At 47.2% G+C, this 72,089-nt stretch overlaps 1 protein-coding gene across 1 annotated transcript; it reads right to left on the bottom strand.

Moving 5' to 3' along the window:
- Positions 1-35,797: 35,797 nt before the first annotated feature.
- Positions 35,798-49,646, bottom strand: LOC147696987 (myosin light chain 3, skeletal muscle isoform-like). Its single transcript, XM_086934077.1, has 4 exons — positions 49,443-49,646; positions 40,605-40,778; positions 38,959-39,054; positions 35,798-36,404 (listed from the first exon to the last, which is right to left on the bottom strand). Exons 1-4 carry the CDS (start codon positions 49,549-49,551, stop codon positions 36,400-36,402), a joined length of 384 nt encoding a protein of 127 aa, XP_086790203.1. The 5' UTR covers positions 49,552-49,646; the 3' UTR covers positions 35,798-36,399.
- Between the last annotated feature and the right edge of the window lie 22,443 nt (positions 49,647-72,089).

The raw sequence follows: 72,089 nt of genomic DNA, 5'->3' as shown, positions 1-72,089 counted from the left end.
GATTAGATATCGGGTTGTAAACAGGGGCGCCTGAAAAACCTACGGAAACATTCGTTGAGCCAGACAAAGGTGCGCCAGGGAGTTTCGCATGAATTATAGAACTTTTTGCGGCACCAGTATCCAACAGAAACGGTTCGACTACACCTGATGTTGCTACTGCGACATAAGGCCCACTCTGATCCACTGGAACTGATACTACTCCCTCTCTCTGTCCATGGCTGTCCTAGTACCCATTTTGCTGGAATCCCTCATCAACTTCACAATAATCCTCAACAAGATATTGCTGAGATCTATTCTGTTGAGCTGACTGTACGTTTCGTTGATCAAAGTGATTGGAGGGACGATCATTCGTTTGCGGAGGCATAGCACCTCGCCCTCGACCTCTAGAATTCTGCGCAAAACCACCACGACCTCTCTGAGCTGCTGCTGCATTATTTTGCGCTAGAATCGGACAATCATTCTTGTAGTGACCCTCTTTCTTACAGTACGCACACTGATTCCACTGATATTGAGGCCTGGTTGAACTATAATCTGTCCTTTGATACGAATTCTGTTGCATATTAGTCTGGTTCGTGCGAGGCGGATACGCCTGCTGTAAAAGAACTTTAGTCTTTAAATCTTTCGTTTTCTTCTCTGATTTCTCCTTTTCCTCTTTATCCCTATTTTCGTAGTACTGCGCAGTCGCAAGTATTTGCGCAGTCGTGGAAACAGCCCACGCACTCTCTGAATCCTTTAATTTATTGCATAATTCAGGTAACAAATTATGCACAAATTTATCGACAAACAACCTCTGTCCTCCTTCAGTGCTCATATCCTGACCACTATGGTCTACAAAAGTCTCTTCGAACCTCGTGAAGAAGTCGGAGACACTTTCATCTTTCTTTTGCTTGCATGCCGATAATTTATCCCAATTAACACGCAACGCAGGCATCAGAGTCTTCATTAAGTCAATTATTCTACCTGGAAGATTAGCAATTAGGGGTTCGGGTTTTGCACCACCCGTTTGCTGACCATCTGCTGCAGTGATAGCTGCCCAATCACCACCTAAAGCTGCTTGATGATCCTCTCTACGAATTTTAGCCCACACTGGTTGTGGAACTACATTGCCAAATAGCATGTCAATGTCTGCCAAATTCATTATACAAGCTTCAACTGTCTGTGTCAATTCCTTGTAATATCCGGCCGGATTCTTACGCGGATCTGGTAAGGCCTGTTTCACTGCTAGTACTTCAGCTCGCTTCCATGGAATGTGTATCCACACTCGTTGGAACTGTGCTGGAGCAGCTGCAATACCCGCAACCGCATCAGCTTGAATAGCTTCGCGCCAAATCGGAGGAACCTCCCTCATAGGATATTGGCGACTTAGCTTCATTTTCCCTTTCTCTAAATCTCTCGGCGAACGAAGAGATGGATCATTCCTAAAACTCAAAATAAGTTCCATCGCTTCTTTTATATTATCACCCACTATCATTCCTGCAGCAAACTCTTTTTGCACCTTAATTAAATCCTCCAAGTCTGATTCAACATCATCTTCCTCTATTTCCTCACGTAACAACGAGCACATCTCATCAAAGACGTATCGTTGCGTTGGTTCCTTCCACTGCATAAACGTATCTAATACATCTCTCGTATTATATCTTCTAACTTTCGTAATCCATCTGAGAGCCGTGGAATCTAAAACTCCCCGTTCTTCAGTACTTGGTAGCTGACTACGTCTCTGAACTGAATCAGAAGTAGGAGTCTTAATTAAGGATTTATATAAAGGAGACAGAATATTAGCAACAGAATCAGTTATTTTTCGACGTACAGAAAGTGGAGTTAATACACTTGCAGACGTAGAGAACACAGTAGAGGTAGGAACAGATTGCGAAGCAGTAGGAGTATCGATGAAAATAGTTTGTGAAGTAGTAGGTGTAAGCGAGACAGATACAGGTATAGAAGTCGGCAACCCAGGAAGAGGAGGAGCCGTAGGAACATTCACATTAACCACAGGAGGTACAGGAACTAGATTCTGAGGAACAAGAACACCAGGTTGTCCAGCAACCGGCAGTTGAACATTCGGTACAAGTTGAGCCGCAGCACCTTGTGCGTACGGTGGAGGTGAACGTAACAGATAAGACAACAGAGGATCGTTTTCGGGATCCTCCAGTATCTTAGCTGTTTTCGATGGCAAGGCAGGGTAGCACTTGTCAATCGCTAAATTATGCTCTCTAATTGCTACGTCTATAGCCTTTTCGCACTCATTATCTTGTAGTTGTTTAGTTGCTTGCTCTAGAGTTAACTCTTCTTGCTCTTTTTGTTCTTTCTTCAACCTTTTCATTTCTCTCTGTTTAGATTCCTTTCGCCAGTAACGGAAAGAATCAAACATTGCCGGCCGGGCTTTCTTACTAAACAATTTCGCTTCTAAATTATCAAGGATCTCGGGTTCAAAACTACCATGTAGTGGCCAACTAAGGACACCATCCTTCTTACAGTAACGGACCCACACCTCGTTATAGGATATAGGACCCACTCCAAATTTGCAATATAGGTCATAAAGGGGAGTCCCAATCGGAGGAACCAAACAAGAATCCTCCAATCGTGAGTCATGGTTGCAACCGAAACAAGACAACATTTTCCGACTTACCATTTTCAGTCTGGAACACGAAACAAACAAAACACGAAACAGATATGTGCACTTGAACAAAGAACTTAGGCCTACCAAAACCAAATTAATGTATCGATACCCAAACTGAACCAAATAGATTATCGTAACCAGAACAACTAGTGATAATCTTACGAAACCAAACCAAACCAAGAACCGATCAAGGATTTTTAACAATCCTCACAAAGTAACCAGCTAGCTATCACTAAATACTTAACTGAGGCACTGAAGACGTCACCAAGGAGAAACCCGTCACGTTTCGCTGTACTAAGGCTGCACCTCAGGTCCAAGACAGGGCGACGGTCAAGGCAACGGCCCACTGCAGCCGTCCTGAACGGGAACCCTCGTGGAAGAGAACTTCAGGGCCACTTTTGCGATATGCCGGGATCGATGAAGTGGGGCGCCTCCCTCAGGAATCTTCACACGAAGCTTCTCGAACTCTTCAGGCTTTTGGACCGGTACCGAATGACGTCGCCCCACGTTGGGCGCCAATTGGAGTTCTGGACTTTTTGGTTCCGTCCAGAGGTGTCAGGGAACAACACCCAAAGACCCCGGAGTTCCACCTGCCTTGGTGCGCAAATGAACAGAAACACGGGCTTCTCGATGGTGGCGTCAAAGACCAAAGGTTTATTACTGCAGGGACACAGAAATCACAGAATCTACACACGGGCAGAATCTAGGAGACTGTTCGATTTGTACATTGAGGGTTGCTCCTTATATACCAAAAATTGTGCTTCAGGCAAATATTTCACATGTCAGTACATTCCCAAACCTTTGTGTCTTAAACAATAAATATTTGGCGTTACACAGGAACTGTCGATAATATCTGATGCCAAACATCACGAAGAGGGGTTCCCACTAGTCCATCACAATCCCTTGTCAATATTGTATTCAAGAGCCGGACCGCCTCATCGTAAAGTTCGTTACCTCCCCCTAATAAAGGCCCAGAAGGAAAGGAGCAGAGCCAGGTGTAGAAGATAGGAAAGCGGGATAAGAGATGTTTGTGGGTTGTAAATGGGCAAGGCTACCGGCTTCGGCCGCCTAATCATGATCGGGACAATGGACACGAGAACCAGTTCAGGTGGGCTGGCCTCGGGCAGAGGAGGCAGCCTTTGTCGAGTCATGCAGCTTCAGCGTGATCTGGTTTAAGGTGTATGTGTCATGTAAGAGGTGAATCTCCGGCTAAGGCTACGTGTCCTTAATCAAAATGGAGTGATCAGAGGCTATTGCATATGTGAGGGCAAGGAAACACAAAATGGCGGCCATGATCTAAGATGGATGCCATGGGTAGATCAGAAATGTGTTCATAACAGGAGTGCTCTTACTCGTATCGTAGCGAAAACACCAGGATATGCTAAATGGATCATTTGCGGTTCGCTGATACTAATATTATGTATTTCCGACAAACTTGAAAACACGGGTTCAAATCGTCACGGAACCTCAAAACTTCCACTTTACAACGGGAGCTTGTGAGGCAGTCCAAAACTGCCCGCAGCACAAGCTCTCATTGTACAATGGAAGTTTTAGCACATCCCTGGACCTTGACACAGTGCAGTGATATGAAGGGGGCAACAGCTACAAAAGGAGGGCCAGGGAAGAAAGTGCCTCTGCTAGGGGCCCCCAAAGAAACTTTCCAGCAGCCTTTCGATGTCAGAAAGGCCAACATGGAAAGGATGTCAGAAACCAACATTATTATCCCTACAGTGGAAATGCTGTCTATTAGGGATTATGTGCGGTTTCTGCCTGCCCGACAGGCTCCTTGAGCCCACTGGAACCTAGTCGGTTTGCCCGGCCGGCATACACTCCGACCGCCGACATGGTCATTTGGCAGTTGGAGTGTAAAATTTCCATGTCAGTCAGAAAGTCTCTGACCAATGGTTGAAGGCTTTCCGACCGACATCAAAATGAGGCCCATAGTCTCCTGGGTGATGTAAGGAGTACTTTAAAGGGAAATGGGGCAGGTCATCCATTTTCATTGGTTTCTCACTTTTAGCATTGTTTAACAGTTTCAAGGATTATTTAGAGGATTTAGGAGTCTTGTTCTTCTATCTGTCTCTATGTGGTCATAAGAAAATATCTGGAACAGAGAAATCCAGCAGAAGCATGCATTCAAGCATTCTTAGGCATTTCTAGAAATCATGAGCATACTTTTCCATGATGAAAGCTTTTTGTTGCTTGAACGTAGCATGGATATTTGGCAGTGAGTAACTTCAGCAATGGTTTTACTAGGATTTCACAAAAGGTAGCTTCAGGGCTTTCCTTATTTCTGCAGCTCATCTTCACCTGTGACCAGAGATCTCAAATTAGAAAAAAATACAATCCTAAGTAGGAGGTCATCTAGAGAACCAAGTTGAGTGATTTTTTTATGGCTTCCTTTATTACGAAGGGTCACACGCTGGCTCTTCATTTGTATGGAGTTCTTTACCAGTCACGCTTCATATTGATTGATAGTGGAAAGAGAGGATTGCAATACGTCAAATATACTGGATATACAGGAGAGCAGGGAAGAGACAACAAAGATATTAAATAGAAAAGCAGAGTTTTATCTTTTTTGGAATGAAAAACGTATGAAAATACATCAGCCTTTGATGCCCACAGTTGCCACCTCCACCCACAGGAGTTGGTTGCCAATGAACATGGTGTGGAGAAAGTACTGAACAGGTATATGCATCCTCTCATTAATACTTTAGTTTTTTTATCCAAAAATGATCAGGTTTGTGACACATCAAGCGGTTAGGAAGGATCAATGGACATTTGATGGACCCCTTGCAAGCCTTATGGAATCTTCACATTGATTCGGCTACTGCCAACTGCACTTATCAGACATGCGGCATAAGCCACAATTCAAGATCACATGACCAACCAGCACCACAGACCACTGCGTATGACGAGGCTGCTAAAAGATTCAGGCAAAACAATGTAAAACAATGTAAACAAGCATTGGCAAATCCAACAGGTCTCGCCTTTGGGACCTTATAAGTGTTTAGCCATGCAACACTTGATGTTGCACTAAGGATATTGTGCTGGATAAATAAACACGTATAAGGTCCCAAAGACGAGACCTATTGGCTATGCCAATGCTTGTTTGTCACCTTTGCGTGTCTAAACTTCATCTTCATGTTACAGAAATTCAAGCCCAAAAGTATGTTTTCTTTGCAGCACGTGAATCAAATGTTCCTGTGATATGAATAGGAAGGGTTTCTATATCTGTTCCGAGTACACCTGTCTGCACATGTACTGATATATTAAAATGACACACTCCAGTTATGTTTTTATGTTCAAATTTTGAATTACATTTTTAGATGGCGGTCTTTTTGTGTCATGCTTAAATCATCTTTGAGAAGTACAGAACTGCTGGCTTAGCTAATGCTTGTTATTAAACGGTGCTATTTCAAAGACAACAATGGATTTGGGCCCAGATCTTTGGACTGGGGTGAGTGTGTGACATTGATCCACATTCGGTCCATCACCTGTTGTTTTTGCATATTCCGCCCTTAGTGCGCTGGGGATGCCCAGACGTGGGTCCCAGGCACTCCACACCACTGGAGTCAAGCTAGCCGGGCTGATGAGAGGTGTTACCTCGAAACCGGTCCGGTCCTCGGATGCTTGATTCCGTTCTGGGAAGGACATGGCTTTTGTAGTTCGGACTGGACTGTTCCCATGGGGCACAGGGTCAGAGCTGATTTGCATATCGCCATTGTCTAACCCAGGGTGGTGTGGAGTGCAAAAAAACGATGGATTTGGGCCCAGATCTTTGGACTGGGGTGAGTGTGTGACATTGATCCACATTCGGTCCATCACCTGTTGTTTTGGCTATTTCAAAGACGACCATCTGAGAAACATATACAAATATCGCATCTGCAATTTGGGAATTAAAATGTATTCTCGATGTCTCTGAGAGAAGGGTACAGAGCCACTCAAAGTCATTAGACGAGAGATCAGCGAGGACTCATGAGCCCGCACTTAAGTATAGAACAAAATATATAGCTTGGGCAGAGAAAGACTACACCTCGGGCTCTGCAGCAAGACTAAATGCTCGAGCGGAGAGAGAGAAACAAGTGTGCATATTCGTGCATGATGTAACATGGGCACCAAGCAGGCAGCCATTAGGCGTAGAAAACATTTGCCATGTCTCACAGTGCACCTACCAGATCCAACTGGCATAGGTTCCGCTCTGGCATACATCAGGACTGATACATCGCCAATCCGGTCAGAGGCAGGTGGGCAAGGGTACAACTGTGTGCGATGTCCTCTTACTGCACATGGCTCACCACAAACCCAGACGGAAATATTAACAAACAATGCTTAAAAAACAAGCATTGGCCGCGCGGATGCGGAATAAAATAAACCAGTCAATGCTAATGGTAATTTTTTTGGTGCAAATGTTGGTCTTTCACTAATCAGTCGGCAGAAAAGTAAAGTTGCCCTGCTTAGTCAATGAAAATACATATCCAAAATCTCCCAGGCACCATTGCAACAAGCATTGGCCGCTTAAACGTACGCACAGCAGCATTACATTGCAGCGCTGCGAAAGTGAAAGTAATCGCGGCGCCACAAAAGTGAAAGTAATTGCGGCTGGTGACACGAGTAGTGCGCACGTGCGCGCGCACGGAAAAGGTGCTGTGCACGTCGGGAGCGAGCTTGTGCACGTGATAGAGAGCTGGTCGCCGGGAAAGTACCTCTTTCCCATGCAGCCTACTAAATGTCCCAGCCAGATCAGCACATGCGCTAGATCAGGCCGAGACCTAAAAACCAGGCCAAGTGACAGTAAAAGGCTACTTTATTAGGACAGGTTTGCCATTCTGAAACTCATTAACACATTTTACAATACTTCAAATTCATCCCCTTACCAATACAATAAACAAATCCTAAACTCTCGCCCCTTAACCCTCCCCCAACAAGAAAAAATCTCAAAAACCATTCTTAAAATGTTTAATTGTCACCATCCCCTTTCTTTCATCCACAGACCTACACACATGACTCAACCTTCGCTCCCCTCTGCCAAAGCCTACTCTGCAATGCCCTGCCCCTAACCCTTCCAGTCTGTCACAAGCTCCTCCATTTCTGCCACCTGTCCTAAAGCGACAGCCTAAATCCCCAGAGCGGATGACCCCCAAGCCAAAAATAGAAAATATCCCTACATTTTAGGGAGGGAGGGTAGAGACAAGGACAAAAGCCCCTCCTGCCTACCAGGATCCCAGCGTTAAAATGATGCAATAGGCGCGGAAAAAACGAATGGACATTAAGACCCCGCCCCAATGCGCCAAAGGAGACCAATAAAAAACTATTCCGGGGCCTGAGCTACACCATTCACACAAAGCCACCTGGGGTGTACGCCCTGCGGACACTATCCCCAGGAGCTCGTATTGGCGGCCACAAGTCCGAGAAATAGAGTTAAGTGGGAAGAGACAAGAGGCTACCTCTAATTGGCTTGTCAGCACCGTGCTGCACAACTCTATGGGATGCAAGCCCAAAGGGTCCCACCGTGGACCCTTGGAACGACAAAGTGTTCAGGTGAGAAAGCTAGTTAGTTCGTTTTTTAAAACAATGTTAGAAAAATGAGTTCATCTTAAACAATTGTTTTTCAATATATTACTCAGGGCCATATGTATCAAGGTACCAATTTGCGATTCAAAACGAATGGACATTAAGACCCCGCCCCAATGCGCCAAAGGAGACCAATAAAAAACTATTCCGGGGCCTGAGCTACACCATTCACACAAAGCCACCTGGGGTGTACGCCCTGCGGACACTATCCCCAGGAGCTCGTATTGGCGGCCACAAGTCCGAGAAATAGAGTTAAGTGGGAAGAGACAAGAGGCTACCTCTAATTGGCTTGTCAGCACCGTGCTGCACAACTCTATGGGATGCAAGCCCAAAGGGTCCCACCGTGGACCCTTGGAACTACAAAGTGTTCAGGTGAGAAAGCTAGTTAGTTCGTTTTTTAAAACAATGTTAGAAAAATGAGTTCATCTTAAACAATTGTTTTTCAATATATTACTCAGGGCCATATGTATCAAGGTACCAATTTGCGATTCTGTAATAGCGATTTTTAAGAAATCGCTATTTCAGAATCGCAAATTGGTATGTATCAATAAAATCGCAATTTTTTAGCAATTTCTTGATATTCCTTAATTGCGAATTCGCTAATTGCGAATTCGCAATTAAGGAATACTTTCCCATTCATTTCTATGGGCCAGGAGGCCCATAGGAATGAATGGGAAGTCATTCTCAATTTGCGATTCGCAATTTGCTAATCGCAAAAAAAGAATAATTTCAAGGGTGCAGGGGTGTCCAAAGGACACCCTGGTGCACCCATGAAATATGCATGGGTGCACATGTGGCGCACATACATGCTCTAAGGGCATGTATGTGCGTCACATGGCACTTTGAAAAATGCAAAAATTTGCATTTTTCAAGGAATTCACAACTTACCACCAACTAGAAGTTGGTGGTAAATTGCGATTCCTTAAGGCAATTTTGCAATATTTTTTGGCTACATACATTACATTTAAGGAATGCAATCGCAAAATAAGGAATCGCAAATTGTGCGATTCCTTATTTTACATGCAGATTTAGGTGATACATACTATTTTGCGAAAATGCGTTCGCAAACGCCGAAATTCGCCGAATTTCGGCGTTTGTGAACGCATTTGGGCATTATACATATGGCCTTCAGTGAGGTCGATGGGTTTTCGGAGCTCTCTGACTGTGCAACGTTCCCTCTTAAGATTGAAAATGACAAGACAGGGCATAGTGGCGGGATGCAGTGAGACACCAGAAGGCAACCATACGCTGAGAAAACTTTTCCCATCACAGTTGCTTGCTGATTCTTGCTGCTTCCTTTTTCCTATATGTGGGCACACCCGGGCCAGAGTGACGCAAACAGCAACTTTGCTGTACACTTTATATTGATCTTAACATTGCATTATTTTAAAAGTCTAAATCATATATAAATTAGACAGCTGAAGACAAGTGATTTGCTGGGATTAGATAGACATACATAGGTGTTGATGCCTTTCAATTTACCATTTAAGCAGTGTATTATTCCCCTGAAAAGTGATGCATAGACAGACAGATCTTGGTGGTCAAAGCATAACAATACCTACAAGGTATAAATTAATTATCTTTGTACTGGAAAGGGGCGTGGCTTAGCCAGCTGCAAGATGGCCGCACTCTAAATGGGCTCTGCCATCCAAGCTCATAATCCGGCAAAATCCTGAAGCATGGCGTGGACCTGGCGACCCACACACAGTGATCCTGGCTCCCTGCACCCTGGGGCAAAAACTGATATCCTTGCCTGCGAGGCGCCGTGCTGCAGTGAAGAAAGCGAGCGCCTGATGTGGCTGGGGCCTGCGCGAGGCCAAGGGGCCTATTCGGTGGTGTGGCTGTGGAGGTGGTACTGAGAATTGGCGGAGTGCACCTGCTGAATGAACACGGCCCCACGGAGCCCCGAGCAGCCAGCACTGTCCCTGTGGATGTGACTGCCTACATCAGACACCAAGTGAGTGCAGCGCCATACTAGAGGGGGTCTGTGGTGGAGCGGGATGGGTGCCGTACTGCGAGGTCCGGTGCTGTGTGGCACGGTTGTGAGGGCTCCTCTCTCGTTGAGGCAGATCGGGCCTCTCTCTGCGTGCTCTGGGCCCTGTGACTGGAGAGCTGTTCCCCCTTGCCTCCCCACTGCTGGCTGTCTCCGGCTGGCAGTCTACCCTGGTGGCCCATCCCTTGAGGCTCACTGGTGCGGGCGAGAGAAGAACTCTGACGCAGTACAAGAGATAGCCGCATGGGCTCACGAGACTGACCTGATCTGCCGGGTCGTTAAATAAACACCTCCACCGTTAGGGTGACCAGATCTTGGGAGCCAATAACCAGGACATTTGGGGAAAATAGAAGAAGGACTATAATTTTTCATCCACGGAATGGTGCAGAATGACAGCTCCGAAAAAACAATTGGGAGAGTAAGGGATTGTGTCCACTAATGATGGACGAGAAATACTCCTGTTCCCCTGATCACGAATATTGAAAAACAAATGAGGGAGTATCCCCTGATGAGTAGGCTGAAGGTTTTCCAAACGTGGAATAAATATTCCTTGTATAAAAAACCCTCACTCACCACCTAGTGGTGACATGCTTCATCATTGGGGTCCACCCTGGTGGCCTAGCGTCACCAGGGTGTGCTTCGACACCTGAAATGCAGTGGAGCAGGTTGTGAGGTGTAAGTGCAAAAAAATACAGTGTTAAAAATTGTCCTGGTTTAGCTCTGTGAATACATTTTAATGAACAAGCAACTGGACAATATTAAAATAATAAAGAGTGAGATACTGGAAGGGGAGTTACGACCTACGTATCTCAATATGTGTTCATAGTGCATTGGTCAACATGTTTCAACTATCTGGGAAAAATCCCCGGTATTCATCAGGACCAAAGGAGATGGAAGGTATGAGCCCCCTAAAAGACTCACCCTGTCCTAAATCCTTAATGAACCAGTGGTAAGATGTACCAAAGGTGGGGTGCTCACAAAAATGTGGAGCATCAGTAAAAACCTGTGGAGAGAGAAGATGAAAGAGGGAATCAGGCGCAGATTATCCTTACTAGCCTGTAACGTCGTGCAGACTCTTGGTGCAGACTCTCAATGCATACATACTGCATACCACAGTGGTGTTTGGAAAAGGCTTCTAACGACGATGAGCGTGGTCATATAGTGGAAGTGAACGCTTATCTTGAAGGCTGAGATACTGTTGTATCAAGAGCTATAGGTGCGTGCGGCTTGGCATGCAATAATGCTATGTTGATTTTCAGCTAGCAGTCGGATGCGCAGTTATGTTCAAAATCGAATTGCTGGGGCAATATGTGCAATAGTACGATTACATTGAGGCTATAGTCAAATGCGCATTATGATAAGTGAAAGGCCATATTGTGGTCCTTTGTGCTAAAACATAGACATATAAGACTCACAAACACGTAACATGGAGGTGATCACAAACGTAGTATGGCTTAGGGCAGGTTTACTTAAGTCGTTTTCCTATTAGGCTTCAACGGGCAGGGGGTAGGTGCATCACGTGGTACAACGTATTCTAAGTAAAGAAATATTGTACCCGTAATTAGGTGAAGGAATGCGGTTAGTTACGTGGTAACCGCTGAGGAACAGGTTTGGGGTTTGACATCTGTTTGCGTCAGGATTCTGTGGTGGAAGGAAGTTTTTACTTACAGTTTCCTTGCGTGGCAATAGGCCTGTCACCTACATCTACCGTCCGCTGCTCGGCTATGAATGCCGTGCCGTGCGGGGCTGGTATTAACGTGTGGTTGCTTCCGGGTACGGTCACGTGGTTGAGGCGTCACCAGTACGGAAGCCTGTGAGGCCGGCTGTTGCCAAGGGGACGGGGTGTTCAGAATACCGCGCGTGCGCAATGGCATGTGCGGTGATATTATCAATGATAAGTTAGAAAAATGAAGAGTACAGCCTCATGGAACAGATTTACTTGGCATTAAAATTCTGGAGGGTATGGATGTTTTTAGAGAAAGGAAGTGACAGAGGATAGTGAGGTATCTGTGGTGTCTCCGGAGCAACTGCTGGAGATGGAGACGCCGTCAGTTGTCAAGGAGATCCTCAGGGATTCGCGCATGCGTCATGGCGCATGAAGTATTCTGTTAAACATAGAATGTTGTGAAAGTTAAAATTAAAAGCGGGTGACGCCCAATTGGGATGATAGGTAATTTAAGGAAGGATGGGCATGGGAAGCATATTTAGATCAAGACGGGTATCCAAAGTTCATATTACTGAGTTGGCCGGTGCTTGATCAATGCATTTATTCCACGTTTGGAAAACCTTCAGCCTACTCATCAGCAGAATGACAGCTGTCATCAACAAAGGATCACAAAATATGCATTAAGAAAGTAAATACAATGTAATTTCTACAATCAAAATCATACTGTAATAACTCGAAGGCACAAAAGATAGTTTCAAACAGAGTCTTTATTAGAATCCCACTTGCACGTCTGTCATTGAGCGGGAACTGCATAAAATGGCCGGCAAACTGTCACTAACTGTATAACTGACGTGCATGCCAACTGGCATCACGAGACCTAAACCTCAGGCACCCACGCGCAAGCAGGGCGAGGCGGGCGAGCCCACTACATTTGATAGAAGAGGGAAAAGAAGGTGAGGGTAAAGGATAAGACGAGGAGGAGAAATAAGGGATGAGTTCAAAAGAGAGATCATGAGATACTAATTCCGGTATCTAAACGGAATCCTAATCGCTCTTGTGCTCCTCCTCAACACGGAGGGTGAATGACAAGAATCTTGATCACTGCTACCTCTAAAAGGATTGGTATGTGACACATCTGAAACATCATTAGAATTTGGCATAACATCCTTTACATTTTTCATTTTTACAACCTTGTTAACATTCCACCAGTTTTGTCTGTTGACCCGAACCGCACTACCACACACTTTGTCTACCACTAGAACTTTACTGAACTTAGATTCACCTTTCTTAACAAAACCTTGTTTATTTATTCTGACAAAGTCGCCTACCGCAAAATCTCTACTTTTGACACGCTTCCTCTCATCAAAGTATTCTTTCTGCTTGGATTGGACCTTAACAATCTTGTTTCTGACCCTTTCATCAAGTTCTTGGGGCGTAGAGTTGGATTTGAACCATTTAGACATCCATGCGGGTCTATATTCGGTACATGGTTTTCTGTCTCTCAAAAGTTCAAATGGAGATACTCCTGTAGAAGAATGAGGAGTAGTCCTGTAGAACCATAGCATAGTCCTTACACTCTGGGGAATGGCCTTGTTATGTTCTATGGCCCATTTGACACTGTCACCTATTACTCTATTAAGCCTCTCAACCAAACCATTTGTTTGAGAGTGGTAAAGAGAGCTTCTGAGGTGAGTAATAGCAGATTCTTTTAGAAACTCTTCACCATCAGCAGAAACAATCTGAACCCCATTGTCGGAAATGATAGTTGATGGGAACCCTTCTCTCATGAAGACTTCTTTCATGAAGTCTAGTACCGCTTTAGAATCTACTTTGGACACAAACTTAACTTCAGGCCACTTAGAGTAATAATCCATCATCACAATGGCAAACTTGCATAGGTGGGGTAGACAATGAAAGGGCCCTAAGACATCAATGCCAAGTTTTTCCCATGGTGATCCTGGAAGGGGTATAGGAGTGAGAGGGGAAGTGACCATGCGTATACATTTGTCACTGGAGGAACAAACAGTGCGCGCTTGCACAATAGCGTCTATATCCTTGTCCATCTGTGGCCACCAAAAATATGGTCTAACCCTCCGTTTAGTGAGGGTGGCTCCAAGGTGTCCTTCATGGGCCTTTACAAGTAGTGAGGGTCTATTGCTCTCAGGAGGTATAAGTTTATCTAGCCTGAATACCAGACCATCCTCAATAGAAAGCTCTTCGCACACTTTCACAAAAGGTTGTACCAACGCACTCACATTCTTTTCTCTTGGCCAACCTTGGGTGATATACTTCTTCACCTCTTTTAACACTTCATCTCTTTCCATAGCTGCTCTCCAATCTTCTTGCACTACCGAACATACATTCATCAATTCAACACTGGCTATGATACAATCTTCCTTTTCATCACAATCACAGTCATCATTACATTGCAAGGCCTGACTTGAGGTAGCAGGCAAACTTGACAGAGCGTCTGCCCTCACATTTTTCCCTCCTGCAATGTGTACCACATTGAAGTTGAATTGTAATAGTCTCGATGCAAGATGGGTTATTCGAGGTGTAGCATTGTGATCATTTGTATTACCTAAGATTGCCACCAAAGGTTTATGATCCGTTTGAAGAGTGAACTTGCGTCCCCATAGGTAATTTTTTAATTTTTCTATGCCCCACCAACATGCAAGGAGTTTTTTTTCTATTACAGAGTAATGCATTTCAGCCTCTCTCAGTACCCTGGACACAAAACCTAAGGTGTGTTCCTGATGACCGACCTCCTGCATCAAGACAGCACCCAAACCATAGCTGCGCGCATCCACTGTCAATGTGAAAGGTACATCATGCACAAATGGTTTCAAGGCTTTGACAGTGCTCAGTTGATCTTTAAGCCAATCAAATGCTATACTGCACTCATCATCCCACATAAAATCACTTTTGTCTTGTGACAACCTAGAAATGGGGCGTATCTTTGTAGCATAGACTTGGATAAAGCGAGCATAAAACTTGGTAAGACCCAAAAGAGATTTAACTCCAGCTTTATCCTTTGGTGCTGAAGCATCCACAATGGCTTGAACCAGACAAGGCTTCGGCGTGACCCCTTCGCTTGAGATGGCGTGACCTAGATATTCCACTTTGTCTTTAGAAAACACACACTTGTCTCTTTTGAGTACCACACCATGCTCCTGAAAAATCGACAGAATCTCGTTTAGGATCCGGTCATGTTCATGCTGATCCTTTGCAAATAAAAGAACATTGTCTTGGAAAATCGCTATGTTTTTTATGCCCTTTAGCAAATTGACCAATACTCTTTGAAAGACCGAGGCCGCAGAAGCCAGGCCTAATGGCATACAACAGAATTGGAACAACCCAGAGGGAGAGTTGAATGCAGTGTAGTGGCGTAAATCTTTGTCAAGTTCAATTTGATGATACGCAGAGGCCGAGTCCAGTTTGGAGAAATCTTTGGCCCCTGCAACCACTCCCAACTTTTCTGATATGTTAATTAATGGGTGCAAATCCACCCAAATCACTTTGTTGAAACTGCGCAGGTCAATACAGATTCTTAGTTCATTGTTTTTTTTCCTAGCGATGACCAAAGCCGAAGACCAGTCCGAAGACTCAATGGGTTCAATTACTCCTCTCCTCTGCATGGACATAAGTTCTTTTTCCAAGTCTTCTCTTACGCTATAGGGTATGCCCTGATTTTGTGTTTGACAGGAGCTGCATCTTCCCTTATTTTTATTTTATGTCTAAAACCTTTGATCTTACCTAACTCCCCTGAAAATACTTTGAAGTATTTATTGAGCAACTCTTCAACATGTGACTGATCACGAATCGCCAAAATCTGTTCAATCGCTCCTGGGCATAGCATCATGCTAAACAAGCCTTGGTGAAACCATCCTAATATGTCAAGGCCATGTACAGCTACATATATCTTCTCCTCATATATATGTCTGTTCTTGAAGATCAAAATGTCTTCGAAGTACCCTAGGAGATCTATTTTCCTTCCTTCATAGGATAATGGCTCCCGATCCGGAGGTTGTAGTGGTCTATTTCCCCATTTTTCTCTGAAGAGTGATTCTCTGATCATTGTGATTCGAGCACCAGAGTCCACCAGGAGTCTCACTTTCTTTTCACCTACATCAATGACCACGTACGGATCCACACAGTCGTTGGAATCTCCACATTTTATACCTCTACATTGACCACTAAGATCATGTCTTTTAATTCATTTAAAGTACCATCACTTTCGCTTTCACTTGAATCCTTTACACATCCAACTTGATTAACGTTTTTTCTCTGACTTTGACAAACTTTGTCAAAGTGCCCTAATTTCCCACATTTGCGGCATTTCGCATTCCTGGCAGGGCATGGTCTACCACTTTTTGTGTGAGAGCGATACCCACACCTACATCTTTTGAAAAAATTGTTTTGCTGATAATCTTTTCTCTTCACATAGTTTTTAAGGCGCACTGGTGCAACTACTTCTGCGTTTTTATTTTCTAATTCTTTAATAGAGGATTGTGAAGTTTCTATGCTCTTAGCAATACGGATGGATTCATCTAGAGATGGATTTTCTAACAATAGCAACTTTTGTCTGATGGTTTTGTCAAGGCATTTACTAATGAATTGGTCACGCACCAACTGTTCACTGAAATTTTCAAATTCACATTCTGCGACCATCATCCTTAATGCAGTAATGTACGTGTCAACATTTTCCTCAATCTTCTGTGCCCTTTTGAAGAATTTGTGTCTTAACACTACGACACTAGGTTGCTTGTCATATCTTTTAATCAACTTCCTCACAGTGTCTTTATATTCATCAGTTTCCTCACCAGCTTCTACCACTACATCTGGTACATGTTTAAAGGTTTCTCTGCCTTCAAAACCAATGAATGAAGCAATAGAAACCTTTTCTTTTCTGGTCTGAACCTGTGCGCTCCTATTGCCCCTAAATAATTTTCAAAGGCATCAAACCATTTTCTCCATGGCACCGGTGGTTCTCCAGGAGTATCCAGAAAAGGAGGTGGTGGGTGGACAGATTGCATGTTATATATTCTTGAATATTTAAAGAGATTACTAAGCCCAAAACTTTGTAACTACCAAATGATTTCAATTTTTTCTCCCAAAAGTGAATGGTTGTAGTTCTTTCCAATAAAAAAATCTCCTTTAATTTAACTGTTGTTATGCAGAAAGTGCTGTCTTTCTACCATAAGCAAACCTATTCTTCATGTACTTTTTGCTTAAAAGTGTTTAGTCTTTCAAAATACCTCAGTCATATTTTTCCCCTTTAGAAGAGGCTCCAGACGTGCTATTTCGCTTCCAGCGAGTTTAAGATTTATTTGATTTGCTCATTTAAGCTAACCATAGCAAGTCCTTCACCCTCACCTTTGAACTTAGCCGATCTGACTGTCACAGGTTGATGTTGAAGCAGAAAATACAGTACTTTCCCCTTTAAGAGAGAGAGAAAGTAGGATTCTGCTTGCCAAGGCGAAGTTAATAACAGGAACTGGCGGGGACTTTTACGCTCGTTTCACCATCCCAGAGCACGCCAGCCCGCCTCCTCACCTCAGTCTTCACGACGTATGCAGCAAAGTGTGGCTCCTGTCCGTTTGTTTCCTTGAGGATGTTTATTTCGTCACAGCACCCTCTCCGACAAGGTTAGAACCGGACAATATGCGCCGACAGTTCTGCTCCGCTTCTTTTGCCTAACACTCACTGCGCTGTGTCGTCAGTCGATAACTACCTCCTGAGCCTGAGAGGTAAAACTTCTTTCCTTTTCTTTCGTTTTTTCCCATGGGTTCTTGGTGGGAACCAATGTGCCTCATCGCCAAAATCGAGTGTAATAACTCGAAGGCACAAAAGATTGTTTCAAACAGAGTCTTTACCCGTTTTACACCCCTTTTACAATAAAGGCCTGACGGATCTCTGTTTTATGTGTTCATATGTATTTCCACCTGTAATAGAAGGGACCATGCAGCTTTTCTGTGTTATTTACTGTCCCTTGGTTTCTCACGCTTACTAAGTGTTCCCGACAGGAATTGTTTTCGCCCACGGGCGGGATACTTGAAATGTTCCTTGACCGGTGGGGTTTTACCAATGTGCGCTTCTAGTTGCAATGCCTGTGCAATTTGCATTATAAGCTTCATGCCTCAACTGCCTAGACGATGTCTTTGTGTCATAACACGAAATGGTTAACACTTCCAGTCACGCAGCCTTAAGACGCTCACGTTGGTGTGGAGATGGCGTGCTCTCATGTTATAGATTGACTCTACATACGATGTAAATTTCCAAATGCGAAACCTATTGGCAACGCCAGCGCTTGTTTTAAATGACGCGGCATGGCACAGCTAAATTGGCCGCAACACCCCGCTGCGCCATTTCCTTGTAATTATAGCCCCCTGTTCCTTCCTTCCCTCCCAGGTGAGGGTCGTCCCCTGCTGATCCTGGCGAGTGCGCGGGGTCAAAGGTTGCGTTTCACTCAGTGAAAGGCAGTAAATAAACTGGAACAGCCTCTAAATCAGCTCCCACCAAGAGGTGAGTGACGGAGGGAGGGGCTCAGAAGGAGGGGGCAAGCCCCGGCAGGGGGCCCACGGAGCGCTGCAGGACAGGCCTTCCGGATGGAGGCCGGAGCCAGGTGAGCAGGGCGAAGATCGTGGTGTCAAGGTGCATTATGGTATATTTAGTGGATTGCATTGTTTGGTTCATATTTTGTAAACGGCCCGTGAGATCCCCGGGGCCAGTGTGGCGGGAGGAAGCCAGGCAGGACTTGCAGTTAAAGTTCACCATCAGGCATCCGATCTCTAAACAGAAACAGCAGGAAAGCCCGTCGGCATAGCTCAGTGGGTTAATGCGCCTGAAAGTGAGATGTATCTGCAACCTGCAGCTTACACGCTGGAGGAGCCACTTGGGCCTTTCATCCTTCTGAGGCTAATAAAATGCTGCGCTCCAAGTTTGTATTATAAGATGACTCGCTCTTTGCAGCATTTCAAAGATAAAACTTGTAGCTGCGAGCACTACATACAAAACCTTCCATGCTGCACCCAATTACCCCACAGAGGCCAATGTACAAGCAACAGGCTACGAATCCTGCACCACGAAAAGCGCCCAGGGGGTCAGTGAAAACGGTAGCGCTTCCGTGACCAGGACAGGGCCAGGAAGCGCTAGACATACACAGAGTAGCCACTTAAGAAGTGAGGAAGCGCTTCAGGCCACAAGGGGGTACGGGTAGCGCTATGTAAATAATATTAAAAATGCATCTGATGCTCTGACGAACGGGGCAGACTTGGGGGGCAGGTGGGGGATGACTCCGCCTCCTTAACGTGGCACTGGGGGCAGTCGGTAGGTAGGCGCCAAGGGATGTGGTGAGAGCCTCCCGGGCACTGTGGCCCTCACGTGGGCACCGGCTGCTGCATGGTGTTCGGGCACAACAGAACGGAAGCCACGCCAGTGCAGAGTCGACTCTAGTCTATTGTAGGCAGAAGGGGAGACTGGCCCTGCAGAGGGGGAGTGGGGGTACAGACAAGAGGATGCTCATGTACCGGCATGATGGGGGCGGGGTAAGAAGAGGGGTGACGGGCACGAGAGATGCAGGATAATCAAAATCAAAAGGAGCACCGCCAGCTGGACACAGGAGGAGAGGGTGACAACACCCGCAGACAGACAGCGGGACAGCCAGAGATAGGTGGGGTGAGAAGGGCACAGAGTAAAGCAGAGGGGTGAGAGGCACGGGCGCCCTCAGGGACCAAATCACTCACCACGTAGGAGGACCCGCCCTCCCCGCTGTGGGTCTCGGTCTCTGGGATGGAGAAGTGCATGTCCCCCGGTCTCGCGCACCACGCTCCTCTCTCCAGGCACGGCACGCGCCGTCTCGCGCCTGCCCCTCCCACACACCTTCCCCTCTCCTCACAGCATCACAGACAGTGGGTGGGAGGGCGGGAGGTGGCACGGACAGTGGGTGGGCGGGGGGTGGCACGGACAGCGGGCGGGAGGGAGAAGGCAGGACAACAGGAGGGAGGGGGATCTTATTTATGAAGGCATCGGAAACGGACAGTGGGCGGGCGGGAGGGAGGAGGCACGGACAGTGGGCGGGCGGGAGGGAGAAGGCAGGACAACGGGAGGGAGGGGGATTTTATTTATTTCTTTTATTTATGAAGGCATCGAACACGGACAGTGGGCGGGCGGGAGGGAGGAGGCACGGACAGTGGGCGGGCGGGAGAGAGACGGCTAAAAAAACAAGGCCAAGGGAGAGAGGAAAATCCCTGAACATCGTGAAAGAAACAGGAGCCAGTAGTTGATGTATCTAGGATGTTTCTGTTTTGCATGTACTACACTAAGGGGATACTCTCATCCATCACTCTGCCAGGTTTGTAGGAGGATATTGGGTGGTGGTGTATAAAACAACTGAGAGGGATAGGGAAGGTTCAAGGTTCTATAGATGAGTTATAGGGCCGAAGGGAATGGGATAATATGACTGGGAAACTACACAAAAAGTGCCTTTGAAAAATCATGTGCTGACTGGCTCAAAGTAGCGGGCAGAGCGGAGCAACAACGTGAGTGTGTACAGGAAACAATTCTCCAAAACGTAGTGTGCTGGCCGGCTCAGCTTGAGTACGTGAGCGGAGCAGCAAAACATACGATAAAAAGAAATGATGTGAACTCTGAGGAGTGACACCTACGACACGGCGTGCTGACCGGCTCAGGAATTAGGAGCGTAGCAGCAATGCGCGTGCAGGCAGAGCTCACGAGCAAAGAAATATGAGGCTGGGGGGGGTCGCGTGCTGGCCGGCTCCAAGTTCACAGGAGCGGAGCAGCAACTCGAATAAAGGCGAAAGGGAGATGCCAAAATTAAAGGTGTGGTGCACTGACCGGCTTAGAAGCGGGCGGAGCGGAACAGCGACGTGCACACCAACAGGAATGTACCTCTCTTGAAAGGGGGCCAAGGAGGTCCGCAGGAGTCCGGGGCCAAGGCTGGATAAACCCATAATTAAAGACGGGACGGAGAGCTGGACAATACACCAAACGCGCAGCAACCAGGAACCAAAATGAAACAAGGCGGGCGTGGTCACGTGTCAAGAACAGTAAGCCAAGCAATGGCTTACGTAGGAGATGGCCTGTTACGAGCCTCAGGGACCATCTCAAAAGTACTCGCATCAGTGGATTTCACAATCCCTGGCCATGCATTAATGTTCTACCAGTTTGTAGTCCTCTGGAGGCATGGCGCTAAACCTAGTTCCTAACACACTAGAGATGTGTCATAAGTGTAAGGTGGTCCTGCTTTGGTGAGGGGGCGAGATAATAAAACAAGTCAGGTCCCGGGCCGTGCTGTGATTGGCTGACGTCACGGGGGTGTCCCGGACCGGCAGCCAATCACAGCGCTGCCCGGGAAATGACGTCACGGGGGTGTCCCGGGCCGGCAGCCAATCACAGCGCGGCCCGGGACAAAGGGGCGGGACTTAAAAAAAGCCCGAGAAACGCCCCCGAATCGCGTTTTCCCGAGAAAGCGTGATTGACAGCCTCTGTCTCCCAATGGCTAGCCTCCATTTATGGAGCTAGCCAATGGGAAACAGAGGCGGTCCGAACATCCCTACTGTAGACAAAAGTTTTCGATCTGGGAGGGGCACTGTGTGCCCCTCGCCAGGTCAAGTCAAGTCAAGTCATAAAATTTGTATAGCGCACTACATACCCAGAGGGTTTCAAGGCGCTTAGGGAGGGGAGGATGATTATTTGTCAAATATCCACGTTTTAAGCTGCTTTCTGAACGCTAGGTGATTCTGGGTGAGGCGAAGGTAAGCGGGGAGTGAGTTCCATGTTTTGGCAGCCAGGTATGAAAAGGATCTGCCTCCCATGGTGGTCTTGTTGATGCGAGGTACAGTGGCAAAGGCTTGGCTGGAAGAGCGAAGTTGGCGGGAGGGGGTGTAGAAGGACAGACGAGAGTTGAGGCAATCTGGTCCGATGTCGTAGAGTGATTTGTGTGCGTGGGTAAGCAGTCGGAAAGTGATCCTCTTATTGACGGGTAGCCAGTGGAGGTCTTTAAGGTGACCAGAGATGTGTTCGTTGCGTGGGATGTCTAATATGAGCCTTGCTGAGGCGTTTTGGATTCGTTGTAGTTTCTTCTGGAGTTTAGCGGTGGTACCTGCGTAGAGGGTGTTTCCGTAGTCCAGTCGGCTCGTGACTAGAGCGTGGGTGACTGTTTTCCTTGTTTTGGATGGGATCCAGCGAAATGTTTTTCTGAGCATGCGAAGAATGTTGAAGCAGGAAGAGGATACGGCGTTGACTTGTCTGGTCATTGAGAGTGAGGAGTCCAGGATGACGCCCAGGTTCCGTGCGTGGTCTGTCGGGATGGGTGCTTTTCCGAGGGCTTCCGGCCACCAGGAGTCGTCCCATGCAGAGGGGGATGTACCTAAGATGAGGACTTCTGTTTTGTCTGAGTTCAGTTTCAGACGGCTTTGTTTCATCCATTCGGCGACTTCTTTCATTCCTTCGTGTAAGTTAGTTTTGGCGGTGCTGGGGTCCTTGGTGAGAGAAAGGATCAGTTGAGTGTCATCCGCGTAAGAGATGATGTTGAGGTTGTGTTGGCGGGCGATGGCCGCGAGGGGGCTCATGTATACGTTGAAGAGGGTGGGACTGAGTGAGGATCCTTGAGGTACGCCGCAGATGATTTCAGAGGCCTCGGACTTGAATGGTGGGAGGCGGACTCTCTGGGTTCTTCCGGTGAGGAATGAGGTGATCCATTCCAGTGCTTTTCCTTGGATTCCGATGTTTCTGAGGCGTTGTAAAAGGGTGCTGTGGCAGACTGTGTCGAAGGCTGCAGAGAGGTCGAGGAGGATGAGGGCGACTGTGTCTCCATTGTCCAGTAGAGTTCGAATGTCGTCTGTTGCTGCGATGAGGGCGGTCTCAGTGCTGTGTTTGGCTCGGAAGCCAGATTGTGAGGGGTCGAGTGATTTGTTGGCTTCGAGGAAGGCGGCGAGCTGGTTGTTGACGGCTTTCTCGATGACTTTGGCCGGGAATGGAAGAAGTGAGATGGGGCGGTAATTTTTGAGTTCGGTGGGGTCTGCTGTTGGTTTTTTCAGAAGGGCGGTGAGGTCAGCGTGTTTCCAGTCTTCTGGGAAGGTAGCGGAGTTGAAGGAGCAGTTGATGACGTCTCGGAGGTGCGGTGCTATGACGGAGTCTGCTTTGTTGAAGATGTGGTGAGGGCATGGGTCCGTGGGGGATCCAGAGTGGATGGAATTCATCAGGCGGATGGTGTCCTCAGTGGAGATTGGGTTCCAGGCGTTAAGGGTGTTTACGGGGGGAAGATGGTCAGCAGATGGTAGGGTGGGTTGGCTTCCGGGTTGGTTGTCAAAGCTGTTGTGGATGTCAGCAATCTTGTTGTGGAAAAAAGAGGCTAGGGAGTCGCAGAGGGTTTGAGAGGGGGTGATGTCGTTGGAGTTGGCCGATGGGTTGGAAAATTCCTTGACGATGTTGAAAAGTTCCTTGCTGTTGTGGGCGTTGTTGTCAAGTCGATCCTTGAATGCTGTTTTCTTGGCTTTTCGGATCAGTTGGTGGTGAGTACGGGTGGCACTTTTGAAGGCGTCCTTGTTGCTGGTGGATGGGCCTTTTTCCAGGCCTTTTCAAGGGAGCGGCACAGTTTCTTGGACTTCTTGAGATCATCGTTGAACCATGAGGCCTTCTTGTTGCCAAGTTTGTGTTGACGTTTTTTCAGTGGTGCTAAGGTGTTGGCGGTGTTGGATAACCAAAGGGTGAGGTTTGAGGCGGCTTCGTTGGCGTTAGAAGAGAGGGCTGGGGAGGTTCGAAGGAGCGATGTGGAGATCTGATCCGTGGTGATTTTGTTCCAGTTTCTTTGTAGAGTTGGTTGGAGGTGGATGATGGGTTTCGGCTTGTTGTAGGTGAAGTGAACGCAGCTGTGGTCAGTCCAGAGGAGATCCGTAGTGTGGCTGAAGGAGACGTGATTGCTGGAGGTGAAGATGGGGTCGAGTGTGTGACCTGCGATGTGGGTGGGGGAAGTGACCAGTTGTTTAAGTCCGAGGTTGGCGAGGTTGTCTAAGAGGGTGGCGGTGTTGCGGTCGTTGATCTTTTCAAGGTGAAAGTTGAGGTCTCCCAGAAGGATGTAGTCTTTGGAGGGGAGTGCGTGTGGAGTGATGAAGTCCGTAATGTCTTCACTGAATTTTGCGCGGGGTCCTGGTGGTCTGTAGAGGAGGGTGCCTCTAAGGGTTGTCTTGGGGTCGATGTGGATCTGGAAGTGAAGGTGTTCGGAGTTGGCGAGGTTGGCGTCGGAGCTGGTAGAGATGCGGATGGATTTCTTATGGACGATGGCGATTCCTCCCTCCTGTGTGGTCGGTGCGGTCCTTGCGTGTGATCTTATAGTCATCAGGGATAGCGATGGCGGTGTCAGGGGCGGAGGAAGCGTTCATCCAAGTTTCTGTTAGGAAGGCGACGTCTGGAGAGATGGTGTCTAGTAGATTCCATAGGTCAATGGCGTGTCTGTGGATCGAGCGGGTGTTGAGGAGAATGCATTGTAGGAGGTTGGGGTCGGGAATCTGTGGTGTGGTCGTGGCGGAGATGTTGTCGGTGCCGCTAAATTTGCAGGAGAAGCAGGAGAACGGTCCATGAGTGCGTCCAGGAGCGGCTAGGACGCAGTTGGGGGCGCGACCGGGGTTAAGGGCTAGGAGGGTGGCGGCATCGTAAGTAATGCGGGAGGAGTGGGAGGGACGGGGGCCAGGGGGTCTGGCGCTGGGCGCGGTCCAGGCGCGGACGGGCGTAGACGGGCTTACCTTTGGCGCACCTTCGGCGCAAATGGGGCGCGATCGCTGCGCGTAAACGCTGCGCGCGGGAACTCCTGTCATAAATGGATGGTGGAGGGGGAGGGGCGAGGGCGCTTCAGCTGGGAGGCGGGGCGGGCTAAGGAGGACGACAACAACACCAAAATGGAGGTGGAGGGGTCAGGGCGGCAGGAGAGCTTGGGGGGGAAACGCAAGTACTGCAACAGGGTCGCGCTGGTCAACAGAATGCAAATTAGCAAAAGCGGCGATATATAAATAAATTAAACAGCAGAGTCACGCTGGCAGTAACACACTGCGAGTGGGCAGATCGGCAAATTCAGCAGATAAAATAGGCAAAGCAGCAAACAGAATGGTCAGAGCGGCAGTTCCAACACGCAATTATTTCCAGCCAAGATTTGAGCAAAAGCGCTGCACAGACGATACCTTAGCAGCAGGGGAGCGACCACTCAGCTCGGAAGCGTAGAGCGAGTCACGGCGCTTCTAGGTGTGTGAGCGCTGTTTGTTGTCTGTGGGAGGGCGCTTCAGCTGGGAGGCGGGGCGGGCTAAGGAGGACGACAACAACACCAAAAGTGATATGTGTGCAGGCTACAAAAGCATACAAAGTACAAGTAGAGGTATAATACTGCAATAAATGGCAGACACTCCAGCACAAGAACAAACGTTACGTAGGCAATGGTGGCACTTGTGCAAGTATCTAAAGCAAACAAAATGTGAGAGGTAGCAAACAGTGTGTTACAAGAGAAAAGTGACATGTGCAAGTTACAAAAGGGTACCATACACCGGTACAAGGATAATACTGGAAAAAATGGTAAACATTCAAACTACCAGAACACACTCGGAAGGAACTTCCATAGTCCAGGACAATAGACTTTTCGATAATGGGAGGTCTTCCTTCAGAAGATAGCGAGGGTGTGAATTAGATTTGGAGGTGTCTTTGGAGGAGCAGTCAGTCTTAAGTCAAAATCAAAATCAAATTAAGATCAAAATACGGCGGTCTATCCTCAACGCGGGTGGCCTTATTAGACTTAGTTTTTATACCCGTTTTACACCCCTTTTACAATAAAGGCCTGACGGATCTCTGTTTTATGTGTTCATATGTATTTCCACCTGTAATAGAAGGGACCATGCAGCTTTTCTGTGTTATTTACTGTCCCTTGGTTTCTCACGCTTACTAAGTGTTCCCGACAGGAATTGTTTTCGCCCACGGGCGGGATACTTGAAATGTTCCTTGACCGGTGGGGTTTTACCAATGTGCGCTTCTAGTTGCAATGCCTGTGCAATTTGCATTATAAGCTTCATGCCTCAACTGCCTAGACGATGTCTTTGTGTCATAACACGAAATGGTTAACACTTCCAGTCACGCAGCCTTAAGACGCTCACGTTGGTGTGGAGATGGCGTGCTCTCATGTTATAGATTGACTCTACATACGATGGCCCAACTGGACGCTAAATCCAGACGGGGCTGGGAGAGCTTGGCCCCGCTCTGGGGTTCCAGCGTTACTACTACACCACTGTCGGGTGATGGTAAGGTATCTTACTAATGCCAAGGGTTACGTATTCAGTGCAGGTAGGTACTATATATTGTCCCAAACTAGTACCTTCACAATGTACTTCCATGAGTACATCGGGGACTACTTCCTATCATGGCGCAGTTTCTCGCTTATCCGCGACAGGCCTTCCCAAGTGGCTGAGTGCGGATTAGAGACGATTACGAGCCGGGGGGCGTAACCCAATCAGGTTCCACTTATACCAGTTTGGATTACGCCCTTCGCTCGTGTTCCCAAATTGCTCCTAGGCTCCTAATGCTTCAAGTTCAGACGGAGCAATTTTTTGACTTACGCCTTACCGGCTGTAACAACAGGAGGGCCCTCGGAGTGCGCACACGCTCCTTATAACTAGACATGGCTCTTACGCCCTTGTGGGCTGCAATGATTTCGACTACAGCTCTGCTGAGGAGCCGGTTATATTATTAATTTCACTTCTGGTGTGCAAAGGGTTGGCTCCCCCTCTTACTCCTCCGTGATTGGTGCCTTGCACTACAATATTACATTCTGACACCCTTACACGGGCGTGATTGGTGCTTGGCACTACAATATTACATTCGGACACCCTTACAAGGCTGGGTGAGTTACAAGGAGGATGAAACGTACATTAAAGGAGCATTCGCCCCAGAATGCACTTGGTGCCAATCGGGATTTTTCCATCCCAGTGTCGGTCACCAGGGCCCCAGGTATACAGTCCTCAACACGGTGTGGTAAGCCCTATGACCGCCCATCATTATTATTTACGCATATCCTTTGGGCGTTGTTGTTTTGTCTTGTTTCTTATCCTTTTTCTTTTTTCCTATTTCATTTCTCCTACCGCCAAGGTCGGTCTTCTTCCTACCATTGACATCCACTCCCGCCTGATTCTAGATCTTAAATACGATGGATTTATCCAGCACTGTCGTACTAGATAGTTCGGTCTCTCTGGGGACTCCGCGGGTTGCAGGGTCCACGATACGGTTTTGGGTACGTTTTTCACCCCTTCTCCTCCAAGAGATGTAAATCCCTTTTCTGGGAAATGGATGATTTATCCATGCCACATGGGGGGTCGTTCACCATTAACTTTGTGGCAAGGTATCTGGAGTTTTTGGGGCAAGTTTAGCCTTCCCCTAGACCCCCGGGGATACGTCATAATAACGGTCCTTTATGTTTGCACCTTCTTATCGCCATTTTCGCCTATAACCCCTTATGCTTCAGGGTTTCTGCTTCCGGTCCCTTTTCGGGAATACACAATATCAGGGCCGGTTCCAGCTGCACTTCCGTTCCCCTATGCCTCAGGGGGTTCATCCATTATCTCGTTCTCTGGCATTGTCTGAGGGTGCAATCCTTCACATACTTCCCCTTGAAGCTCACTCTGGAGCTCTCCATGCAAGGGTTCCTTCAGGCGCTTTGGTGTGCTGGTATTATTACCTTCGTTCCCATTAGCCTCTTTGGCTCTTTCCAATATATTGTAAACGGAGCTACCGCCAACTTAGGAGGTTCCTGTTCCTCCTACTAAAGGAGGGGTTGACTCCTTTTCCCTTAGACACCCTTCTAAGGCCTTATATTGGAAAGGGGTGTGGCGTTAAGGCGACTGACGCTGGAATCTGGGGATCACGGTTCGATCCTCGGCGCCAGATTAGCCTGGCACCATGTGACTCTGGCAATAGCTTGCTTAATCTTCCTGACGACCCCTACAGTGGAGGGGTGGAGTGGAGAAGCGTGGCTCAGTGGTTAGAGGCGGCAGACCTAGAAGCTGAGATCAGCCGTGGACCAGGGTTCGATTCCCCGCCTCGGCGGGTCTCGGGCTCAAAAAAAAAAATTCCACGGAGTCGACAATTCTCTAAGCATGGGCGGAAAATCCGTTTCGCTCGCGGATTTTGTGGATTTTCGGTAAATTCGCAATCCGCGAGATTCGCGAATCTCCCGTAAAATCCGCGAGCAGCGGATTTTGCTCGCACTGTTCGCGTGAGTTCGCGGCTTCCCAGTACAACTTCGCGCCCCGCGAATAAGCGCTAAATTGCCGAAATACGATCTTAGCAAAACTGAAACTACTTACCAGGTTCAAAAGTTCAGGCTCATCATTAGTAGCCATTTCCTGTATTGCTTCCTGAGGGGCCCCTCCAGAGTTCAGTTGCCTACTTGCAACTATTATGTGACCCTGCTCTGAACCTCAGAATAGTTACACATATGCCACAAAGGTCCTGAATTACAGCTAAGGGAGACAAGCAGGAGCCAGGCTGGAAGTTCAAATCCATTAATCAGCCCCTAATTCATTATTGTCAGTTGTGGCAGGGCAGGTGTTGTAACTAATTTTGCAACAATGAAAGCACTTAGCAAGTGCAAAAGATCACTAATCAGGAAGCACTAAGGAAGCAGGTGCCAGCTAAAAAAATATTCTGTGACACATTAATCAGCCCCAAATTAATTCAGGTCACTTGAGGCAGGGAAGGTGTGCTTTGCTTTGCCACAATAATGTACACTGACTGGACAACCAGAGGGTGCTGTGATGAAACCGAGGGTGGCATGGGTGGGCCAGAGGGTGGCATGAGTAGTCAGAGAGTGGCAGTGGTGACAGAGAGTGGCAGTGATGAAGAAGAGTGTCCCAAACAGGCTGGACACGTAGAAACAACAAGTTCGCAAAACTTGCGAGCCGACAGGTAAGTTCGCGTTTGCGAAATTGTACAAAACCCTCACGAACTGGCAGAAACCCGCGCGAACACACAAAAAAAAATCCGCAAATTTGCGAGAATTCGCAGATTTTGCGAATTGCGAGTTCGCAAATCCGCAAAATTCGCCCGTGCTTACAATTCTCGCTCTGGTGCCTACTCGACTCACGGGGTCACACTCTGCGACTCTGGGTAATAGCTTGCTTAATCTCCACTACGGCCCCTCGCGGCGGGATGCCTGGCTTTCACCTTGTGGATACCCGGCTGGGGTATCTCACAGGGGAATACCAGGACGGGTTCCCTAAGCAAGCGCCTTGAGGCCCCTTGGTTAAAGTGCGCTATATAAATCGAAACACATTTACATTTACATTTACAGCTCGAGACCCTTACGGGTGATCGTTTGCGCTTTGCCAATGTGAATTATTATTACACCTTCACTGTCAGCAGAAACAGATCCTAGCATTTCTGATGTATGAAGACCTCCATGCCGACTTCAACACCCATGGCCAAGGGTTGTGTCCTGATTACCAAGGTTTCTGGCATGTCCGCCGTCAAGTAAGCAATCATCTTTTTTAGGTTCAGGGTTTCCGATAACAACTGAAAATTGTCAGGCGCTTAACTGCGTTGCTGGCGCTCCCCTATAACTCCAGGTTCTTCAGTCCCTTGCGATTCATTCAACGTGGGAGGGTCAGGTTAGCTGGTGGATATATGACACGGGACTCTGCTGTGGGGTTAATTTTCCCCACATGGCGGGCGCTCTTATACCAAATGTGTGCATATTGATTTTTCGCTCGGTTTTTCCAATGGACCGGGTTTTAGACTATTATTTTCCAACAGAGGGTGAATGGATAGGCTTGAGCCAATATTTCTCGTTAGGTATTCCGTTCACTCCCTCCCAAATCAGAATATTCCTCAGGGGAAGGCTTTTTCCCTACTTTCCCTTATTGATAATGGCCTTTTCATACATACTATCCAGTGATGATAGGCCTAATCTACTTTGCCAGTGTGCGTTGTGTACGGTTTGGCTGGCGTGGATGGGGAGCAGGTAGTATTTATGCTCCTTGTGGTTTTCTGTACCCCCTAAGTCAAAAGGGAGTTTATACATGCCTGTTTAAGTTGTTTGTTGTGCGTTGGCTAGGGTTCGGCTGGCGTTGATGGGGAGCAGGTAGTATTTCTGCTCCCCGTGGTTTTGTGTACCCCCTAACTCAAAAGGGAGCTTATACAGGCCTAATCTACTTTGCCAGTGTGTGTTGTCTAGGGTTTGGCTGGCGTAGTATTTCTGCTCACTGTTGTTTCCTGTACCCCCTAACTCAAAAGGGAGCTTATACAGGCCTGTTCTAGTTTGCCAGTGTGCGTTGACTAGGGTTTTGCTGGCGTTGATGGGTAGCAGGTAGTATTTCTGCTCCCCGTTGTTTTGTGTACTCCCTAAGTCAAAAGGGAACTTATACAGGCCTAATCTTGGTTGACAGTGTGTGTTGACTAGGGTGATGGTGTTTGTATACCCTCTTTGCAGCTCCTTAATCATTCTAACATATAATTTCTGCACTATCTTTTCAGTTTTGGACAAAAGAGTGTTACCCCAGTGTCTTCTCATCAGGTACGATATCTTTTTCACCTTTTTAGGGCTTGCAAGCGAAGCGAGCGAAAAGCACTTTTACTAGGGTTTCAAAAATGGACCTTGAAATTCCACATAGGTCGTGCATGTGCATTTCAAGGTCCATTGTGATTGGGCTTTGCATGCGTGCTGTTATATAACAAAACACGCAATAGGCCATAGGCGGTCGCTTAACTCCGCCTACGGCCTATTGGTGTTTGTTATGCGCACCAAAGCCCATGTGTCTTCAATTATGGCAGCCAGACACGGCGCCACTCAGGAGCTTATTTGTTTTGTTTGGGATCCATTTCACTGTCGAAGCAACTAAACGCTGGATGGTGCCTGGTTGCCCAGGGTGGTCACTCCTTGGCCACAAGGGAGAGTCTTCAGTCTTCAGCTCAGGTGAATGTCGAAGGGCAAGGGACTGAAGGGCAAGGGACTGTGGGAAGTAGTGCTGTCAGAACCATTCGGGAACATGAAATGCCCCGTGTAGATAATCCAACCCTCTACAGTGCGTGGGCACAAGATAACATTTTACCTGGTAGTACTCATGCCCACGCTCTGATACCCACAGATCAGCCTGATCCGATTTCAATATCTTCTGCCTCACATAATCAGGAACTAACACAATCACAAGGCTCCTCTGTTGCGCAAGTGGTCACTCATCACGCTAAAATTAGGTCATTGGCCTCCAAATCTAAAACTCTACCCCTGCCCCCACCACATCTTCAACAGAGCCGCCAACACCATCGCACCCATGCTCCGCCAAACCATCAACCGCTCCCTGGCGATCGTCTCGTTCCCCGACGACTGGAAACACGCCGAGGTCAACCCCCTCCTAAAGAAACCCTCAGCGGACCCCTCCGACCTCAAAAACTACAGACCCATCTCCCTGCTCCCGTTCCCAGCGAAAGTCATCGAGAAAGCCATCAACAGCCAACTTGCCACATTCATTGAAGAACACAACATCCTCGACTCCTCCCAATCCGGCTTCAGAAAAAACCACAGTACGGAAACCGCCCTCCTCGCCGCAACAGACGACATCCGCACCTTACTGGACAAAGGAGAAACAGTAGCCCTCATCCTCCTCGACCTATCAGCGGCGTTCGACACAGTCTCCCACCGCACCCTAATACGCAGACTCTACGTTGCAGGAATCCAGGACAAGGCCCTCGACTGGATCTGCTCCTTCCTCTCCGGCAGGACGCAGCGGGTCAGACTCCCCCCTTTCCTCTCGGACCCCACACCGATCACCTGCGGAGTCCCCCAGGGCTCCTCCCTCAGCCCGACGCTCTTCAACGTCTACATGGCTCCACTTGCTCCCATCATCAGAACCTACGGACTCAACATCGTGTCATATGCAGACTACACCCAGCTCATCCTCTCCCTATCCAACGAGCCCAACACCGCCAGACGCAACTTTCGAGAAGGCATGGAAGCCGTCGCCAAATGGATGAAAAACAGCTGCCTTCAACTAAACACCAACAAAACAGAAGTACTCATCATGGGCCCAAACCCCGACGCCTGGAGCGACACCTGGTGGCCCACCGCCCTCGGAAACCCGCCAACCCCCACAGACCACGCACGCAACCTGGGAATCATCCTGGACTCCGAGCTCAAAATGGACCGCCAGATCAACTTTGTCTCATCTTCCTGCTTCCACACCCTCCGTAAGACCTTCAAATGGATCCCCCTCGAACACCGAAAGACAGTCACTCACGCCCTGGTCACCAGCAGACTCGACTATGGAAACGCACTCTACGCCGGAATAAACAAAAACCTCATCAGCAAGCTACAGAACATCCAGAACGCCGCCGCAAGACTGGTCCTCAACCTGCCAAAACACTGCCACATCTCCCAGCACCTGCGCACACTCCACTGGCTCCCCGTTGAGGCGAGAATCACCTTTAAGATGCTCACCCACGCACACAAGGCCCTCCACGGCACCGGACCAGCATACCTGAACAGCAGACTCAAATTCCACGCACCACAAAGGACCCTACGATCAGCCCAGCTTTCCTACGCCGTGGTCCCCCGCACCAGAAAGACCAGATCGGGAGGCCGCTCCTTCTCCTTCCTCGCGGCCAAAGCATGGAACGCCCTTCCGCTCCACCTCAGACAGACAACATCGCTCCCCATCTTCGCAAGAAACCTCAAAACCTGGCTCTTCGACAGACCCCCTCCTTGATGGAATGGAACCTGCACCCCCCCCACCCACCCCTAGCGCCTTGAGACCCTTACGGGTGAGTAGTCGCGCTTTAACAAACTCCTGATTGATTGATATGGGTGGGACCAGGAAGGGCGGTGGTTACACCCCATTTCCTTCGTCCAGTTTTGGCGCCAGAGCTGGGGCTATGCATGGAGCACCTAGTTTGCTCCAGGCAGTGTCTGTTTCTTGTCAACCCTCCTTGTCCCAATACAGAAAGTCCAGTCTGGGGTGGTGCTCCCACCTCTCCAGGCAGGAATCCTATTGTCCAGGCCTCCCTTGCACTCACCCCCTCACTTTGTTTCTCTCTGCCTCTCCCTAACGCTTATCTCTCTTGCTCTACTCCACTTTTCAGTTTCTCTGTCTTTGCTTATCTGGCTGTCTCTCTGCCTTCTCTCATGTTCTTGTTCTTTCTCTGCCCCTATCCCTCTACCTCGGTTATTGGCTACTTGACTTGATTTGTTCTGTATTGCAGAATTAATGTAGCACTTTATACCACTAGCGATGATGTAAGATGCCCTCTGATTGCCAACACGGTCTAGGGAGGCTCTTTCTGTGTGCATGGCTGAAAGAATGTGGGATGTAATCTGGCTTTTACGGGAAGTACTGAGCGTGATTTGTGTGAGAATCAGAGACATTGTAAAATCATTGTGCGGCAAATATGTACCTGCCCTTAAATCTGAAATTCTGGAGAAAGATGTGAGTACAGATAGGGTCGTGCATGCAACTGCACAGGGACGTACCTTCAGGAGGAGGGGTGTTTGTGGTGCTACAGCTCCCTAATAAATGCATTTTCTGGTAAATAGTTGGGTACAGATGCTTTAAGTCTGGTATGGTGAGGTGTCGGTCGGATTTCACCAGGAATGTTTGCATACATGCAGACAAACAATACACTGTCTCCCTCTCTGTTTTAAAAGTCTTCATAAATGTTGGTTATTTTACAAAATATTGTGTTTTCTCTCCCTTAGTACCGCTACCCATCCTCATTTGTCTCCCTTTCCACTGCCACTTTAGCCCCTCTCATGCACCCTGCTTGTTGTATAATGTATTATAACATTAAATGCCAGCGCAATTGTTGGGAAATCTGAAGCTCACACCCCCAATCTTACTGACCAAACTACACCTCTGTGACTGAAAACCCGTGCCCCCTGTGCTTCAGCAGCATGCTGTCTCACAGCTTCAAGGAACTTTAACACCATCGATGCTAGTGTTATTTTCCTCCTGTGCTGAGTTATATTGGATCCCATTGTTCATGACGAGCTCAGCTCGTCATGAGTGTATGGAGGTGTACACCATGACGAGCTGAGCTCGTCATGAGCGTCGAAGGAGATAAACAGCCAGGTTTGAAGGCTTTCACAATTTGAGGTGGTTGTCAATTCTTCTTGCAAGAATTGAGTTTCAGAGGTGCCGCCCTGGACTGAGGAGCTTGCAGCAGTGCAGGACATCCTGAAGGAAGTCATCCTGTGTGAAGTTTATACATTTGTGGGTGGGGGGGTGTGAACTAGACCTGAAGGCATCAGAGCGCTTTACATGAGCACCAGTTGTGTTACAGACGAACACATTAGTTGTTAGGTCTCGCTAAACCAATGCGTAAGCATTGTTCGGCGAGATTATAGTAAGGCTTCCGAAAAGTCTCCCCAAACTGCGGATTCAATTCAGTTCATGTGAGCCAGGCGCGTGCGCATCGCCAGCCACATCCCACACCATGCCTCGGCATCAGACTTGAAAGGAAGCCGCTCCCCCGCCCCACTCCGCGCAATGCCAGAGCTAGTTTTTCTCGCTTTTTTTTTGGTGTTCTTTGCGGCCCATGCTTCATTCCACCTACCACTTTACACCGACTTGTTCACTTTCCTCCCATTTCTATCTCCTTCTCTCAGTCTCCTCCTTCATGTATTCCTCTGTCAATCTCCCTGTCTCCCATTCTTCATCTTCGATGCATCTCTTATTTTCTTACATGCTTTGGTGTACTTTCTCCTTTCTTCCCCTTCCTCCATATTTTCTACAACTTCATCACCTGTATTCTCATATCTTCTTTATTACTGCCTTCCGTATTTGATTTCCTCTTCTTCATTCCACCTTCCTTGTTCTCGCTCCGGTTTTCTCTTTCTTACCTCATTCCTCGTTCTTTCCAACATTGCCCCATCCTCTTCAGTCTCTTTCTCTGTCCGTCTGCCTTTCTCCATCTCTACTTCTGCTCATTATTTCTTCTGTCCCCAATGTGCAGCTTCCAGTCTTTATTCCTTCCATTCTCTTCGTTCTATCCTGTTGATCTTTCCCCTCTACTCCTTCCACCCTGCATGCCCGCCTCTACTGCTTCCTTCGTTTTCGCGCTTTACTTCCGTAGTCTTTATTCTGTCAATCCACTTCTGTTCTCCTCCCTCATAACCCCCTCCTTCGTTTATCCCTGTCTTCGCCCCTCTTCCTTCTTCCTTATCATATTATTTTCTTCCTCCTCTCCTTTCCTCCCTCGTCTTCCCCGCTCTTTCTTGCTTCCTTGGTTCCTCCGTTCCTGTGTGTCCAGCCCCCTCTCCCTGGCACCTCTGACCTTTCCTGCTGCTTCCGGACCACCCTGACATTCGGGAGCTGGTGCCTGTGGGTGCAGAGTCTGGCTCGGCGTGATTTATGCCATTGGTATAACAGCAGACACACTGCAGTCCATCACTGCAGTCCCCCCTGATTAAAATTCAGCTCCGGCCCCGACTGCAGCACTCCACAAATGGAATATTCTACATAATTTCCGAAAATGCTTGTTTTTCTTGTTTAAAAAGTGACCTTGTGTGATGTAAGTAGTGTTCATTTAAAGCGCTGCAATACCTTCAGATAGAGTTCGCGCTAAATAAAAGTGCAGAAAAAACACAAGACAAATCGAACGCTTTAAAGCAAGAAAGGAACACCTCGGTGGGTGAATCACCCAGCTGGTGTCACAAGGCCCCCATAGGCAGAGCGGATGTTTCTTGCCATTCCCACCTCTGCTGATTATCTAGAGGCTACCAGGCCTTACAGTGACACCTCGTCACCCAGAATACCCTCGGCACCCTCTCCAATCTCACACCTCAGCAAAGAGCCTTTGATCAGCATTAAACAGGCGAGTGCTCCCCCCTGGGGCGCTACCTCCGGGCATAAAACACCACCTTGAGTGTACCCGTTCTTTGAGGTAGACAGTACCATATAGGAGAGGTGCAAAATAAGTGTATAATCTTGTTGTAAGCCTTTATTACTGCAGGACATAATCAGGGTTTCTTTGCTACAACAGCTTGAATTATATACAACACTACATTGGGCGCTAAAAACTGGAAAAATTCACATTGGAATGTTTAGAACTCCAACTGCTCAAAATTACTCAAAACGTAACCATGAACAAATCAATTTACACTGGAAGAATACTGAAGCATTTGCTGTGCGTAATATACTAAAAAAACAAAACATAAAACCGGTTTGCCCATAGGCAATTAAAACAGAAGTGGAATGCATGCAGGGTGAACGAACTGCTCAACTTTGCGGAAAATTGTTCTTTAAGTCCACCAATGCAGTGTGCTAAAGTGTTTGGTCTTTCAGGGCAGTTTCTCAACTAGTTTTCATCAGTGGTGGTTAAGTCCCCAGAGTAATCATTTGGGTCAGCAGCATCATCCGCATCTGCACTTTCTGCCTCCACATTATCTGCTCCTCATTTTCATCGTTTTCACCATCAATGTCCTCCTTTTCGTTTTGCTCATTGTCTTCATCATTCGCATCAGTTGTTTCCTCAACTACCGATTCTCCTGTTTGTTCAACGATTTCAAAGGGATTCTCACCCTAAAAGTAAACACAAGTTTTAAACCATCTTTAGCAGAATTTTGCAGAACAAATGCACACTAACTATTACAAAAGTAACAGCAAAAGTCTTGTGTACAGTGCAAGTAAAGAACTCAGATTTCATATCACAAAAAAGCAGAAAGAATGTATTATTAGAAAAGGCATCTTACAACGGGGAGAACATATGCAGGACTTCTAAATTTTAGAGTATGTCCAGACAGGCCATAGGATGGAAAAATCCATGCCAGGTCTATGAACGCCCATGAGCTCCGAGGAGTCCTTGTACAGAGGGGGCGATGACTGGAATATTGAGGGTGGGCATCACATTTCCAAGAAATTAATTTCCTGCGAAACTACAATTTTTTTGGTGAAACTCAGTACGGAAGAAGTGTTATTTGCAAAGCTGAGTTAGGAGTAAACAGATCTGAACATTCAATATGCAGTGTGAGCCCTGGAGGCAGGAAGGGTGGAAGTGCATCCACAGCATTACAGGCTGCAAGCTAATTGTTGATGGTAATTAACTTATCAGTTTGCAGCATGTGTACCTGTTTGATTTAATTAATGATTTTATTTAATTTGTATAGCTCTTGAATCACCCCCAGGGGGGTATCTCAGCGCTTGGAAGCACAGCATAGGTCATGGGTACTCACAAACGTTCTCTCAGGGGCCAAATTTACACTGTGGTTTGTGTCCGAGGGCCGCACCAGTGGGGGCGGGGTCAGTGGGGGAGGTGGCAGGGCTAGAGCAACAAAAAAAAACAACTGACCATGAGGTTGATCACTGGTCCCTGCAGCGGACACCTTCGTCCACTCAGCCACCAGACCCGGGATACACACATCTCTTGCTCTCTGTCTCCCTCCCTCACTCTCCCTACCTCTCCCATACTCTGTTCCCCTCACTCTGTCTTCCTCCCCCTGTCTCCCTTTCCCTCTCTCACTCCCTCCCCCCTTTCCCTCTCACTCTGTCTCCCTTTCCCTCTCTCACTCCCTCACTCTGTCTCCCTTTCCCTCACTCACTTTCCCTCCCTTCCTTTCCCTCTCACTGTCTCCCTTTCCCCCTGTCACTCCCTCACTCTGTCACTCCTTTTCCCTCCTTTCCCTCCCTTTCCCTCTCACTCCCTCACTGTCTCCCTTTCCCACTCTCACTCCCTCACTCTGTCAGGGCAGTTTTCAGGAGTCTTCCGAATTTAAGATGGTCCAGACACTGTCTTAGGGCCAGCTGTAGTTGATTCCAGATGAAGGGTGCGAGAAGGACTTGCCTCCGGGTCTAGCCTTTTTTATGTTGGGGCTTTTGAGGAGCGATTGGGAGCTGGCGCGCAGAGTCCGAGCCGGGTAATAGCGGCGAAGTTTCTCTACTACATCGGGAGGGCCATTGCTCCAGATAGCTTTGTGTGTGAGACAGCAGATCTAGAATTTCACGCGCTGTCGTATGGGCAGCCAGTGTAGCTGATGAGGGAGGGGAGAGGAAGCTGATCTGGGGGGAGCATTCAGAACCGTGCAGGCGGCTGTGTTTGGTATCATTTGCAATTGGTTTAAGGAGGACTCATTTGCTGCAATCAATAGGGCGTTGCAATAGTCCAGCTTGCTTGGTATCAGGGCCTGTGTTAGGGTTTTCCTTGTTGTGTCGGGGACATAAGTAAAAGCTTTCCTTAGTAAGCCATGGGTGTGGAAGCAGGATCAGACTGTGTGAGTAACGTGTTTCTTCATGTTTAGGGACTGTTGAAGGTGAACACAGAGGTTTTTGACTGTGGTTGCCGGGGTCGGGGGTGTGCCTAGTTCTGGGGGCCACCAGGAAGGTGACCAGAGGAGGGGGCATCTCCAAAGAGCAGAACCTCAGTTTTTGCAGCGTTCAGCTGGAGGAAATTGCTTTCCATCCAGTGAGATTTCCAGCATTCCGAAAGAGAAGGTAGATTGGGCAGATTGAGAAGTTTTATTGAAAGAGAAGGTAAGCTGTTGATGCTTTTATGCCTGTGGCTGAAGGGTTACCCATGTGTGGTGTGAAATTCGCTTTTAAGTAGAACTGCAGAATGGCCATATTTCTGGTTGAATACAAGACTGCAACAGAAATATACTTACTAGAAATACCAATAAAGAATTTGCTGGATTACATTTATATTTAAAGCAGACATCTCCAACGGATAGCTCTGAATCTACTGGCAGCTCACCAATACCCTGGAAGATTGGGGGTTTGACAGTGTGAAAACACGAGTCAGGATACAGGTATCCTGAACCTATAGGACACATGGAGGGACCCCCTCATGGGCAATTGCTTTTTTTTAAAAACCTATTAAAATTTTAAGTGCTGACTTTTCTATGGTTGTGTGGGTAAAAATGAAACTAACGCCCCTGGAACCGTTGGCATTTTCAGTGGGTTGTAAAACTTTAATTGTGACAGACATCTGAGTAGTCAGAACAATAATTCTGGAAGGCATGGTCACTCACCATTGTGGTAACTCTCATAGAAAAAGTTGGACTGCCGATTTAACTGGCCAAGCAATTATTCAACTTGAGTCAATAGGTTCTATGTCTTCAGATATGGCTCCTAAAAATCTTACCGTTGCATACTGTTCGTACCGGGACTTGACTGTTGGGTTGTTTAGGATACTTGTAGCAGTGAGTACGCTCTCCCTTTTTATTTGTTCCTTGTAAGCCTGGAATTTTTTTTAGATAAATAAACGTTAATTTATACACATACTGCTAGTTCAACTACAATAACTTGGTTGGAACCTAGAAGAGAAGGCATTCAATGTGGACAGAAACCCTTTTGAAACTACTCTGCCACCAGGGTGTGCCAGGTAAGCGTTTAAAAAATACCAGGGACTCTTATTAGGGAATGACCCGCAATCTCGCTCCCTCCACAAGCAAGCAATCAAACCCCACCAAGCAGGCCGTGACCTGAAACCCCCAAGGGGAAAAGAGCACAGCCAAGAGACCAGGCGAGCAGATAATGTGCTTTAATGTAAGCTGGGACTCCGATGTCTGTGCTCTTTTCAGGACATGCCCTTTGAAGGACACAGATTGGTCAATGAGAGAGCCCAAGGATTTGGAAAAAAATGAAATAGGGAGAAGAGGCCATCCAATTTCAAAGACATGCCCTTCACATTGACAAAGCCTTTATTTGAGATACCCATAATTAATATTATAACCACCACACTGCCCAATTATTTCAACTATCAAACCAATGCCAAGGTGTTGGCGATGTGAAGGTCTGTAATTGTTAATGACGTGATGGGTTGCACTGACATTCATATAGAGCCACTCTCACACAGACAGAGCCACCCACACACAGAGCCGACAAAAGAAGCTATCCACACAGAGCGCTACACACAGAGCGCTATGCGCCACACACAGACAGAGAGCCACACACAGACAGAGCGCCACACACACACAGACAGACAGAGCGCCACACACACACACACACACACACACACAGACAGAGCGCCACACACACACACACACAGACAGAGCGCCACACACACACAGACAGAGCGCCACACACACACACAGAGCGCCACACACACACACAGACAGAGCGCCACACACACACAGACAGAGCGCCACACACACAGACAGAGCCACACACACAGACAGAGCCACACACACAGACAGAGCCACACACACAGACAGAGCCACACACACAGACAGATCTTCTCACCTGCACAAAGGAAAGGACAAAAATGCACACAGGCTTCGATCAAACACCTTCCAGATTAACTGCCAAGAATGCAGCAGCACGCACAGCTTCAGACCCAGCACTTACCCACCAAATACACTTCCGCCACAGAAGCAGCACTGGCTGGTGAGACTAGCCAGCCACCAGGGTAAAACCAGACAGAGCAGATGTTCTGAAGAGGCAGCTACCCACAAGACAAGGGCGCCACCAATTTCCAGGACATGGCTCACCAAGACTAACTATTAGTCAGTCAAAGCTCTAGCCTGTAGAATGGGCAATCCAAAAACCACTTGTAACCCAACCATGTCCCCGTCCTCCCTCGCCCCAAAAGAATGTACAGTTAAATGAGATTGATAGGACACTTTGTAAGGCTGAAACAGGGCACATTAACTGTAATATCCAGACGCGGGTAGAAATCTAAGCTCGGAATCAGAAAGGGGGGCCCTGAATACTGCAGGGGGGCTGGGGAGTTCAGCAGTCAATTACTCTCTGCCTTGAAAATAGTACTGTGCCAAAATGGCCTCTTACCCAGAGTGACTAGTACATGTCGCAGCTCAGCGCCCATCACAGAGCCATTGGCTTCTTTGTCGAAGACCCTCAGCCCCTCCACAAAGTCATCGTAGGTACCCTGGTCCTTGTTCTTCGCAATTGTCTGCAGCATGGGCAAGAACTCGTCAAAGCCAAGCTTCTTGGTGTTAAGCTCTGGGAAGGAGAGAAGAGTTCAGAGGAGCAGTCACCGGCTGCAGCAGCGTGCCAGGCTGGAGAGTACACATTAACAGTGACAATGTGATCGTCCAAGTTCCCCAAAAAACCCCAACCACCTCCAGTCAGGTTTTTGTCCCATCCCAGACTGCCAATGAATATTACTGATATGGTCCATCTAGCAACTGTGAACGAGGCAGAGATCTCCAATTCAATGTGTGGCACAGGGCAGGGTCAGAGCTGAGGGCACAGGTGTAAGAGCTGAGGGCACAGGTGTAAGAGCTGAGGGCACAGGGGTAAGAGCTGAGGGCACAGGGGTAAGAGCTGAGGGCACAGAGGTAAGAGCTGAGGGCACAGGGGTAAGAGCTGAGGGCACAGGGGTAAGAGCTGAGGGCACAGGGGTAAGAGCTGAGGGCAAAGGGGTAAGAGCTGAGGGCAAAGGGGTAAGAGCTGAGGGCAAAGGGGTAAGAGCTGAGGGTGAAAGGTGAGTAGAAATCTGGCGTGTTGGGAATGAGTAGAGCACAGGATACAGATTGCTTAGTGGGTGTGTGTGTGTATTCAAAGGATAAGAAGTATGTGCGGACTTCTGTGAGCTCCCCATTCCTATCGCAATACATAATGCCTTACATACTAGAGTCACATTTTCTACAGCGTGTTCCTCCTGTCACAAATCAATATTTCAACTATTTATTAAACAATTATTGCTTGAAATAGCCTGGAGGTAGGACAGCAAACGCGCATATATACCTAATTTACGAGACGGTTTCCAGTTTCCCTTTGCTGCTGGGGGGGAAGAGTTGCATCATAAATACCAGAAATCATGTTTCCACAATTTAATCGCCAGTAACTCCTGAAATATTTAACAATGTTAATACCAGATCTGCCACGATTGTCACATTTTATGTAATATCCTAAATCAGATACAAGCAACACGTTGCGTCCAAGTGAAAGAGGCCCATTAGACTCTAATGCAAGCCTAAGGTTTAGTAATAATAGCCAACGAGGATATAGTGAGCACTTCTGACTTGCCCCCTAGGTTCAATGCACCACAGACATAATGAGCCCCTGGGTCTCATCGTAACAGACTGTGCACTCTGAAATACACCTTAAAATGTAGCTCCTTCAGATTCACCCAAGTTAATTTTCAACTGGGGGGTGCTCTGGTCCACGGATGAGTGGCGTATGCTCAGATCCAGGGGTGAGTGGCGGGTGCTCTGGTCCAGGGGTGAGTAGCGGGTGCTCAGATCTAGGGGTGAGTAGGGGTGCTCTGGTCCAGGGGTGAGAGGCAGTTGCTCTGGTTTAGGGGTGAGTGGCGGGTGCTCTGGTCCAGGGGTGAGTAGCGGGTGCTCAGATCTAGGGGTGAGTAGGGGTACTCTGGTCCAGGGGTGAGAGGCAGGTGCTCTGGTCCAGGGGTGAGTGGCGGGTGCTCAGATCTAGGGGTGAGTAGGGGTACTCTGGTCCAGGGGTGAGAGGCAGGTGCTCTGGTCCAGGGGGTGAGTGGCGCGTGCTCTGGTCCAGGGGTAAGTGGTGGGTGTTCTGGTCCAGGGGTGAGTGGGGGGTGCTCTGGTCCAGGGGTGAGTGGCGGGTGCTCTGGTCCAGGGGCGAGTAGCAGGTGCTCAGATCCAGGGGTGAGTGGGGGTGTTCAGATCCAGTGTTTAGTGGCGGGAGGCAGACACGGTGTAGTTGTGAGTGATTCCTGCAGAGGTCCTGTGGTGATGGCAATGTCCAGTGTAGGGGTGAATGACTGGTGCCGAGGACCAGTGTGGGGGTGAATAACATGCGCGGGGGTGCATAACGTGTGCGGGGGTGCATAACGTGTGCGGGGGTGAATGAGGGGTGCTCGGGTCCAGTGTGAGTGACGGGTGCCGTTATCCAGTGTGAGTGACGGGTGTGGAGGTCCAGTGCAGGGTGAGAGATTCAGGTTCATCCCAGCCACTCGTTCGTCTAAACCTCGCTCTCATCCAGCACCGACTCCGCTTCTCACCCGCCCAGTATTACAAAATAATCCAGCGCCCACCTGTTCGTGAGCCGAAGGGGTGGCAGCGAGGGGGTGAGCTCTCCGTCCGCCATATCCCGGCTCAGGACGCCTCCGACAGACAAACACTCACTGAGTAATTACAACACCTGGCTGCTGCGCTCCATCACAACAAACTTCGCCCAACCGGAAGTTGCATTCTGAAGGAATCCGAGCTCGGAGCCGGCCCGGCCGGGTCTGGCTCCTCTGGAATGCGGCTCCACCGGCGCAGCCTCGGCCCAGGCCTCGGGGGGATGGATGCGGGCGGGCCACGGGCGCCTGCTCTGGGCACCAGGTTCAGGCAGAAAAGGGAATGGCTGGTTCCGTCTGAACTCAACAGGAGGCAGTTCAGAGAGCAGCCGCTGGGCGGCGTGCCTGGCGTTTACAAGAGAGCGCCAACCTGCCAACCACTCCCAAAAGACAATGAGGCATTGCCCTGGCTGCTGTAGCCTGCCAGGGAGAAGAGCGCAGAAGAGCATGGCAGGCAGGGGGTGCACAATAATAGAGTGAAAGCCACAGACGTATGCCAGCTGCACCCTGGCCATCAGACCCCATCTCTGCCCGCCAGCGACATAATCTTCGAACGTCGCCCTCTGGTAGCAGCGCACACACCCGGTCTACCCAGCCCGTCATCATCCCAGGCTGTGCGCCTCACCCATCGGTGCCATAGATAGAGGTAGGGCGATAGATAGAGGGAGGGAGGGCGATAGATAGATAGAGGGCGATAGATAGAAGGAGGGCAATAACAGACAGATGTCCCTTCCAATGGCTAGCCTCCATTTACGGAGCTAGCCAATGGAAGAGCAGGCGGGACAAAGCACCCATACTGCTAAACAAAAGGTTTCGCCTGCGCGAACGCTGCTGCGCAGCAGATCGCCAGGCGAAACCTAAAAAACAGAAGCTGTCTATCTAGAAACATACCTTTTTTTGACCGCATTGCCATTTGATCCAGGTTTTCTCAATTTAGGTTTTTTGCCGACAAACGCCCCTCCAATGGGTTTATTAAGCGATTGCATCATCTTTCTTTTCATCCACCTTCCAGCAGGCCCACCAAATACTAGACTTTTCTGGTAGTCGACAACAATTCCAGGTCTCTGCATACCGCCATAATCCTGCAAATTGATAACATAAAATTAGCAGAGAGTATGCAGATAAGGCAAGTTACATGGTGTGCTAAAATGTGTTAACAGTTTTATAATAATGGCAGGCATAATCCAAGAACCAATGTTGGGTGGTCAAGGAATTCGTAGGCTAAGCAGCAGTTGTTGCCATTCTGGTAGGTGTAGATACTTCTTGGCTACAATTATGAAAACTGCAGTAAGGACACTGCTGTACAGGTTTTCATTTGCATTAGTGAGTTGAGAAATAAAGAAGATAAAATGCTTATAAACATGTGTGTGGTTGGGTCTGGTAGCGCGTGTGGTTTGGTTGTGTGTGGTGTGGTTGTGTGTGAGAGAACAGGGAGTTAGAGAAGGAGGCGGGGTGAAAGAACAGCAGATCAGCACAGTAAAAGAACAGGGAGTTAAAGAAGGAGGTAGGGTGGAAGAGAGCAGCAGATCAGCACGTGAGAAGACAAGAGAACAGGGAGTTAGAGGAGGAGGTAGGGTGGAAGAGAGCAGCAGATCAGCACGTGAGAAGACAAGAGAACAGGGAGTTAGAGAAGGAGGCAGGGTGGAAGAGAGCAGCAGATCAGCACGTGAGAAGAGAAGAGAACAGGGCGATAAATAGAGGGAGGGCGATAGATAGAGGGAGGGAGGGCGATAGATAGAGGGAGGGCGATAGATAGAGGGAGGAAAGGCGATAGATAGAGAGAGGGAAGGCGATAGATAGAGAGAGGGAAGGCGATAGATAGAGAGAGGGAAGGCGATAGATAGAGAGAGGGAAGGCGATAGAGAGAGGGAAGGCGATAGATAGAGAGAGGGAAGGCGATAGAGAGAGGGAAGGCGATAGATAGAGAGAGGGAAGGCGATAGAGAGAGGGAAGGCGATAGAGAGAGGGAAGGCGATAGAGAGAGGGAAGGCGATAGAGAGAGGGAGGGCGATAGAGGGAGTGCGATAGATAGAGGGAGGGCGATAGATAGAGAGAGGGAGGGCGATAGATAGAGAGAGGGAGGGCGATAGATAGAGAGAGGGAGGGCGATAGAGAGAGGGAGTGCGATAGAGAGAGGGAGTGCGATAGAGAGAGGGAGTGCGATAGAGAGAGGGAGTGCGATAGATAGAGGGAGTGCGATAGATAGAGGGAGTGCGATAGATAGAGGGAGGGAGGGAGGGCGATAGATAGAGAGAGGGAGGGCGATAGATAGAGAGAGGGAGGGCGATAGATAGAGAGAGGGAGTGCGAGAGATTGAGGGAGGGAGTGCGAGAGATAGAGGGAGGGAGTGCGAGAGATAGAGGGAGTGCGATAGATAGAGGGAGTGCGATAGATAGAGGGAGTGCGATAGATAGAGGGAGTGCGATAGATAGAGGGAGTGCGATAGATAGAGGGAGGGAGGGAGGGCGAAAGATAGAGAGAGGGAGGGCGATACATAGAGAGAGGGAGGGCGATAGATAGAGAGAGGGAAGGCGATAGATAGAGAGAGGGAAGGCGATAGAGAGAGAGAGGGAAGGCGATAGAGAGAGAGAGGGAAGGCGATAGATAGAGAGAGGGAGGGCGATAGATAGAGAGAGGGAGGGCGATAGATAGAGGGAGGGAAGGCGATAGATAGAGAGAGGGAAGGCGATAGAGAGAGGGAAGGCGATAGATAGAGAGAGGGAAGGCGATAGAGAGAGGGAAGGCGATAGAGAGAGGGAGGGCGATAGAGAGAGGGAGGGCGATAGATAGAGAGAGGGAGGGCGATAGAGAGAGGGAGGGCGATAGATAGAGAGAGGGAGGGCGATAGATAGAGAGAGGGAGGGCGATAGATAGAGAGAGGGAGGGCGATAGAGAGAGGGAGTGCGATAGATAGAGGGAGTGCGATAGATAGAGGGAGGGAGGGAGGGCGATAGATAGAGAGAGGGAGGGAGGGCGATAGATAGAGAGAGGGAGGGCGATAGATAGAGAGAGGGAGTGCGAGAGATTGAGGGAGGGAGTGCGAGAGATAGAGGGAGGGAGTGCGAGAGATAGAGGGAGGGAGTGCGAGAGATAGAGGGAGGGAGTGCGAGAGATAGAGGGAGGGAGTGCGAGAGATAGAGGGAGGGAAGGCGATAGATAGAGGGAGGGCGATAGATAGAGGGAGGGAAGGCGATAGATAGAGGGAGGGAGTGCGATAGATAGAGGGAGTGCGATAGATAGAGGGAGTGCGATAGATAGAGGGAGTGCGATAGATAGAGGGAGGGAGGGAGGGCGATAGATAGAGAGAGGGAGGGCGATAGATAGAGAGAGGGAGGGCGATAGATAGAGAGAGGGAGGGCGATAGATAGAGAGAGGGAGGGCGATAGATAGAGAGAGGGAGGGCGATAGATAGAGAGAGGGAAGGCGATAGATAGAGAGAGGGAAGGCGATAGATAGAGAGAGGGAGTGCGATAGATAGAGGGAGGGAGGGAGGGCGATAGATAGAGGGAGGGAGGGAGGGCGATAGATAGAGAGAGGGAGGGCGAGAGATTGAGGGAGGGAGTGCGAGAGATTGAGGGAGGGAGTGCGAGAGATAGAGGGAGGGAAGGCGAGAGATAGAGGGAGGGAAGGCGATAGATAGAGGGAGGGAGTGCGAGAGATAGAGGGAGGGAGTGCGAGAGATAGAGGGAGGGAGTGCGAGAGATGGAGGGAGTGCGATAGATAGAGGGAGGGAAGGCGATAGATAGAGGGAGGGCGATAGATAGATAGAGGGAGGGCGATAGATAGAGGGAGGGAAGGCGATAGATAGAGGGAGGGAGTGCGATAGATAGACGGAGTGCGATAGATAGAGGGAGGGCGATAGATAGAGGGAGGGCGATAGATAGAGAGAGGGAGGGAGGGCGATAGATAGAGAGAGGGAGGGCGATAGATAGAGAGAGGGAGTGCGAGAGATTGAGGGAGGGAGTGCGAGAGATAGAGGGAGGGAGTGCGAGAGATAGAGGGAGGGAGTGCGAGAGATAGAGGGAGGGAGTGCGAGAGATAGAGGGAGGGAAGGCGATAGATAGAGGGAGGGCGATAGATAGAGGGAGGGAAGGCGATAGATAGAGAGAGGGAGTGCGATAGATAGAGGGAGGGAGGGAGGGCGATAGATAGAGGGAGGGAGGGAGGGCGATAGATAGAGAGAGGGAGGGCGAGAGATTGAGGGAGGGAGTGCGAGAGATTGAGGGAGGGAGTGCGAGAGATAGAGGGAGGGAAGGCGAGAGATAGAGGGAGGGAAGGCGATAGATAGAGGGAGGGAGTGCGAGAGATAGAGGGAGGGAGTGCGAGAGATAGAGGGAGGGAGTGCGAGAGATGGAGGGAGTGCGATAGATAGAGGGAGGGAAGGCGATAGATAGAGGGAGGGCGATAGATAGATAGAGGGAGGGCGATAGATAGAGGGAGGGAAGGCGATAGATAGAGGGAGGGAGTGCGATAGATAGACGGAGTGCGATAGATAGAGGGAGGGCGATAGATAGAGGGAGGGCGATAGATAGAGAGAGGGAGGGAGGGCGATAGATAGAGAGAGGGAGGGCGATAGATAGAGAGAGGGAGTGCGAGAGATTGAGGGAGGGAGTGCGAGAGATAGAGGGAGGGAGTGCGAGAGATAGAGGGAGGGAGTGCGAGAGATAGAGGGAGGGAGTGCGAGAGATAGAGGGAGGGAGTGCGAGAGATAGAGGGAGGGAAGGCGATAGATAGAGGGAGGGCGATAGATAGAGGGAGGGAAGGCGATAGATAGAGGGAGGGAGTGCGATAGATAGAGGGAGTGCGATAGATAGAGGGAGTGCGATAGATAGAGGGAGTGCGATAGATAGAGGGAGGGAGGGAGGGCGATAGATAGAGAGAGGGAGGGCGATAGATAGAGAGAGGGAGGGCGATAGATAGAGAGAGGGAGGGCGATAGATAGAGAGAGGGAGGGCGATAGATAGAGAGAGGGAGGGCGATAGATAGAGAGAGGGAAGGCGATAGATAGAGAGAGGGAAGGCGATAGATAGAGAGAGGGAGTGCGATAGATAGAGGGAGGGAGGGAGGGCGATAGATAGAGGGAGGGAGGGAGGGCGATAGATAGAGAGAGGGAGGGCGAGAGATTGAGGGAGGGAGTGCGAGAGATTGAGGGAGGGAGTGCGAGAGATAGAGGGAGGGAAGGCGAGAGATAGAGGGAGGGAAGGCGATAGATAGAGGGAGGGAAGGCGATAGATAGAGGGAGGGAGTGCGAGAGATAGAGGGAGGGAGTGCGAGAGATAGAGGGAGGGAGTGCGAGAGATGGAGGGAGTGCGATAGATAGAGGGAGGGAAGGCGATAGATAGAGGGAGGGCGATAGATAGATAGAGGGAGGGCGATAGATAGAGGGAGGGAAGGCGATAGATAGAGGGAGGGAGTGCGATAGATAGACGGAGTGCGATAGATAGAGGGAGGGCGATAGATAGAGAGAGGGAGGGCGATAGATAGAGAGAGGGAGTGCGAGAGATTGAGGGAGGGAGTGCGAGAGATAGAGGGAGGGAGTGCGATAGATAGAGGGAGTGCGATAGATAGAGGGAGTGCGATAGAAAGAGGGAGGGAGGGTGATAGATAGAGAGAGGGAGGGCGATAGAGAGAGGGAGTGCGAGAGATAGAGGGAGGGAGTGCGAGAGATAGAGGGAGGGAGTGCGAGAGATTGAGGGAGGGAGTGCGAGAGATAGAGGGAGGGAAGACGAGAGATAGAGGGAGGGAAGGCGATAGATAGAGGGAAGGCGATAGATAGAGGGAGGGCGATAGATAGAGGGAGGGAAGGCGATAGATAGAGGGAGGGAGGGAGTGCGATAGATAGAGGGAGTGCGATAGATAGAGGGAGGGAGGGAGGGCGATAGATAGAGAGAGGGAGGGCGATACATAGAAAGAGGGAGGGCGATAGATAGAGAGAGGGAAGGCGATAGATAGAGAGAGGGAAGGCGATAGATAGAGAGAGGGAAGGCGATAGATAGAGAGAGGGAGGGCGATAGATAGAGAGAGGGAGGGCGATAGATAGAGGGAGGGAAGGCGATAGATAGAGAGAGGGAAGGCGATAGATAGAGAGAGGGAAGGCGATAGAGAGAGGGAAGGCGATAGATAGAGGGAGGGAGTGCGAGAGATAGAGGGAGGGAAGGCGATAGATAGAGGGAGGGCGATAGATAGAGGGAGGGCGATAGATAGAGAGAGGGAGGGCGATAGATAGAGGGAGGGCGATAGATAGAGAGAGGGAGGGCGATAGATAGAGAGAGGGAGGGCGATAGATAGAGGGAGGGCGATAGATAGAGGGAGGGCGATAGATAGAGGGAGGGCGATAGATAGAGGGAGGGAGTGCGAGAGATAGATTGAGGGAGTGCGAGAGATAGATTGAGGGAGTGCGAGAGATAGAGGGAGGGAGTGCGAGAGATAGATTGGAGGGCAATAACAGACAGATGTCCCTTTCAATGGCTAGCCTCCATTTATGGAGCTAGCCAATGGAAGAGCAGGCGGGACAAAGCACCCATACTGCTAAACAAAAGTTTTCGCCTGCGCGAACACTGCTATGCAGCGGATCGCCAGGCGAAACCTAAAAAACAGAAGCTGTCTATCTAGAAACATACCTTCTTTGACCGCATTGCCATTTGATCCAGGTTTTCTCAATTTAGGTTTTTTGCCGACAAACGCCCCTCCAATGGGTTTATTAAGCGATTGCATCATCTTTCTTTTCATCCACCTTCCAGCAGGCCCACCAAATACCAGACTTTTCTGGTAGTCGACAACAATTCCAGGTCTCTGAATACCGCCATAATCCTGCAAATTGATAACATAAAATTAGCAGAGAGTATGCAGATAAGGCAAGTTACATGGTGTCCAAAAATGTGTTAACAGTTTTATAATAATGGCAGGCATAATCTAAGAACCAATGTTGGGTGGTCAAGGAATTCGTAGGCTAAGCAGCAGTTGTTGCCATTCTGGTAGGTGTAGATACTTCTTGGGTACAATTATGAAAACTGCAGCAAGGACACTGCTGTACAGGTTTTCATTTGCATTAGTGAGTTGAGAAATAAAGAAGATAAAATGCTTATAAACATGTGTGTGGTTGGGTCTGGTTGTGCGTGTGGTTTGGTTGTGTGTGGTGTGGTTGTGTGTGAGAGAACAGGGAGTTAGAGAAGGAGGCGGGGTGAAAGAACAGCAGATCAGCACAGTAAAAGAACAGGGAGTTAAAGAAGGAGGTGGGGTGGAAGAGAGCAGCAGATCAGCACGTGAGAAGAGAAGAGAACAGGGCGATAAATAGAGGGAGGGCGATAGATAAGATAGGGAAGGAGGGCGATAGAGTAAGGGAGGACTTTATTTTTCTGACACCGAATCCGACATTGAATTTCCTGCCACCCCTGGGGACGGGAGCGATTAAGGTACACATGAAAACACCCAGCGAGCGGACCGTTCTGTTCCTTCATCCAGACCTGCAGGCGCAAGGCGCAGACTACCTGTCGTTCCAACCCATGACGGGGCGAGACCGGTGGACATTAGCAGGACCGGCAGACTGTTAGGACCGCCAGCTAAACTTAAGGACTACATTTGTGGATAGTGGAACCTTATGTTCTCTATCTGTTTCTACTGTTCCCATCACCCCCAAAGGAGGGGGATGTGTTGTGTTTATAATACTTGTGTCCCTCCTAGGACACCTTACTAGACGTGCTTCCCAGTGTCCCTGCGAGGACACCGTTTAGCAGTGAGGTCACCAGCTGATAACTGTCACATATGACAGTTACCAGCTGATCGCCGAGCTGACTGCCGCTTCGCTCCATGTTAGGAGCAAACGTGTTGGTCGGAATAAAGAAGTTAAGAACACTCAATAGTTTTGTATTCTTAACACACTTTGCCAGGGCCGGTTCTGGTTCCCAGTCCGGCCCTGCAAGAGCATCGCCAATACCTGCTTAAAATATGCACTAGATGCAGTGGAAACATCAGACCGACATTATGATAGGAATCACTGAGAGAGCTATGCCTCGTTAAGAATTTCAGGTTTTAAGTTCTTAGGCACTAGGTGGTACACTGGTGAATGGCCGCCATTAAGTTAGGCTCTCACCGTCCGGAGATCTAAATCCAGCATTTATCCTTTCAAATCGGAGTATGCTTGCTTTGTCATGGGCAGGAGAGCATCAGAGCAGTACCACCGTTGAGGAGTATGTATCCTCCTGGGCGCGAGAATGTCTGGGCAATAGTACTATCGAAGAGTATGCAGCCTGCTAGTGGGAGAACATCTGGTACTACTGCTATTGACGAGTGTGCAATTTAATGGGCAGGGGCATGTTCTCGCAGTACCACCATTGAAGAGTATACATCTGTTAAGGTGGGACAGCATCTGAGCAGTATAAATCCTCATGGACACGAGAGCAGTAACAGGGTACCACGGGTGGTTATGCGTGTGTCCCTCCCCAATCCCACTTGCATCGCTACTATTTTCTTGAATGTCTCCCCAATTCCTAGGTATTATAAGTTGAGAGCAGTAGAGGTGGGATCAAATGCCTCCTTTAAAAAACAGAGCAAATGCTCATTAACCACATCAGATGAGACTTGCCTTTTTAATACGCAAATCTTTACCCATGTGGACAGCAGACTCCTTAATCCAAGTATATGCAGGGACAGATGGACAGTGACCTGGGCATGACCTGGGCAGCCCTCTGGGCCTGGTAGATGGACCAAGGGCTGAGTGGAGCATTATCGGGGAGTGTTTATATCAGGGAGGGATGTAAGAAATGGCGACAGGCTCAGTGGTTCTCGCAAGGTACTAAAATGGACGGCCTTGCAACCGACCGAGCAAAGAGACTTATGATTGACTGAGGAGCAGAGTGTGGACCCTAATACCCTGGTCTTCATTGCTTGAATTTGCTCGCGAGAAAGAGTGGCCGAATCGTGTCACTCATAATTACACTGAAATTTAAAAAAATTCACACATAAGCATTCTGAAACTTGGCATCTATCTGATGTAAATATTATTTCTCTCTGGTCTCACAGTCGTCCCTGGCATCCCAAATTCGAAGGCGAATTGCGACGCGATATCACAGAGAAGAAGGTGGTGGCCTCTGTCTGATGTCGTCGTAGGTATTGTGTTTCACCACTGCGGCGCACGCACGGTCTCCGCGACCTCAGTCCACTCCCTGGAGGGCGCGTGACCGCGCTGTGATGAGTCAGAGAGCAGGTGCCTTTCTCTTGAGCTTCAATTGCAACACCGTTCACCGCTCAGATTCCATATCATTTACCGCCCGCCTTGTAGCAGTAGCTCTTCGTTTATAGAAGATCTCAAAGACTTCATCAGCTACCAATAATCTCAAAGTGACAATCAGACCATCGTGGGTGACTTCAATCTCCACTGGGGCGCACCACAAGACTCCTCTGCGAACTCACTGGCCACCTTCCTCTCGGCAAATGATCTTATCCAACACTGCACTGAACCAACCCACTCTAAGGGCGCAATCCTGGACCTTGTTATTTCTAAAGCAGGCATGCTTTCTACTACTACCCCTATTCATGTAGATTGGTCTGACCACCACCTCATCCCATTCTCTCTTCAACTTTCACACTCTATAACTCTTGGCCAACCCAAGAGGGCCATCTCCTGGTTCTGTGATGCCAAAAACATTGATGTCGGTCCCCTCTGTGAATCAGCTTTGCTTTCACTTCCAAGGCTAGACCCGAACATAGCTGTTGACGATCTCACCTCCCAATGCCTCACAGTTCTTGAAGCTGAAATTAATAACGTCGCTCCACTCAAAAGCAAAAGGATAAGGCCCACTCCCTCAGCACCTTGGTTCAACAAATTCCTTTATGAGGAAAGGAAGCAGCTAAGATTCCTGGAGAAGCAATGGAGGCAATTGCCTTCCACTGACAATTTAGCCTTGCTTCGCACAGCAAGATCCAAATACCACAAGCACATCTTCCTTGAGAAAGCGACGCACTTCAAAACCCTCCTTGATTCCGCCAAAAATAGACCCAAAAAACTATTCGATCTCATCAAGACTCCGAGCTGCTCTCCCCCAACCTCCAAGGTGGAGGATTCTACAAAGAGAGCAGCGGATTTCGCTACTTTCTTCGATGGAAAGGTGAAATCACTTGTGGATCAGGTTGCTCATCCTACACCTCCAGAGGAGCGCAAATCCTTAGCCATTTGGCAGAGCTTTGACCCCATATCTGAAGATGCCCTTCTCAAATGCATACGCGAAACAAAGCCCTCCAACCACTCGCTTGACCCTATCCCCAGTGCCATTGCCTTTGACTTCTATGCCCATTCCCTCCCCTGTTGGACCACTCTGATCAACCTCTCCCTCTGGCAAGGCTCCCTTCCTGTCCCCTTCAAAACTGGGCAGGTCACCCCTCTGCTGAAAAAGCCCACTGCTGATGCGAATGACCTTTACTACCTCATGTATTGGTTGCATCATTCTTAAAATGCGTAATCAAATGAAGAAAAGCTATTTGTATATGAATTGTGTAAAGTAAACTGGTCGTAACTGTCTTAATAGCCTTTTTTAACCTAAATTTGTATAATTGAACATCTTATAATTAATATTAACTATGTACTGTATATGTGTTTTTAACTGTACACTTTTATGTTTTTTTCATGCAAAAATCGAATAAAGCTTAATTGAGTTGAATACACTTTGTACAAAAGATTACCAATTGTGGGGCAGATATGGAGATTTGCTAAATGATAGAAAGATTCACATTTGTAAGATGCAGATGATTTGCCAGCTTGTTATTTGAAACAATACCTGGATTTGGTGTTTTGCCCTACAGGCATTTTCATTTTTTAGCAAGAGTTATTGGCCCCAATTCATAAACTGCATTTTGTTAAAAGTAAAGTAGTACTACTTACTACAATGCAATTCTCAAACCTGCGAGTAGAGATCTTCACCTCTTCCGGCTTTTTCTGTGGAGAGATCTCCACACATGTAAGATTACTACTTGGTAGTAAATGTGGGAGGGATGGGGTGGGTGGGAAGATGGGGATTAACTACCGCAAAAATGTAAATAAGGGGTTTGGGGGCAGGCTACTTCAAACAGTCACCCACATAAGAGTAAACCCACTGCTGTTCAGAAACGACACATCTAAAGTTACTACTAAATAGTATTAAATGTACTCTGACACAGCCTTGTAGCAAGTCAAATACCACACATGCCATTCACAGGTATTGTTTCACACTCCCTTAGAAAATAACAGGCTGGGACTTAAAATAACACCCAATAGAAATAATGTTAACTAGATAAAATTTATTTGATTTTTAAAATGTATGTATATTTTGTTTAACGTTAAACAACTCTAGCCTAAATCTGTGGCCATCAAGAGAGCCAGATATGCATTAAAGGTTGCAAACCCTGGTGGGAGGATTACAGGTGGATATGTTGCTTTAAGTCCATTAGTAATGCCAAGTGTACTATATAATTCACCACACATTATGTCAAAGACTATCTGATATCTGCAAAATAAAAAACAAATGTTGTGGAATATTCCACTTTAAAGGCTTATATACAGATCTGACAAAGGGAAATGCTGAATGGAGCAATTAGCTTTGTGAAGGAAGTCTGGGAATCACTGCCCATGTGTGTGTAGAATAGTTTCCTCTCTTAGTGTGCAGAGTTGTAGTTGTGAGAGTAGATATTGTCACTGTAGGCCGAACACAAGTGGCACTATGGAGAATTCAACAATAGGTAATACAGACAAAAAGGTGGCGTTGTCTGTCAGACGTAAATAATCACAAGGTTAGTGAATATCAGGAGGCAGCAGGTGGCACTGCCGGAAGTGAAAGTGTGCATACATACGCACTTAAGGCCACCAGAGAAGATAACAGGTGGTTGCTAGAGGCGTGCCTTATACAGGTTCCTTTAACTTAAGGATTACTAATTGAATGTCAAATTGCAAAATATGGTATAGCTAACCGTAAATATTAATTGATGTCCATACTCTGACGTGTAATTGGGAATGTTTCAAAGCATGATAGATTGGCCCCAGACATAAACTACTCGTCTCTTCTGTACCACCTAGGGACGCATTTTAATGCTCTGGTCCAAATCTAATATTTACAAACCCAGGGATCCCATGAAGGCACAAGACAGTAGTTTGTTAGTTGAAATCTGTAATTTTAATGAGGCACAACAGGTTTACAAAGCATACCGCCATCAGCCGGGGAACCCAGTGACTACAAAACCTGTATCTGCCAATCCCAAAATAGTGATCTGCGCTGATGCAGCGGAGTTCTCTGATGTGTGAGCCTCACATAACACAATTCACCACAAAATGTGGCAAGCGCAAATGGGGTGGAGGTATATCCAGCAAAAAAAAAGTTGTTTTTGCACAGTGCGTTGTTCGCATGACTTGTAAGGGCTGACCACAGTATCTTCCCCAGTTCATTGGCCTCACCTGTTTTGTAAAGTCCGCGCTATATAAAAATGCATAAATAAATTTAGGACATCTAAGTAACTAGCTCCGCACCCCCGCACCACCCTAGTGACGCCACTGTGGCGTCTTCCCACGGAGCGCGACCTGCGAGCCTGTCGGATCTGCCACCCACGAGAGGCACCCCCGCACCACCCTAGTGACGCCACTGTGGCGTCTTCCCACGGAGCGCGACCTGCGAGCCTGTTGGATCTGCCACCCACGAGAGGCCGCGGCACTGCCTAGGGAAACGGGCCGCATAAGTACAAGGCCTGGAGGGGAGACCATCCTTACCTAGGCTGCCGCATTCACGGAGGAGCGTCCACCTCCTGGCAACGTAGAAAATGAATGTGCGCATGCGCATGTGCGCACAAACCTTAATGTGCGCATGCGCATGTGCGCACAAACCGGGGGTGCAGTCCCTGATGGGCGGGGTATTGAAACGTCATGAAACGTCATAAAATTAATGTGCGCATGCGCACCATTGGTGCGCATGCGCACAATGACAAGGGGGGCGCTCAGTCATGGGAGCAGCGGATTATAGAACACCGGCAAACTGTCACCAACTGTATAACTGACGTACATGCCAACTCGCAGCACGAGACCTAAACATCTGACACCCACGCGCAAGCAGCGCGAGGCGGGCGAGCCCACTACACATACCTATTAATTAAACTGCTTACTTATAACAGTTGCTAACTAGCAAAGCCTTAGAACACCCAAAAAAGTGCCTCTCACTGTTTTCATTCAACCCCTTCTAAAAACCGAGACATGAGATAAAATCGCCGAAATCTGCCCGGACAGCTGGCGAAAAAACGGGACTGTCCGGGCAAATCCGGGTCGCTTGGTCACCCTATCCGCAGTCCACTACAAACTCTGACTCATCTCCCTCGCATCAGCCCTGCGCATTGGCCACCACACCTATTCGCCCCCTGGGACTCAACCAAATCCCGCAGGACGGCCTGGACTGTGTTGCAAACACCACCCCACTAACAGGGATCGAAATCGGTGTACCGACTAAAGCATCCCTCCCCACCAATAGAGCACGCACCACTCGCTCCCACTTTAAATGTCCCTTAAATACTTCTTACCTGCAGCACCTAGCCACCCCAGACGATCCACAAATGGGCGTCCCTCATAGTCGACACACAAAACGCCGGAGACAGTGCCAAAGACAATCCCCATCATCGAGCCTTCCTACACGTCCATCTATCATTATGCCCTAAAGACCACCTGCACAAGTTGGGTTATGCATTGTGCCTTTTGGTCCGACATCTTTTTCATTTCAATTATGAATGTAATATGTTAGTGTAAATGTGACTGCATTCATGCTGCAATTACAATTTACAACGTGTCGTGATTTTTTTTCTTTTTCAATAAAGGTTTTTGAAAAATTGGAAAAAAAATCTTTGGACTGGAAAGGCACAAACGTGCACTACTCTTTTTTAAAACCTAACAAGTGAAAGAATTTCTTGTTTTCAACAGCATTGTTTTGCTTAACATGTGATGCAGTGGCATCATACCTGAAGTGCCTTCGCGCACACCACGCGTCTTCATGTTGCCTCACCTGAAAAAAATCACATACATTTGCAGACGAATAATATCACTCTCGTGAAATAACTTTTACAGATTCACACTAGTGAAGCACTTAATGGTAGATAATACTTCATCTTTTGACAATGCAATATGTTAGCTGGCACTACCTGAGGGGTTTAAGCTCCTTGGAGATTCTTCAGAAAATGTTGCTGTTTTACACTGCAATTCCCTTGTGATTTCTATGTTTATTTAGCTATTTTGGCTTTCTTCATGTTTCGCCTTCAAAGAAGCAATATCACACACTACAGTGTCTGAGGAGGGATACACTAGAAAACAATTACCATTGAGAGCTCATTTAAACGTGCCCAGACCTATTTTAAGCTACTTAATTACACCTTGCAGCAATCGCACTAGCAAGAAACCTTCTCTGAGCAGACTGTAAAAAATTGTTAATTAAAATATATGCCTTGCTATTTTTCGTTTTTCCGCATAAGCAGATTTTTACTAGAAGCTAAAATTAAAATAACGAATACACCAAGTTCTATCTAACTTGAACAATAACAATTGTTCCTCAGCTACTGCAAAAAGGAAATGGTAATCCTCCCTGGAGGTCGTGCACATACAGGGCTGAGTTACAAAGTTTGCGAAAAAAAAGTTTGTAATTTGTGCAGTACATTTATTCCTACATTTTGGAAAGCATGTTTGAATTTCTTGTGAGGTTTCCGCAGGGGTAATGGAAATCTAGTTGCAGTATTCAAATGACAATGAGTTTCCCCATGCTAAATCGTAACCAGATGTAAAATACAACATGAGGAAATTGTATGTGAACATATAATATTTTTGGGACGTCGAAACCATTTTCTATGTAGAAGAATTCAATCCCTGTCAACCCTATCAAATTCCGATTCTGAAATTTTGATATCTTCTGGCAGGATTATTTACTAAAGGAGGAAAGTACCTGCACATTATTGGTAAATGTCCATCTGTAAAATGTCAGGTACCCTCTATACTTATTCATCCTGCATTGGTTAACTTTATGCATTTGATGAATATCTCGTTCCCGCCAATGCTTCTTGCAGAAAAAAAATGCTTCGGTACGGCTGGGGAGAGATATTCTGCTTTTGCAGCTAATCCCTTATCTGAAATTACCGTTCAGAATTACCAGCTGGAAAATCGGGTCCAGTATTCCCACAACTGAGAAAAAGGAGTGCAGGCACAGCAGCCCAGTCTTGATCAGGTAGAGAAGTCTCACTTAGTGATATCACTCTGCTTGACTTCAAATGATGGCCCAAGACAGCTAAAGTCAAGCTAGTTTTAAAGAAGGTCCTAATGAGTGCCATGGATGGAGTTAACACCTGTCCACTATTCCACTGCTTGTTTTCTGGAACAAGAAAGAGCAGCCATTTCACAGCTCAAAAATGTATTGAGATGTCTATCAATTGGGATTTTTAACAGACTGGATTTAGAACTGAGGAGAAAGCATGCTGATTTTTTTCGATTTGTGCAACATTGATCATACTGTAAACCATTAATTCCTACTTAATTTTACGAGTTGTAGACTTTGTGATCAACCGAATCAACTGAATCACATTGATTCTTCAAGGCAAATACCAAAAAATGGCAATGTGCCATTTAAGCTTTTCAAAGGGAAAGTAGTCTAGGAGTCCAACGAGGATTATGGTTGTCTCAACTGGGAAAAAGTGTCTCTTCTTGTGTGATCATCCTCCATTTTTATGGGCTGATGCTGCTGGTTTTTTCAACTGAGTGCATTGCAGTATTGCTGTCCAGTCCCCAGCGTATGTTCTTAGAACCCAAACGCATAGTAATATTGGATAGTCTCCAATTGCCATATTTTCGGAAAAAACACCAACACATAGAACGTTGAATTTCACCAGTGGACTGGAGCATCTATTGTACCAGCTACTTGGCTGAAAAAAAAGATCTCGCTTCAGGCCTACATTTGCAGACTTACTAATGTAGCTTTTAGAACTGCGTGCAAACTCAACAAATTTACGCATTGTGATAGGAAGGAATCCTACATTTAAATATTCAATATGTCATCCTTTATTAGGACGTTTTACCCCCAAGGTAAGATGACTAGTGTCTAAAAGCAGAACACGAAATAATTTCATGACAGGATGTTCCTACATTGACTAGCATGGAAGCTGTCACCAGTGTTTATGGGCATAGCTGTTTCTAATAGAAAACCTGAAGTATGATTAAAATAATATTTTTGTTAAGGATAAGTGTTAGAACTGACAGCCCTATGATGGCCTTCCTATCAACATTTCGCCTGCCTCCCTCCATTGTTCTGTAGTTATTTTTGCTGGCTTTAGGATTCTGTGCACTTTATCACTGCTAACTAGTGCTAAAGGCCTTGTACTCTCTCCCCTAAAACATGGAAACATTGGTTTCTTACTCAAGTGCCATATTTAATTTGCTTATTAGTCCCAAGCATATACTAGGGCCTCTAAATTAAATGCTACCAATGGGTTTTCAGTGCTGCTTGTGCCACCCACCTAAGTAGCCCTCTAATCATGTCTCAGGCTTTCCATTGCAAGGCCAGTGTGTGCAGTTTACTGCCACTGCAACCTGCCCATGAAAAATCCTTGGCAATCCTAACACTACCTTTTTATTACATATATCACGTCCAAGGAAGCCCCGTCATACCCCAGAGGGCAGGGTGTTGGGTGACATAAAGGTAGGGCATGTGCTGGGAGTGACAAAGAGTTACATTGGTTTTTCACTGCTGTGAGGCCAACTCCTCTCATAGGCTAACATTGGGAATTCCTTAAAATATTTTTAAGCTATCATTTCTTACCAGAAAGAATTAGTTTTTTCATGTTTCATATCTTTGGAATGCTATTGATAGATCCTCTATACTGGTACGGTTAGATTTATTATTACTATTTTCGAAATACCACTTTTAGAAAGTGGCCATTTCTCTGCTCCTACTGCTCCATGTTACTTGAAGCCTGTTTCCTCTACACGTCTGGGCTGGGTGACAGTTCCCCTTTGTACATTCTCTCCAGACAGCCACAAAGACAGGAAGGCTAGGTGTGGCTGAGTATCCATCCACATACATCTGCATTATGATGAACCTACCTGAGCAAAAGGGAGTAAAGGGCTCACAGTTACACTTTAAAGGGTAGTGGCCCAACCCCATACAAAGAACTGATTACCTGGCAGACAGGACTGGGTTGAACTGGATACTTGTGCACTCAAAACCACTCTTTGAAGTCCCCCCCACTTCAAATGCACATTTGGGTATAAGCATGGGGTCTCTGACCCCATCAGATCAGACACTCCTGAATTTTGAACTGAACCTCTGCCTGAGGAACTACAGTGCTGCTCTATGGACTCAACTGGACAGTTTTTTTAAAAGGACAGTTTTTCTACTTGTTGCCTTGCTGCCTGCTGCTCTCGGACTCTGGTGAGGGAGATCTGGACTCTGCCTTTTTTTCAAGTGATCTCCAAGGGCTTATTGGCCTGCAGTACTCTTCGATGGATGCTTACCTAGTGCCAATCTGCAGACATCCCTGCAATGCTCGACGATTACGTGGGACCTGACTGCGATGTTTGACTTCAACACATCGACCCAGTGGACCGAAACGGATGCATTGTCCTCACTGCGTGGAGAAGATCGACACATCTCTTTGATTGCAACCATGATAGAAACTTTGTTCACCGTGGTCTGCGTGGGTCTTTACTGCATTTATTTCTTCAAAAGTCTAAATCACAACTCCTACACGTTTGATTTGTGTCATTTTGGTCTTATTTTATTTAGATAAACATCCTCTATTTTTCTAAAGTGTTTTGGAGTCTTTTTTGTGGTATATTTACTGTCTTATTCAATGAGCTATTAAACAAATATTTTGCATGCTGCCCTCTAAGTTAAGCATGCCTGTTTTTTTCTAATAAAGCAGAGGGTATATCCAGGATAATTTAGGATTGTGTTGTGACAAACCCTGACTAGGATTGAGGTACCTACTTGGACAGAGTGCATACCTCTGCCATCTAGAAAGTGAATTAAAAAAATAAAGTACTTCGATGATTCAACTACTGTTTTCCATATATATTAAAATATCCAATTCAATAACGAAGTTGGATTTTTGATAAACAAAGAGGGAAAGTAACTTTTTAAATGTTAGGTTTTGCCTGCCTTAATCTCCAGCAGTCTAATTAGCATTTTCTACCGACAGCCGACCTCTCAGTGCTACTCCTAAATAGGTCTGAAATACTGCTTTCTGAGGAGAGGCTATGGCTTGGGACTGGTAGGAGAGCTTGGGTGAGGAAAGTGACCCAGCTTAACTCAAGCAAGGCAGTTAAGTATGATTTAGGAATTTTACTATCTTGAAAGGCATTGGGGAAGCTTGTACCTTTATAACTTAGTTATAACGGAAGCTTGGGGAAGAAGCATCTTCTTATCCCAGGTCACACTATATGAGTTTGGTTTTGAGTTTGTGGCTGTTTAAGTGTTGCTAAATACTTGATACATTTTCCTGTCTGTCTGATCTGTGTGCTATAGGTACCCGGGGTTGCTCCCAGTTCAAAGTTATTGAAACTGTGTGTTTGATCCTATGGATTTTTGGGGACTTCTTACTTTGGAAGAACTCATACCTCCCCCCAACCCATAACTGAGTTTCTTACTTCAACTAATTTACATTCTTCCTCTGCAATCAGTCTCTTTCTTATGGCATCAAACAGAAGCAATCTTTTTGTAACTGATGGTGATATACATCTGCTTATGAATGTGAACAACAGGATGTTTAACAGACAGTTTGACATGGCTGGTAAACACTTGATAGTGAGCTTTTGGATGATTATAACCCCGCTAGAACAAATCCCTTCAAATAAGAGAATATTTTATTACCAGATGATCCATACTTGTGAAGGTTTTTTGCACCCACCTGCCTTTAGCATGTCCATGTAAATTAGGGGGCATATTTACCAGCCCCTTGTGCCGCCGGTGCATCACTTTTAACATTGGAAAATGTGACATACTGGCAAAGCAAGGCGCTTGTAAATACACCCCTAGATATTCATTTTATTATTATTTTGCCCTCTTGCCTGCTATGGACGTGCTGGAGCTCTCTTCATCACCAGTGCTCAGGTGCTGAGGATGGCTCCATCATGCCCTGGCACCAAAGGCAGGAAATCCCTCAGGAACAGGAACCACTACTCTCGGTTTATCACTCTGAGTCCTCTACTCCTCCCTCCATTGAATACCTCCGTCTTAATATCTCAAGTAACCTCAGTACGCAAATGACATACATTCTACCACCCCCGGAGGACAACCTCTCCTTCATCGAGCAATTAATGGAAATCATTTCGATTCCGTAGTGCCCCAAATCTTCCTCAGTGACTTCAACCTTCATTGGTCTAACCCCAAGAAACAAGCTGGTACATGCCTTAAATCTTTTGTAAATGATCACAAGCTGATTCAAAACTCTGACCAGCCACCTCATATTAAAGGACAAATCCTTGATCTCATAATTTCCAAAGGAAACACCATCACACTGGAAATCATTTCCCCGTGTGATTGGTCCAACCATCACAGCATCTTCTTTTACATTAACCGTGAGGTGTCCCTAATGAAGCCTCAACCCAAAAAGTTGAAGATATGGAAAAGGGACCTTAGACATATCAATACAGCTGAACCAGCAACCCAATGTAAATTGGCCCTCACCTCCCAAGCTGACATGTCAGAGGTCAACTTACTCACAGACTTTTACAACTCTACTATCTCAAGTATCATGGACTCCATTGCACCACTCCAACAAAAAAAATGTGTCAACAAAAATCTCCAAACCATGGTTCAATCACATCCTAAACTCTGAACGACATAACCTAGGGGCAATTGAATGATCTTGAAGATCCAAACCATCCTGTGATCTTCTAAAAGTCCTTAGAACAGTAAGGAGCACTTATAACAAACAAATCAAGTTTGCCAAGGCTGATTACCTCAGACTCCAACTCAATCAAGCCTCAAATCGCCCCAAGAAACTTTTTGAAATTGTTAAACAGCAATTGGTTGAAGCTCCCAATTGCCCTGACCCAGGACTCAGCCCACCCTCAAGTGACAGATATCTGCTAAATCCTAGGCACACATAAAAGTAATCAAACAGTATGTATATCATTACAAGATCTCAAACATAATAGAGATTTTGCATGTGGAAAATAATTCTGCGACTTGCAGCAGTGTAGGCTGACCCTAGGGATGCCGCTATGTGTCCACAACCCGGAACACAGTGATTGGCCGTGAGGTTCTCTAGGGTACACGCTTCAGATCTCTTATTGAACTAAGTACCTCTTGAACATACGAATTTGCTTCACAGCACCTACAACGTGGAAAGTAACCAGTACCACAGTTACGTCTCATTTGTTGACCAGCACTCCAGGACTTCACATGGGCTAGCTGGGTGATTATTTTAACTGGCAGAGCGGCATCCCTAGAGTCAGCCTACACCGCTGCAAGTGTTTAGCCTGCACAGCCCTGAGGAAGTCCTGGAACTATTTTCCACATGCAACGAAACACGTGATGGCTGGTTTCATTTTTTGGCTCAATGAAAAAGAATTAAAGACAAAGCAACATCCTACGTACAAGAATATGATTCATTGCCTCTATTATGTTTGGGATCTTGTAATGATATACATACTGTTTGATTACTTTTATGTGTGCCTAGGATTTAGCAGAAATCTGTAACTATGAGGGATTGTCCCATAGGAAATTAAGGGGTTACAGGGCTTATCCCCTCACCTAGCAGCACCATACCTATACTTTCTCTATATACATTTGCGTTAACTAGCAGAGTGCCTTTCTCTCTCTGGTCACTAAAAACCCTTCATCAGAGACACCCTCAAGTGATGCTCTGACTGCTTTCTTTACTGAGAACTCAAGACTCATCAATATCAAACTGGATTCTAAGAAGCCCTCTTTGCCATCCTATTGGCTTGCACACCCTACGGCCCTCTTAGAACAGCTAGAACCAACTAGTCTGAGCACCAATAACAATGCCTCCTGGACCACCTTCACTCCCTTCAGCGAAAGAGCCATTAACAAGATTCTTTAGAATACCAACCCATCCAATAATTTTAGTGACCCATTACCACCCTCAGTTTTCAAAGAAATTACGGAAGTAATCATCCCTCTTTGGTGAAGGATTATCAATGCTTCATTGTCTCAAGGTGCGATCCCTGATTGCCTAACAGCAGCTCAGGTCTCACCTTTACAAAAAAAAATAATGCTTTTAGTGGCGATCTTAACAACTTCCACCCTATCTCCATCATCACTGCTCTGGCCAACCTCCTTGAAAAATGTATCCAATCACAACTTTCCACACACGTTGAGGTTTTCCAAGTCCTAGACCAACACCAAACTGGCTTTCAGAGTGGACACAGCACTGAATCCGCTCTCATTCCTGTTATGGATAACATTTTAAACATGCTTGACCAAAATGAATCGTGCCTCCTATTACTCCTTGACCTCTCCTCTGCATTCAACACTGTAGATCACAACATCCTCTTAGCTATTTCGGGCACAGGATGGGCCTCTCTGGTCTGGTGTTGCAATGGTTCTTGTCCTTTCTCCATCACAGATCCTAAAAAGTAAAAGTAAACCACTCTCTATCCCAGCCCACACCATTATCCATGGGGGTCCCAAAAGGGTTCGCCTTATCTTCCATACTCTTCAAGTTATTCGTGGAACTACCAGCTAGTGCTCTAAATTCAATGAACATTCTCTTCCATATGTACGCGGATGACACAAGACTCTACCTGAAAATCATCTCCTCCCCGTAAAATCTTATATCACTCAACACTACCCTCATGAATACTCAAAACTGGCAAACCAAGAGTGAACTCCTACTTAACACTTCCAAAACCGAATTCCTGCTCATTTCTACTCCGAATCATACCCCTAAGATAGACCTCTGGAAGAACCATCTCACTGCCTTTAACTGCTCCCCCCACATTATTGATTCAGCCAAATCTATTGGAATCACCCTAAACAAGCATTTCAATCTGAAGAGTCATATCAGCAAGGTTTGCAAGGGAGCAAACCACCAGATAAGACTACGCAGGAATCTCAAACCTTTACTTCCACAAGCGGACTTCAAGCAGGTTGTTCAAGCGCTGGTTTTGCCAAGAATATACTATGGCAGTGCTATGCTCTGTAGCCTTCCTACATGGGAAACATCCTTTACAACGCAACTTTTACAACGCAGTGCCTTTACAACGCAACTTTTACAACGCAAACCATTACAACGCATTGTGCTGGGGGGCGCTCTAGGATAGGGAATAAGTTTAATTTACTATCCAAAACCTTCCCTAGTGTCCACGGGGACTGGAGTTGGAATAGTAAATTAAACTATTCACTATCCAGCACCCCAAAGCGCTATGCGTTGTAAAGAGTTGCGATGTAAAAACCACGTTGTAAAGGCATGCGTGGTAAAAGCATACGTTGTAACGTCATGCATCCTTCCTAAATATACCTTAGACCCACTCAGGAATGCCTTAAATGCTGCAGCCAGACTTACTACTGGCACATAAAGGAATGCACACATTACCCCAGTCTTAAAATCTCTAAATTGGCTACCTCTTGAAGCAGGACTACAGCTAAAGATTGCCTGTCTGTCTCACAAAGCTCCCCATTTCAAAACCCCCAGGTATCTAATCCAAAAGCTAGAATTACCTGGCAGTGGTAGACCCTCAAGAAGTACAAACTCCTTCCTCCTGAAACCACTGATCTTTCACAAAAAGAGAACTTGTCAAAGAGCGTTCTCCGGTTCTGTCCAGAGGATCTGGAACTCTCGCCCGCCTAAAGTACTCAGAATCTCCTCTACGGTTGCTTTCAAATTGAAAGTAAAAAGATTCCTTATTCACAAGTTCTTACCTTAATTGGGTTAGGATCATCTGGTATATGATACTGGACCTACACCTTTACGTCTTGAATTGATGTGCTATATTTCCTTAATTATTCTTTTCTTCCCCTCCCAGATTTGCAATTTTTTATCTACTGGGATGGGCTTTGTTTCACCCTTTGTAACTATTTATTTTAATATGTATTTGACACCTGTACATCCCTGATCATCTTCCCCCCCTTAATTGTTAAGTGCTCTGATATCCCTCCGGATTATGTTCACGCCATATAATACTTAATAAATAAAAATGTAAAAATACCCTGCATTTAAAAAGAAAAACAGTTTCTTTTACAACATATGCCTTTACTATGCATTGGTTATATACATATATAAGTCATCAAGCCATCTGACAAAGGGGGCAATGTGATCCTGTGGGACATAAACAAATACAGGAAAGAGGCCAACAGACAACTTATCTCTTCAGGGAATTATGTAAGATCCAGTAAGGAGGCATATGATGATACAACCAATAGATTTTAGATTGCACTAACTGAACGGAGACAATAGGAACTTTGAAAGGAAGAGGAATTCTGCTTTCTTTACATTACAAAACCCACAGTTCCATGTTTTCATATGCTGCCGAAAATAAACAAGGATAACCTCAATCCACCAAGCAGGCCTATAGTGTCAGCCAATGGCAGGCTTTTGGAAAACACTTCAGTGTTTCTGGACATATTCCTGTTTCCATACATTCTACGCTTCACCTCGTACTGCAGGGACAGTACAGACTTCATCAACAAAATAGAAGGCATTTCCTGGCAGGTTAATTATTGGTTGGTTACAGTTGATGTTGAGTCTCTTTTCAAGTGCATTGAACACACCAAGGGATTTACAGAGTGTAAACATTTCTTTAGAGACAAGTATATTTTCCTATATGACCACTCTATGATGTTAATGAGTATGCTAATATTTTGTGAGGAGAATGATTTCTTCGAGTTTGAGGATAAATGGCACAAGCAGGTGGTCAGGACTGCTATGGTAAGCTGCTTCTCACCGAGCTATGCCTGTATCTTCATGGGCTGCAGAGAGGTACAAATGGTGTGGGTAGAGAAGAATGAACAGTTGACCAGACATATTGTATTGTGGACGAGATTCATTGATGACATCTTTTTGTGTAGGAGAGTAGGGTCTGCTTCCTATGGTTACCCCTACGTTTTGCTGTTTTTCACTGGTTTTTCGACTTTAGTATGGCTGTGGCCCTGCTAATCATGGTACAAACTAGATTGGCTACTGGATTACCCTTGTGAGTCCCTGTAGCTGGCACCCTAGGTACCCAAAGGATAGGTACCCCAGAGGCCTACCAGGAGCCGCAGCATGTATTGTACCACCCCTGGTTAGCTTCCAAACTGACACCACAGGTCTGCACTTGCAGCCTGGGTAAGGTGTTGTAAGCACCCCTTACTTAGAAATAGTATTCCTATATCTACCTTTACATATAGACACATAGTAACCTATATGTCACTTCTATGGCAGGCCTTGACAATCCTGAAGGCAGAGTGTTTTGTTTTGTGTGATAAGGTGCCCTAGCATGAGCTGAGCCCCTCTGCAGCTTTCGGAACCATCTCATTATAACTGTTCTATGATATAGCCATACCCTATACCATACTCTAAGTGCATTATAATCCTCGCGGTTTATGCTAACTTTGGTTTGGCTTTATCTAAACATGTTGTGTAAGGTGTCAAACACTTTGGAATACTACCCCCACCAGTTCTGGTGGTGGAGGTAGCATTCCACCCATCTAGAGGGAGAAGACATGTACATACTGGTAAACCCAGTTAAAGTTAAACATCACAAAATGGATGCTGCTGCCACAGACACAAGTCTGCCCTCCTGCTGCCGGACGAAACTCTGGCAGGGGAGGCCTAGACAATAGGTTTCCTGTCCAGCAACCCGGTTGCTCGGGCACTCAGCCCCAGCTCTGGCGCAAAACTGGACAAAGGGGAAGGGGTGTAACCACGCCCTCCCCAGGTCCACCAATAGGTGGGACCCTAGAGTTAGTCCAACCCCTAAAATTACTATAAGAATAGGAACCCAATCCCTAGGACTTTAGATTACCCTGGACGAAAATTTGCAACATATATCTTGCACCTTTGACATTCCATATCAACTGGAAGACGGAAGAAATCTCCCTTGTGGTTAAGGAGTGACCTCCCTGTTCAAACAGGCACCAACTGCATCTCTGCTGGGCTGCATTTTCGAAGCTCCACTGGATCCCAAAGAATCTGCGACACAAGACATGGACTTCCAGGCATTGCTGAAGCTGACCAGAGATCCCAGCAAAGCTGAGACCCGTAGCTGACACAAGAGACATGGGACCGGAAGTCCTGGACATCCTGCATTTTTGCAACCGCACCTACTTCCCGAGGTATCCCAAAGTTGTGCATTGGGGTATTTGAAGCCCCTGCCCCGAGTACATTTTGCAACGAAGCTCAGAGGCCTACACTCCACGAGTGTTCCATGGTTCCGCTTTGTGCATTTTCGCTTGAGGCTCCTTTGCAAATCATAGTCCATTGGCTAGTGAGCCCCACCAAAGAACAATCCTTTGTTTTTTAGCTTTCCTGGTTGCTCCAAACGTGCTCTCACTCCTCTCCAAAGAAGGGGTCCCTCAGTCCTTGCTGGTCTGAACCAAAGCCAATCTTGTTATCTTGCGTGGATTGCTGTTGCCAAGGCATGTTGGGTCCAATCCGGATTCTGACGCTGCAGCACTCGAGATCCTTTATGGGACTGCTCCAAACCAGCTCCTGGTTGTCGTTGATCCCTCCTGGACCTCGTGGCTGAAGAGTCAAGCTTCCCCTCTTTCACCTGAAAACACCTGACAATGGTTGGCAGCTTCCCATTGCCATCCTGGTCACTGGCTAATGACCCAGACTCTTTCCCCTGTGCTTTCAGGTTCTTCACTGCTCCGATCCACCCTTGGATCCACCTGAATACTTTTCCTCTGGTCGCTTGCAACATTTCTTTGCAGCTCTCCATAGGAATCGACAACAAAACCCAACACCAAAAGACACATATGCACCCAGTTTCCCTGGGTGAAGTTACATGAGTACTCAGGTGCTCCCGTGGGTTTTGACTCTCGAAGTGTCCTAGTCTAAAAGGATTCCATCGTAGTTCACCTCTAAGTGCCCTTAATCGTTAAAATTGTAACTTGTTCGTTCTCCATAGAAAGCTGATCTCCACAGCTACCGCTAGGATAGCTTTCTATAAACGTTGACTTTAAACTTACCATCAAAAAGGGTCATTTGGACTGGTGCAAGGTGCCTACTAGAATAGGGGACATCATATACCAAGCCAACTTCTCACATTGGTGTGCAGCGTGTGGGATTACAGCTTGCATTGTTTTACCAAATAATATTGAGAATATAAATTGAAAAATCACATTAAGGTACCAGTAGGTACAAATAAATCAAGCTTATAATACGTTCTACTAAGCTTAGCAGTTGTAGGTGTTAAGGACCTAGCACACCCTGACTACAACTACTAGAGAGGTTTAGTAGGAAACCAAGTAGTGTAGGTAGGTGCACACCCCACACCTCACTAGTCATTGCTTTAAACGAAGGACCTAGTGGGTCTATGCCAGATGTCTGCCAGGGGCAATATGACACCTTTACCTTTCAAGAGTTAAGGGGTCTGTGTGCCATAAGAAAATTAAAGCAAGGTCAAAGTCCCACCGCCCAACACCTCATAGAAATATTGTGTTAGATGACTTGGAAAAAGCATCAGATCCTGATAGACTAGGTAATGAGGATGGGGTGCATCCATCAGCAGAAGAGGATTCCAGTGGATGCGCCACCAGAACTCTGATGATGATAATAATGCAGACCAGGATGATGTCAGTAGACTCAACCTGGGAAACACAGGGCTACCAGGGGAGGAAGAAAGCGGGAATGGGCCTCCCTCCATCCCCCCACGCAGACCTATAGATGTGCTGAGAAGGGAAAGATCACCTTCAGTGGAATCCAACCATTCTGGTTCATATTTAGGGTCCTCTGCCTCTGCTCATAGGAGGAGAATTTCTCCTGAGAAGAGGGAGTATGAAGCTAGAATGAGAGAAGCCAAGCTTAGGATAAGGAGACAAGAAGTAGCCTTAGAAAAAGAGACCCTAGCTCTTGAGAGAGAGAGAGAAAAAAAAGATGGGACTAGAGTCCCATGGTGGCAACAATATCCCTAGTGGTATGGATAGGTCTTATGACCATAGAAACCCAAACAAGATTGTCCCCCCTATCAAGTTGGGGATGACATCCACAAATGGATAACTGCACTGGAAAGGGCCTGCAAAGTACAGCAGGTACCACCAGGGCAGTGGGCAGCAATCGTGTGGCTCTCTTTTGCAGACAAAGGTAGAGATAAGCTCCTCACTGTCAGAGAAGAGGATGCTGACAATTACACTGTCCTGAAGAGTGCTCTGATAGATGGGTTTGGCCTAACCACTGAACAGTATAGGTTGCAGTTCAGAGATACCCAGAAGACACAGACTCAGGACTGGACTGATTTTGTAGATTGTGCTACTAAGGCTCTGGAGGGCTGGTTACTGGGCAGCAAAGTGTGTGACTATACAGGATTGTATAATCTAATCATGAGAGAACATATTCTTAATAACTGTCAGAACCAGTTGTTGCATCAGCACTTGGTTGACTCTGATATGACCTCTCCCCAAGAATTGGGAAAGATGACAGACACATTGGTCAGAACCAGGGTGAAGCAGAAGGTACAGAACCAAGGTGGTGACCAAAAGAAGCAAGACCAAAAGAGTCGGAGAAGGGTAAAGAACAGAAGTCTTCACAAGGTCCCCAAAAAGCTTATAATGGTGGGGGTCCACAATCATAAAAGAAAGAAGGTACAAGAAAACCATGGTGCAAGAATTGTAAGAATAATACTCACTGGACTAGTGAGTGCATCAAAAAGGAGACAGCTCCAGCCACCATTGCCCCTAAGACAACTGTTCCCCCTAGTTCAGCTCCAAGTAGTGGTTTTCAAAAGAAGGGTGTAGTAGGGTTAACCCTGGGAACTGAGATGGACTCTGGCCTAGTCAGAGTACCAACTCAAGCTGTTTTGATCTGTGATGGAGGCATGGATATCACCTCCTCTGTGAGTCCCAGTAACCTGGGCAAGTACAGACAAACTCCTTTAATCAATGAGAAAAAGGCTCAGGCCTACAGGGACACAGGTGCCAGTGTCACAATGGTGATACCTGACTTTGTGGACCCTGGACAAGTCATACCTGGTGAAACTTACCAAGTGACCAATGCCAGCAATGTCAGTACTACCCATAGTATGGCAGTTGTTAATTTCTCCTGGGGAGGGGTAACTGGCCTTAAGAAGGTTGTGATTATTGTAGACCTCCCTGTAGAATGTTTGCTTGGCAATGACCTAGAGACTTCAGCCTGGTCTGAAGTGGAGTTTAGGACTCATGCAGAAATGTTAGGAATCTCAGCACATATCCTTGCGCAGTGACTAGGTCACAGGTCAAAAAGACTAATAATGAACAGGCACTGGATTCTGAGATAATGGACCAGTTGCCTACCAAGAAAAGGAGCAGTAGGGTTAAGGCAGTGCCTTCCACCCTGAGTGAGGATCAGCCTTCTCCGGAAGCTGATTGTGAGCTTGAAGAAGGATCTGTCCGACAGGAGCTTGAACCTGATCATGTTCAGTTCTTAGGGATAGGGGATCCTTCCAGGGCAGATCTGAGTCAGGCGCAGTTGGACTGCCCTTCTCTTGAACCGCTCAGAGCGCAAACTGCTGTTGAGGCTGCCGGGAATGCTAATGGCACCTATAGAATCTATTAGGATGAAGGGCTCCTGTATTCAGAGAGTAGAGACCCCAAGCCTGATGCTTCCAGGAGGTTGGTCATACCTTTGGCATTCAGGGGCTTCCTTTTGACACTAGCCCATGATATTCCCCTAGTCAACATTCGGCCCGGAGAGGTACCGATTAGGCGTAGTATCACGAGGTGTCTTCATACCAAATAGATTGGATACCTAACCCTTCGAGGCCATGGGGCACAGCTAGCCCCTTTGTCATGAACCATGTGATTATAATATTTTTATGTAGGTACCAGATGCATGCTTAATTCTTTGCAGCATTAATTTATTTCATTTTTGTTTTCTTTCACTAGCTCATTGGAGCTTCTACTAGGAGTGGCGAACACCGGGCTGGTCCCTGTGTAGTCCTGAGGAAGTGCTAGGGGGATGCACGAAACTAGTCGACAGATAGGAATGGATAGGTACACCTGAGTACATTGACATTTGGGCACCCAAATCGTTCTACCCCGGTTTTAAACAGTACCACCTAGAAGCCAGAATAAAATTGTTTATAGCTTATTAGGCAGGTAATTTAACAAATTCACATATTCCACTCCATCACATCACTACCTTTGCACCAC

The sequence above is a fragment of the Lissotriton vulgaris genome, chromosome 8 (genome assembly GCF_964263255.1).
Source record: "Lissotriton vulgaris chromosome 8, aLisVul1.2, whole genome shotgun sequence".
Classification (NCBI taxonomy): domain Eukaryota; kingdom Metazoa; phylum Chordata; class Amphibia; order Caudata; family Salamandridae; genus Lissotriton; species Lissotriton vulgaris.
This window is presented reverse-complemented; position numbering and strand designations above follow the sequence as displayed.

What these genes read in the sequence shown, in the direction of transcription:
- LOC147696987 (XM_086934077.1), bottom strand. Translation starts at nt 49,551, where the DNA reads ATGAAAAGAAAGATGATGCAATCGCTTAATAAACCCATTGGAGGGGCG. An exon ending in TGGCAATGCGGTCAAAGAAG is followed by an intron (nt 40,779 to 49,442) that starts GTATGTTTCTAG and finishes TCTCCTTCCCAG; the next exon opens with AGCTTAACACCAAGAAGCTT. An exon ending in ACATGTACTAGTCACTCTGG is followed by an intron (nt 39,055 to 40,604) that starts GTAAGAGGCCAT and finishes AAAAAATTCCAG; the next exon opens with GCTTACAAGGAACAAATAAA.